The following is a 69,553-nucleotide window of genomic DNA, read 5'->3' as shown; positions in this document are numbered from 1 at the left end:
CAATAATGTTTCAGTCCACAACCTCAAACATAACAACACGAGTTCCAAATTACCAAACTACTACACATCCTGTATATTAAAAGGTAGGATGTTATATTTATTCGTGCAAAGGTCGTCGGCATTCAAGTAATGGCTGGAGGGACACGTATGTGGCCAAGAATGAAAGCAATATGGTGTCGTACATTTGTTGAGCAACTCAAAGGCCCTTACACTATAAATATGGTGGCTTTCTTGAACATCTCAATGGCCCCTACACTATAAATATGGTGGCTTTCTTACCCTTTAAAACCATCCCTTGGATCATAACCTCTCCCCCTGGTCCTATGATATGAGTTCTTAACTTTTAACACATACACCTGGATATTATTCTAATCCATTAATTAGAGCTATAGTATTTTTATTTTATTTTTTGAAAGGGGACTATAGTATTCATTATTTATGTATTCTTTATTTATTACTCTGTAATTCCATATATATATATATATATATATATATATATATATATATATATATATATATATATTCTTTGGGCCGTAATTTTGTGCCAGTATCTCAGGCTTTGTACGTACTCTTTTGGACATAGCGCTCTGAGCTAATAATACTACTATTTTCTTACCCTCATTTTGTACTTTCATTCTCAATTTATAGTGAACCCGATTCCAACAAAACCGCCCATTAGATTGCATCACTATTACTTGATTTAAACAACTATAAAGTCTAATTGATTTTTTTGTATTAAAATCCACTATTATAACTCCCAATTGTTGTTTTAAATATAATATAATATAAATATAAAATCACAAATTTATCATATTATTTTATATAATTACAAAAAATATTATTTCAAGTAGTCTATTGCTCCACCTGTTTTGGCAAATTATATTGTGAACCATGATTCACATTATAATGTAGATCATAAATAAATGTACATTTTTAATATATTGAATGTACATTATTTGTGTACATTAATATACTTTTAGTATTCAAATAATATACCTTCAAAAGATAAATCATTAATGTATTAAAAATGTAGCTTTAATATAATAATAATAATAATAATAATAATAATAATAATAATAATAATAATAATAATAATAATAATAATAATAATAATAATAATATTGTTGAATTGCAAGTTTGTCTGCAGGCCTTTAGCTCGTGAAGAACAGTAATAAAGAGTAATAATAACAAGAAGAAGACGAAGAAAGAATAAAGAGTAATAATAACAAGAAGAAGACGAAGAAAGAACAGAGAAAAGTAATTCTTATTATCATCATCCATCTCTGTACAACATTACAATGATATATATAATCTCTATCATAATAGCCTTTTAAGACTCTTACAACATTAGGAATCCTACAGTATTAAGAATTCTATCATCAATATAAAGCCAGAATAATTTTCACATAAAGTTTTACAACACTCCCCCTTGGACATTATTTTGTCATAATCATGCCTCGTTAAAAACTCGCTAGAAAAATCCTGTGGGAAAAACCTAGTCGATAAAACAGTACATGATATATGGATAACCATGTGTTACATTAGTTATATCATTAAAAACCTTACACTAAGAAAACCCAGTGGGAAAAAATTAGTTAAGGGAAAAAGAGTACAACCATAAGCCTTCAAGGCATAATCAGCATAATCTTCAGATTTTGGAGTTTGTCTACCTAAACAATTATTTTGCAACTTTTCCCATTTACATTATTATATTACACTCATGCCTCGTTAAAAACCTCACTAGAAAATCCAGTGGAAAAAAACTAGTTGAGGAAAAGAGTGCATGATGTATGTGTATTCTTGTTTTAGATTAGCTGCCTCATTAAAAACCTTAGATTTAAGAAAAAATTTCGTGGGTGTTCAAAACTCTGTATTTCATACTATTGAACAAGAGGATACATATATTTATACTAGGCTATGCACACTAACTATGGTAAGAATCAATAATATCCCTAAGATATTATACACAATATCCCTAAGATATTATACACACAAATCATATTAAATATACTTCTACCATATAATGTCTAACAGTGGGGAAAAACTTAATTAAGGAAAAGAGTATAGCTGTTAGTCTTCAAGAGTAGGGATGACAATGGGGCGGGGCGGGGTGGGGAGTATACTCCCCATCCCCGTCCCCGCTACCCCGTGCCCATCCTCGTCCCCGTCCCTGTCCTCGACGGGGAATTGAAAATATTCCCCATCCCTGTCCCCACGGAGAATTAGGCGGGGATGGAGATTCCCCATTTCCCGTCAATTTCTAGTCAAAATGTTAAATAATTTGAAATTTTAATAATAAAAAATTTAAAATATAAGTCCTAATTGCAAAAATTAAAATATTAAATATATATATATATATATATATATATATATATATATATATAGGGAAGGGATCCCAGGTGCATTTGTTGTTTCTCGTGCAATTGTGCGGTGGATTAATGTGCGTGAGGTTTATACTTAATGTGCGTGAGTGTTGTGCTTAATGTGCGTGAGCTTTGTGCTTAATGTGCGTGATGTTAATATGCGTGAGTTTTGTACTTAATGTGCCTGACTGTTGTGCTTAATATGCGTGAGATTTGTGCTTAATGTGCGTGAATAGTTCCAGGTTGCTGCTTCTCTGCGAAGCCAAATTCTTCTGTGGACTGATGTTTTCTATATTTTCCAGGTTATTGCTTCTCTGCGAAGCCAAATCTTTTTGTGGACTGATCACAGATGTAGTGCGAGCAGGAGAATGGTTGATCGGTGTCATCGGATGCGTCTTTTGGCTTAATTCTCCGCTGCCGGAGACGACGGTTGCATAGCTACCGTGATGCCGCTCTATACCATGATGAATTGTGGTACGGGAAGCTTGAAGAGGGAAATTAAGAAGGAGAGATGGCAGTGAGAAAGTAAGAGCAGTGTATCTTCATTATTGAGGAGTAACTGAACTTTTCTGCTGCATTTTACACATTCACGCACATTAAGTACAAATCTCAGGCACATTAGACACAACACTCACGCACATTGAGTACAAATCTCATGCACATTAATAATCGCACAACCGCACGGAAACCTTTCACTATATATATATATATATATATATATATATATATATATATATATATATATATATATATATATATATATATATATATATATATATATATATATATATATATATATTCTGGGACGGGGAGGGGTGTCCCCGTCCTCGTCCCTGTCCTCCGAAAATCTTCCCCATTTTCGTCTCTTTCGGGGCGAAGATTGGGGATCCCTACCGGGGACGGGGCACATTGCCATTCCTATTCAAGACCCAATCTTCAGGATTGATTCATGAAAATGATATTCTCCCTCAAGATAACAACCTTTAAGTTCCATACATTAAATTTTCAAAATGTATAGGGGAATTTTGAAAATAAACATGTACAACTGTCAATGGAATAAATATACTCTATAATAATCTCATGACAACTGGAGCTCACGTGGGTATAATATTAACATCATAATATCTAGTCAAAAAGGATTTCATTATATCTCCTTCAATTATTTGTGCAACACAATCTTTATTGTCCCTTTGTTGGACAATAGGACAAAAGGGGTAAATATAGCACAACCAGTTTTGGAACTTGGTATTATGGGGATACAAAAATAATAGTCAGTACCCAAGTAGCCCATTATATATTGGCTTGTCTAATTATCCAATCAAAATCATATATTGGCTAACTGGTGTATAATAAATTCTTCAAGGAAAAACTCAGTCTTCAAGTCGATATAATACTTAGGGGCCGTTTACTAACTGGAAATATCTGGAAAATAGAAAACAAAAAACATGTTTACTAACACAGTTTTCCATTTTGAAAACTGAAAACAATTTCTGAAAATTTCTGGAAAACTGGAACGCACTTAAAAATTGTTTTCGAAATGGAAAATAAAATCATCTATCATTTATTTAGTTATCTGTCACTATTGTAAAACCCCGTGTTACGGCCTTCAAATCCGGATTAATTATGGAATTAATTCCATTAATATATAATTAAAAAGAATTTAATTGGACTAGAATTCCTTTAATTAATTGATATGATTCACAATGGAACATGGACCCTTATCCCTAGCACAGCTTTAATCCCGTCGAGAATAGGAAAAGTGGGCCTTTACTATTCAGATTCTAGCTAGGATTCCTGGATATATATATATATATATATATATATATATATATATATATATATATATATATATATATATATATATATATATATATATATATACGGGATTAAAAAGCATTTAGAAACCCTTCCACGAATAGCTCTGCCACCCGAAATATTCTCTCAGGTAATCTAGCAAAGGAATTCCCTCTACCGAGCCTAGGGAGAATCAATTGGAAGGAGACCTTAGGGAAGAACCTTAGTAGCCAAGGGAATTTGATTAAGTGCTAAGAGGTAACCCATGTCTTACAAAACCTATTTTCCTCGCTATTGTTTATTGATTGGCTCCGATTGAATGATTGATTGTGTGGTTTCGTATGTATATCTTGTTAGAGCTTGTCTTTAGGTTTATACGATGAATTCTTGTTATTCTTGCTGTTCTTGATGGCCCTGTGTGGTTATTGATATGATCTTGTATTTAATTAAGTCTAGAGCTTGTCCCTAGGGTTTATATCGTGAATCTCGTGTTGTGATGTTCTTGGTATTCTTGGGTGGGTTTATGCATGCTCGAGTGTTGATTCTAGTCTAGGACTTGTCTTGGGGGTCTTGCATATAGATTTCTTGATGTTCTTGAGGTTCCGTATGCTCCTGAACCGTTATGTGGTTGATGTCGAGTCTTGGCATGCTTAGGAATCGTGTTAGAACGTAATTGTGATGTTTCTTGGTTTAATCCTTGTTATTCGAATCCGTTTTGTTGTTGATACGTGTTGGAATGTGTTTGGACATGGCTTTGGGTTCCACGAACGAACACCGAACCAAATAATTACCCTCGTACCAGTGGGGGTAGGTTGGGGGAATGAGTCCCCGCCATCTACCCGCGGATACGCTGCCCGATTCCAGCGGGCAGTCGACTGCCCGTCGGGCACCCGCTAGAATGTGGCCGCCCACTGGCGGGTGGTCCTCCACCTGCCGCCCACCCGCTGGAACGGGTGGCGCGGGGAGTTATTTTCCCCCGTTTGTTGTTTCCCGTGTCCCGTTGTGCCCCGTTGTACCCCGTTCGATGTTTATGAGTCTCGTATGATGTTTTGAGTACCGTTCTAGGAATTTATGTGTAGTGTGTATCGTTGCTATTATACTTTGATTGTTATTGTTGATTACATGTTGATTGATTGAATGATAATGGGTATTGTGATCATTACGCAATGATGGTTGAGATCGATGATAATGAGATTGGGATGTGTGGAAATGAATTGTTGGTGGATAGCACAACGAGTGTTCGGTTATCGTGCTAAAGGCACGGACCACCCCTTAGACTTGTTGGTTAAAGTCTTGGGTCAGGGTATAAGCGACGCGGTGCCATGTCAGAGCTATATGCGTTGACCCCTTGATTATAGTGATATAGGCACGGATCATGCGAATGGCACTTCGGTGCTACCATGTTGGTGGACTTGTTAGTGGTTTCGGTGTGGGGCATGCGTGCTCCGGAGGAATAAGGGAGGCGATATAAGGGTGACCTGGAGGTACAAGTTGGAATTGATATAAGGATGGAGAGGAGTAAAGGTTGGAAGATGGGTGTGTACCTTGATGTTTACTTACTAATTGATTGTTGTTGGATTCCATTGTTGCCTTTAATTGTTATTTATGAGCTTGCCTGTTTATTATGCCTTGCAAACGTAGGACGCATGTTAGTGGTATTCGTAATGTCGTTCTGTTGTGGTATTCTGAGTCTTGATCCTGATTTGAAAACTAGTGTTGCTTAAGACTATATATGTATTCCAGTTTCAAAATGATTTCCTATACTTATATTTATTGTACTTAACGCGTGGGAGTGAGTTACTCAGCATTGTTCGCTGACGGTTGCTACATCATGTTTTTTAGGTGATGATCAGTAGCTAAGGAGCGTGCTAGTTGGACCTGTAGCCTTAGCTTAGTTAGTACTGGTGATGATAATGGCCTGCGCGCCTTGACTCGTGTTTTGGACTTATGGATTTTATGTATTGGTTAGTTTAGCCCGTGCACCTATGTATTGGTTAGTTTAGCCTGTGCACCTATGTTATCAAACCTAGGTGTGGCATAGCACCCCGACTCTCACGAATAGTTTATGCACTGTTTGGATGTTTTAACGATAGATTGCGTTATTTATATAAGCTTTTAAATATTTTAAAAATTAGGGGTGTTACAACTATAACCACATTACTATGATTACATTCATTATCATCTTATTTATTTATCATTATCTTCCACCTTTTCTACTTACTTTACTTATTTAAACATAATTTATTTGCTTACACTTTAAAGTTAGACATTATTTACATTATCAAAATTGAGAATTAAACTCTATATAATGTTTTAGATTTTGATTGAACTCAATAGATTATTAGTTCGGATATTTTTAATTATGTTACATCATAATACAAGTTCGGTCCAGATATCGGATATTGAAATCTCACTGTTGGTCCCAAAAGAGGTAAGGTGAAAGTCTAGAGAGAGGGGGGGGGGTGAATAGACTTTCAAACTTTTTCGCACAGCACAACAATTGCTAAGGCACAGAGAAACCAAAACTCTTAACTAGATTGTTAGAGTATGGTACGCAGCGGAAATAAGTAAAGATAAGTGTGTGTGAGATCGTGTCAAGTATATCTCGTGAGAAGCAAGTAAAGAGCAGTAAGTTAGGAAAGCAGTAAAGAACACAAGACAATTATAGTGGTTCGGAGGTGGTGTAATCCTCCTACTCCACTTGCTCTTATCTCCAAGAGCAATTCACTATATCCACCACTTCTTGGTTTCAAAATACAATGAATTTCCGTGATCTAGTGCTTTGATCACCAAGCCCGCACTAATCACGCCCAGTGACACCACACTGCTGCTTCGGGCTTCACGTCGTCGCGCTACTATCCCAGGATTTCACGACTCCGCGTTACTTTTTCCCCGTCTTCTACGCTCCGGTAGAAACGCTCTTCCGTGATCTAGTGCTTTGATCACAAAGTCCGCACTAATCACGCCCAGTGTCTCCAACACTGCTGCTTCGGATCTCACAGCTCTGTCTGACAATCCAAGATTTCACAACTCCGTGCTACTTTCCTCCCTTCCTACACTACTGTAGGAATATCACTTGTTCAAAGACAAGTTTTCTTCTTGCTTCCAACTTTTGAGACTCTGTAGATGATCTTCAATATGCAGCAAGTCTCTTTGATGAAGATTTAACACTCTTGAGTGATTTCTCGTGAAAGCTCTGTATCTCTGAGTGTTTTTCTCTCTTTGAATGTATCAAGTAAAGCACTTGATATGTATGCTCTGTTTAGCTCTGCTTTTAGAACTCTCTGAATATTTCTCTTTAAGCTCTCCGAGTTCTTTTTCTTTTCTCACTTGAAGATTTTCAAATATAGCTCTTTTGCTCTTGAGTTCGTTGCTCTTGCTCTTTCTAACTCTATCTTCAAGTCTTCATATCTTCATCCTTATATAGCTGGTAATGAGAATCTGTCCGTTGAAAATAGACGATCTCATTTTTGAATTCTTGTATCTTTTGTCAGAGATCTAATCTTATCTTCTGGCAAAGTGTCACAAAGATAATCTAGCCATTTGTAGAGCTTAAACTTCATGTAAATGAGTTCCAACTTCATCTGATATTCCTCTGGTGTTCTCACGTTTCTTGGAAAATATATGGGTCTCAATTTTATGTAAAATGGCTTCTCTGATCAGCTCTGTAGTGGTTCTTGTTTTCTTTGGGATTTAACTACTTCAAAAATATTCTTCAATTTAATCTCATACTAGTTAGACTAATATTTTTCCTTCTTAGAATTTCTTCATTGTAAGTCTTCTTCATCTTCTTTGTTTGAGTGTTCTCAGACTTCAAATGACTCTGGATTGTAAACTTCAAGAAGTAAATTCTGAATTGTCAAATGATTCTGGATGATCCATGAGAATTAACTGCTCAGATCATCCATTCTATGCATTAATGGATTGCAATAATTTAATGATCGTAGGCTCGTAGTGATCCTCCATGGATTAACTTAGGCTCTATGAATCTTTTTCGATCAAATATTCATAACCAATGGTTTAGACCAAAATGTGTCAAATAAACATTAGTGCTCTTATTGTTTACCTTTTGGACAAAACTATATTAAAAATTAAGCACTATCATCTTGTTTGGATACTTAGATTTGAAACTTATTTCAATGTCCGAAACTCATGTAAAAGGATTTCTAAAATAAAAACTAGCACCATAAATAAGCTTGAACTTGGACAAATAATCAATTGACTTCTAAATAAATACCAAGTCAATTTTCATTAGGAGATTGTCCTAGTGCTGTTATATTCTAATTAGTGCTATGACTTGTCGCTTTCTGGGCAATGCTATGTCTAAAAATTGAAGCTATAATCTCTCTTAGAACGTAGGGTGTGAGTTATATATCACAACATTCAGGCCCATATCATGTAATTGTTATAATAAGAACAAGTTAAGGTTTAGCAACAACAGGTGCAACCTAACAAAACCATGTTTCTAGTGGCCTATAGCAAATAATTAATTGCCAAACAAGAGACACAACAAATTCTCTTATATGAGCCTAATCAAGAGATTATATGCTAAATTTTGTCAAATAAGGAGAAACATATTCAATATGTGATATAATTGTCCTTTATGTCTTGGACACCAAAAAGTCAATTGAGTCATGTACATCCATTTTAAACAAAGAGTATCATGTTTGGTACACACAAGGCATGACATGACAAGAGATATTCTATTAATTCATAAATTAGAAAAATAAAATGAGAGAAGTACCGTGTGTCGAAGGATAACGAGCACATGATTGCTGTCATGGCCATTCATTCCTATTTCGGGGAGTCAAAAATAGCACTTTTCCAAGCAAGCTCTCATTTTATCTCATAGTTTTATAAAAGCATCAAAACAACACAAAATAGCAGGATATAGAAGCTGAAATTGGCAAAAAAATTCCAGATTTTTGACCTGGATTGCAGGATTTTGTAAGGAAGAACTAGGGATGTGCAAACTTCGGATAATTTTCGGTTAATCGACCGAACCGACAAAGTTCGATTAACCGTTTTTGAACCGAACTTTTTCGGTTCGGTTAATGGTTAAAGGAATTTTAAAAGTTCGATTAACGGTTAATTCGGTTCGAAAGGTCGGTTAACCGAATTAACCGAACGGTTAACCGAAGTCTTTAATATATATATAAATAATAATATAAATATAAATACTAATTTGAAGTTATGGATGTTTGGAGTTTATAATTCATGTTTTTTATATTTTGTTATGAATTTATTATGATATGTATTTTATTTTAATTGAATTTATTAGTTTAGGTGTTATTTTTAGAATTTTAAATTTTAGCTTTAAAAAGTTTGGTTAATCGGTTAACCGACCGATTAACCGAAAAAAATTTCGGTTCGGTGAATTCGGTAGAACAAACTTCGGTTCGGTTAACGGTTAAAGAAAAAAAACTTCGGTTAATTCGGTTCGGTTAATCGAACGATTAACCGATTGAACACCCCTAGGAAGAACGGTAACTCATTTTGACAAAAAATTTACTAATAAAAAGTACATCGAGTCTAGATTGTGCATAAAATTTTTTAGGCCAATCCAAGGTCTAGAAGTATTTTTTTTAAAATTTTTCCCAACACTGCGCTAGACAGAAAAATAACTGACAGCACATTGCCAAAACATTACAAAATTTTTCTGGAACAACCAAAGTATATTTTTAACAAAATCGTTTTACAGACATCAAATACCACAAGTCTAGTTTCTCCAGAAAAATTTCACGCCAAAAGGAGTTCAACAATTATTTTTCATGAATTTTGCTTTCAAACTGCGCCAATCAGAATTTTTCAGGCAATGATTACTATGTGTGAAGATCATTCTTCTAGACACCTTAAAGTCACAATAAATAGACTTTTGAAATATGACCATATAAGTTGTTTTAGTGCGATTATCACATAATTAGTGTTAAAGATTTGCCTTCCGGGCAAAACTACATTTAAAAATCAGTCTATATATAGTCTCATATATAAGGCGTGAGATACCTCTCAATATTCATGACATTTATCAAAGAACTAACAGTTTGACACCATCAAGTGTAAGTTCAACAAATAGTGTATGTTCAAAAACAAAATAATAAAATGGATACCTGGCAATGTGCCTTCGATATGTTGTGTTTGTAGCTCGTAGCATTACTGTGCAAATTAGCCGTGCTACCACCATGTAAGGTATCAGGTAAAGCCTCAGGATTACCGACAACAAACGAATTATTAGCCAAGGCAACATTATTATAATTATTAGGAGGCATTGCCGTAGAATTATCAGGAACTAAGGAATCTTATGTACGCAGATTTATGACTCATGTTATCAGTAATCTATGTATCAATCATGCAATAAACATATCATGTACATTAATATCCCACTTTAGGTGCAAAACTTTGGTCATTCTTCCACCAGAAAGTAAATTATACGTATGCAAATTATATGTATGCAAATAAACAAGCAGATTATACTTCTTCTAATAATCGGGATTAGAAACAAAATTAATATTGAGTAATATTTTTGGTTTCAGCCATTGGAATATAGTAATTCATTGTTTCCAAATACGCTGTAAAAATTTTGTAAAAATTAATTGTTTACAAATAGGCAGTCAAGATATACATATGCATATAAATTTATTTTTGAAATTTTGGTTAGAGTTTCGAAATACCAAGATTCTATTCACGAATCAATATTTTTGGTCCATTGTTTTGAAATACAAGTTTTTTATATATAAAAAAAAAATTATGTGTATTTCAAAAAATTTATTTAGAAAACATATTCATATATGCATATCGGAGAAAAGAAAAACAGAAATATATGCTACTGTTGCAAATATGTATACTACCAGGAAGCATATAATCATATTATCAAAATTCACAAATTCAGAAAAACATCATAAACATATGCGATTTAGGCATAAAAAAAAAATTACCGTTCACCAGGGTGTATTGAGCGTGCTGATAACGTGTTGAATTGCAAGTTTGTTTCCAGGCCTTTAGCTCGTGAAGAACAGTAATAAGGAATAATAATAACAAGAAGACTTGTTAGGGGGGCCTTAGGGTTGGGGCTCAACCGTTTGGAAAGAAGACGAAGAAAGAACAGAGAAAAGTAATTCTTATTATCATCATCCATCTTTACAACATTACAATGGTATATATAATCTCTATCATAATAGCCTTTAGAACTCTTACAACATTAGGAATCTTACAATATTAAGAATCCTATCATCAATATGAAGCCATAATAATGTCCGATTTTACAACAAATATAATAAAAGTGGAATATGATTCGTGGTATAATGATTCAATCATTATTGTGTGGCTCATGGTCCACACAAGCTGTGTGCATCATATTTTATATACTATAAAATAATGTACATTTAGTTCAAAAATAAAAGTACTTTGTATTTAGAGAAATCACATTATTTGAATACTAAAAGTACATTATTTTATATAATGTATATTCAGTATACAAATAATGTACTTTTAATATATTAAAAATGTACTTTCTTTTATGGTCTATAAAACACTATGTGGACCGTGATCCACACAATAATTTGCCATAATGATTGAACTGTTTTTGGAAGACCATTTGAATGAGTTTCAACTAGAACCTAGAGATATAAAAGTTCAATGAGAATAGTGTGCTTGGAGGCTTAGAGCATTCCAACTATTTACCATCTATCTTTTTTTTTTTTGAAAGGTATTTACCATCTATCTAATTGCCCTAATGTCAATATTAAAAAGCCCGCCAAAATACGAGTCTAAAATAGGTCAATTTGGGCAAATTATGCTGTGCATCCGTATGCACCATGCATAGTGCATACGGATGCAAAAACGACGTCGTTTTAATAAAACGTGCGTCTCCCCTTAAAAAAAAAATCAGGTTTGATTCCCAGCAACAACATATGAACTAAAATTCCATAATCGATGAACTATAATTCCATAATCGATGAACTATAATTCCATAATCTAATCTATGAACTAAAAATTCCAGAATGAATGAACTAAAATTCCATAATCTATAAACTAAAATTTCAGAATCGATGAACTACAATTCCATAATCGATGAACTATAATTCCATAATCTATGAACTAAAATTCCAGAACGAATGAACAATATAATGTTGTTGCTGGGAATCGAACCTGAATTTTTTTAATAAAACGACGTCGTTTTGGCATCCGTATGCACCATGCATGGTGCATACGGATGCACAGCATAACGATTGGTCAATCTGTCTCATCTTAGGCTTGCGGGTTTTGACGGGCTGGGGCCCGTCAAATTTAAAAAGTTTCAAATTTAAATAAAAATTAATATGAAAAAGTTAAAATAATTTGAATAGTTTAAACATATATTAATGCATTTGTACTTTGTTGAACACAATAATAACTAATATCTAGTATCTACCATAATGGTTAGAAAAAATGTCCATCAAATTACTAAATCAAAAGAATGGTTCAGATTGTTCAGATTTTTAATTGTTCATGATATTTCTTAATTTATCCTTAATTATATGATTATCCGTTAACTTTTTTATTAAATATTATATTCTCCGTTAATATTATTATAATTCCCGTTAATAGAACTCTAAACCACGAATCCTTATAGAATTATAACTACATCATTAGTCTAATTCTAATATTAAAGTCTTAATAGCACTCTAACCCACAAATCCTTATAGAATTATTCTTTTCAATCCTTATCCTTATAGAATTATAACTATATCATTAGTCTATATATTAAGTCATTGCTCACTGGTTAGAAGTACAAAACTAAATTATTCTGCAACACAACATCAACGAGGAATTCTGCAACACAACATCAATGGGGAATTCTATGATGCACAACATCAACGAGGAATGCAGGCATGTATATATATTTAATATCTCATGCCTTAATCTTTATTTGCTCTACCTTATGTCCCGTATTTGATTTCAACCATACCCATACAATTATTTTATTGACAATTATAATCAATCTTGACTATATTATCTTGCATTCGTAAACTTAGAATTACCTATTTAAATACGCAAATTCAAATTCAATTATCTATGTATGAACAACTCCAATATAATATTGCATTGATATACTTTAAATTATTAATTTCATTATTTGTCTTGGATATACTTTAAAGTATTTATGTGACAATAAACATAGAGCATTATCTCAATCGCGCAATGCGTGTGAAAGACTAGTATAGTAATAAGTCATAATAAATAATCAAATACATAATGTGTGAATCTACAAGGCAATAGCAAATAATTTATACAATGTTTACTTACTAATACATTTTTTCAATATAAATAAATAAATGAACATATATTTATATATATAATTATATATATATATATATATATATATATATATATATATATATACACACACACTAATATTAATAATGTATACATATTAGGCGGGCTTGGTGGCCCCCGCCGGCCTGGCCCTCCAAAGCCCGTCATTTTGACGGGGGTGAGCTAAAAAGCCCGTCAAAATACGGGCATTAAAATTCAAAGCAAAGTCGGGTAGGACAGGCTAAGCCCGTTTTGACGACTCTACTCCACATAAACATTTGCACCAGCAATTCAGGGTTGTGAATAACAAGGTGATGCTGTTTGCAACCCCAAATTAAGTTAAATATAAGGACATTTTGATTTTTTTTAACAAATTGAGTTGACCTGCTATATTTTTTTTATTTGTTTTTTAAAATTAATAATTAGAAACCTAAATGCTATTTTATTTATCCAAACAATTTGGTTGATGGATGACAAAAAATAGTCATGTGATAATAATACTGACCGAAGAAAATATTCTTAAAAAAAAAACTAAAAATAGATTAACACTTATAAATTTAGGACCAAAAATAAAATTAAGTCCTAATTTGTATATATAATCTTATTATTTTATTTATAGTCGGATTTCCTGAGCATTCCATATTTCCATGTTAGTGAAAATGCCAGAAATAAAATTTAAAATTGCTGCGCAGCATAGTGGAGTCCAACCCTGTATTGGGCCCCATCGAACCCACTGGGCTCTCGCTGACGGTGTTAGTAAAATCATCCAACGGTTAAATGCCAACTAGGAGTCGGAATCTGACGGCGCTTAAAGCCTAATTTCAAATTTAGTCCCTTTTCCGTAAATATATCCTGATCCATGCCCATTTTCCTGAAAACCCTGCCCCGCTATCTACCTATTTAAAGCCCTCTTGTATCTTCTCCATTTCAATTCAAAACCTAAACGGCTAAACCTCTGAGTTCACTCCCTCAATATTAGGTTTCTGCAGATACAACGTCTCCTGTATCTGTTCTCGATTTTAGCGCATCTACATACATCTATAGTGTGTGTATTGCTCTCTGATTTTTTTTTGGATTCAGCAATTCGAAGATGTCGCTGAGGCCGAATGCTAGAGTCGAGGTTCGCCGGAACCGTTACAAGGTGGCCGTCGACGCGGATGAGGGCCGCCGCAGGAGAGAGGACAACATGGTGGAGATTCGTAAGAACAAGAGGGAGGAGAGCTTGCAGAAGAAGCGCCGTGAAGGACTTCAAGCCAATCAGCAATTTCCTCTTCCAGTCCAGAACGAAAAGAAGGTATAGATGAAATACAAATTAATGTTCGTATCACTGCTATTTTGATCTAGATCCTGATATGGTTGTTCAAGTATATGAGTTGGAATCTGTTATACTGCTAAATTCTACTATTTTGCAGTTGGTATTGAGTATCTCAATTTGTCTGTGTTTTCTCACGTTTTTGGAAGCGAAATATTTTTGTATTTTCTCGATCTGTCAATGTCCTTGATTTCTTATTTTTGCAGTATTGTTTTATTAGAGTGAATATCTGAATACACTTCTGTTTTATTTTGTTCTGCTGAATATTTGAATTACAATGCCAGACATACCTTATAAACTTATTTGGAAGGTTGTAAAATTCCTAAAATGCCTTGATTTTGCAGCTGGATGCTCTGCCTGCAATGGTAGCTGGTGTTTGGAGTGATGATGGCAATTTGCAGCTTGAGGCAACTACTCAGTTTAGAAAATTGCTTTCATTAGGTGATCAATGTTAATGTTTTTTTTTTTTTTTTTTGCTCCCCAATTTGTTGCTGAGATTATGGACATGACATGTTTTCATGATTCATCAGAAAGGAGTCCTCCAATTGACGAAGTAATTCAAGCAGGGGTTGTTCCTAGGTTTGTCCAATTTCTTGCAAGGGATGACTTTCCACAACTTCAGGTATGCCTATTATTCTTTTGTTTCTCGTTTTAGGTGGAGCATTTAATTTTTAATGGCTTTGTTCCTTATTGTTTTGTTTGATTTTGTAAAACCACTCCAGTTTGAGGCAGCATGGGCTCTCACTAATATTGCCTCTGGGACATCTGAGCACACTAGGGTGGTAATTGATTCTGGAGCAGTCCCAATCTTTGTGAAGCTTCTTAGTTCTCCTAGTGATGATGTCCGGGAACAGGTGTGCTGGAAGAAACTATTGTTTTTCCTCTTTTGTTCACTGTTTGCCTTGCTTCACTTGTGTGCTTATGGTTTGTTACTTGTACACCATTAAATATAGTCACTGTTTGCTTGTATATAGGCCGTATGGGCTTTGGGCAATGTAGCTGGTGATTCTCCCAAATGTAGGGATCTTGTCCTAAGCGCGGGAGCTTTATCCCCCTTGCTGGCTCAGTTAAATGCGAATGCAAAGCTGTCAATGCTGAGAAATGCCACATGGACACTCTCAAATTTCTGCAGAGGCAAGCCACAGCCTCCTTTTGAACAGGTTAATCCTTTTCCTAGCTCTTTCCATGTATCCTTTGACAAGTAAAAGTGAGTTCAGATGTGAACTGCTTAGAATTGCTTTGTATACTGATTATATTCTGTTTTTATGGTTCGTTTCTGTCTTGAACCAATGCCACCTTATTTCCTTTTATATAAGGTCAGAAGAAGGCCTTTTGATGGCTAGATACATAGCACATGTTTCTTCTGTTATAATAGCCTGTGATTTTCACATACAGAACTTACAAGTGTAAAGATTTCATAATAATGTTGAGACTGATATGGTATTCAATAATATCTTTTTTGGGGTTATAGGCTTTGTTGTTTTCAAATATCTTATTTGGAAATATATTTTCTTCCCTTGTGAAAACAAAAACAATCTTAGGATTGATGATGGTTTCTCATGTTTTATTATTTTATATACTGGGATTTGTGGAACATTTTTCAATTTCAAATGATGCTTTCAACTTCCAAAATCTTATGCTTATTTATATCTTGTGTTTCTGTACAGACTAGGCCAGCACTTCCAGCACTTCAGCAACTTATACATTCAACCGATGAAGAAGTTGTTACCGATGCATGTTGGGCTCTCTCGTATCTATCTGATGGTACAAATGATAAAATTCAAGCTGTTATTGATTCTGGCGTGTGTTCACGATTGGTGGAGTTGTTACAGTGAGTATCTTGATTCAAGTCCTCTATTGGTGAAACTGTCTTTTCCAAGGTGCAATTTCCAGCATTCATATTGTCATATGACACGCTTCTGATGATTGATGTTGTACTTTTCAGGCATCCTTCCTCATCAGTTATAGTTCCTGCTTTACGTGCAGTTGGTAATATTGTCACTGGAGATGACATGCAAACTCAGGTATGAGTAATAGGTTTGCACACACAATGGAAATTCTATTTACTTCTGAACAATGGGTGGCTATTTGATGTTGACCTCATTTAATGTAGCTTACCTACATGGTTTGGTTTGTAATTTGGGTTAGAGGTCTCAAATTTGTTAATGGTTAGAGGCTAAGAGCCATTGGTTGTTTGGAGTCTCTGTTCCTTAAAGATATTACTGATACATATGTCATTTAGGGAATTGGTAATTAGCAATCATTCCTACACTTGTCATGTCACTTAAATGTATTTTGCATTTAGAAATTAGCAATTGTGCTTTTACACTTACTGTGTTACTGAAAGCTTGTCTGGTATTTGCTATTTTAGAATAATAATAATAATCCTTCTTTGAATTTTTAATCTTCTTGGTTATGTGTTGTGAACATACTTGAAAGGTATTGTTTAAACTAACAAATTGTGATATGTTTTTTTTTTTTTTTTAATAGCATATTATTGATAATCAAGGGCTGCACCGACTTTCTACATTATTAACTGGCAATTACAAGAAAAGTATTAAGAAGGAAGCTTGCTGGACTATTTCAAACATCACTGCTGGCAACACTGTGCAAATCCAGGCAAGCAACTAAACCTTTAGTGTTCTGGTCTTTCCTGTAACTCTACTTCCCTTGCAATGATAAATCAAACGAAGTGTGAAAATAATAATCTGTGCTTGAATTAATTATTCTAACATTTATTATGCAGGCTGTGATTGAAGCCAATATATTTGGACCTCTTATTAATTTGCTTCAAAATGGCGAGTTTGATATAAAAAAAGAAGCTGCTTGGGCAATATCAAATGCCACATCTGGTGGCAGTCATGATCAGATCAAGTAGGCCAATATGTGCTAAATTTATGCTGAAATCTGTCACACATCAATTTGTTTGTTTATTTATATATATATATATATGAATATTTTTTTTTTCTTCCCCCCACATGAATAGGTACCTTGTATCTCAAGGATGTATCAAGCCATTGTGTGATCTCCTTGTTTGTCCTGATCCAAGAATTGTGACGGTCTGTCTAGAAGGACTTGAAAATATTTTAAAGGTTGGTGAAGCGGAGAAGAATATGGGCCGGACTGGGGATGTAAATCTGCATGCTCAGATGGTAGAAGATGCGGAAGGTTTGGAAAAAATTGAGAACCTTCAAAGTCATGACAATCATGAGATTTATGAGAAGGTTGTAAAGATATTAGAGGTATACTGGTTAGAGGAAGAGGATGAGTCAATGCCACCAGGTAACAATGCATCATCCGAACAGGGATTCCAGTTTGCGAATGGAAACGTAGATTTACCGAATGGTGGATTCAACTTTAACTAGGTGAGTCAAAGTGTGTTTATAAGTTGTAGCTATTACTTGATGGTGGGTAAATCCTATCTTGTGACCCAGGTAGTTTAGGGTTGCCTCTATAACTGATTGGTTCAAACCAAGAAGGCTAGGATTCAAGCTTATAAACTTGTGATTACAAGTTTGTATCTTAAGTCATTTTGATTCGGTTACCCTTGTTATCAAGTTTCATTATGCAATGAGGAGCTTATGTGAATTCATATTTTTTGTGTAGGTTGCAACTGTTCTTCTATTGTGTAGTGTTTGAAAAGAGATGAGATGTTGTTCCCACAGCGAGAGAACAAACCGGAGGAGGCTGCCACATCACTGAAATAACAAAATCAATTCTCATTGTTCTTTTTTCAGTAGTGGAATTCTGTTTTATTTTCATTTTCAGTATTGCTGGGAATTTTGGCATTCTCAACTCTTTGATTTCCCCCCTAGCTTGTACTAAACTTATGGTGGAAAGGGATTCACCTATTTTTATCTATTAATTTCTATTTTATACCGCAACTCATATGCTAATTCGGTAATTCCTCAATCTTGCAAACAATGTTGGTATGAAATTCCTCAATCTTGCAAATAATGTTAGTTTGAAATTTTGAGTTATAATTAGTAGAGTTATATTTTCGAATGTGAGTTTACCTCCCAAATTTTATACTATTATTTCTATCTCAATCAAGCCTCTATCCACGGTGGAAAACGATCTCAATCGTGTCCGGAGTATTCTGGCCGAGTTGCGTCAAAGTGTCGTGACTTTGTCTCCGTCAGAGATTCATAGCCTCCATGCCGGCGACGATGAATCCTAACCGGCCATTGAAGTCTCCAACACTCAGCAACAACATCGCCATCCTCAGATCATAGATCTGCGACCTCCTATGATCACTGCAACCGTATGTCAACCGTCATCCATGGCGGTTTTTTTGTCGACGACGGTTTTGCAAGTGCAATCAGAGGGGTTTGTAGGTCTCCGAAGCCAATCCGTCCATGGCTGGCGATGGCACTTAGAAAGACATAATGCAACCATTAATCACCTAACCGTTACATAATCAATACTAATAATGGCCACATTAAATATATTATTTATAACACTCCTCCTTGGACATTATTTGGCCATGACCTTGCCTCTTACTTTCTCTCTTGACTTGTCTCTTACTTCTTCTTTCTGCAATTCCTTTGATGGTTTGAGTTAATGGGTTACAACAAAATCAAACCATTAAAAAATTTCATTCTTCAAATCAAACGGGTTGTAAATGTTTTTTATATTTAGGAACATCTTAATTTAGATTAATTTCAGGAATGACCTATTGTCTATTGTCATTTACTAATTGAGTTAATTTTTAAAATGGTCCTTTGATTATAGCCTTTTCTCAAATTGCTTTGATTTTTAATTGCGCCTAAAGTGTTCCTCCGACTATTAAATTTTAAGTCAAAATGGCCCGCCGTTAAAAAGAAAGGCAATTCAAACAATTTATATAGTTTGTTGTTTAGACCTTTGACAAGCTCATTTTTTTTTTTTTTTTAAAAAAAAAAAAAATTTAACCAGTTGATTTCTTCCCAGCTTCTTTTTCAGGAATCTCATGATCATCTTCCTTGGGCGCAGGCGTAATTTCTAGTTTTATTGAAAAGACGATAAAGAATGAAGAGTTAGTTCACATAATGTTACCAACTCCCACAGACATTGTGGATCAGGACATTGCAAGAAATGGAAATCACAACTTAAATAGCACTTTCTTTTCTAAAACTATAGTGATGAACAGAAATGTGTAAACACACACATTGGTTTAAACAATCGCTTGCCAAACTTAACATTAACAACACGTTTGGTTCACGGAATGAATTTTGAGGTAATAGGAATACTATTCCATAAGGAATGGAATAGGCAAGGAATAGAATAGGAATTGTATTCTATTGTTTGGTTCGCGGAAGGAATAGACTTTAGGAATTATATTACAGTGTTTGGTTGATTTAAGGAATAGAAATGAAATATGTTTTAAAAGACATAAATACCCTTATAAAAATATGTGATGGTGGTGGTGGTGGTGGTGGTGATGCTGGGGTGGTAGTGGTGGTGGTGGCGGTGGCAGTGGTGGGGGCGACGGTAGGGGTGTTGAGGGTGACGGTTGTGGCAGTGGTGGTGGGGGCAGCGACAGTTGTGGCGGTGGTGGTGGTGGTGGCGGCGGTGCTGCTGCTGGGTGGTGGTGGTAGCGGCGGCGGCGATGGCGGTGGTGGCAGTGGCGGTGGTGGTAGTGGTGGTGGCGGCGGTGGCAGTGGTGGTGGCGGCGTGGTGGGGGCGGCGATGGTGGTGGTGGTGGTAGTGGCGGCAGCAGCGGCGGTGATGGTGGTGGCGGCGACGGTGATGGTGGTGGTGGCGGGGGCGACGATAGTGGTGGTGGTTGTGGTGGCGGCGGCGGCGATGGTGGTGGTGGCGACGACGGTGGTGAAATAGTATAAATTTATATATATGATAAAAAAATTAGGTTAAAGAAAGGGGTAAAAAAGGAATCGGAATATGGGTATCAAATACTTGGTAATGGTAATGAGTTTTGGTTAAAATATTTAACATGTTTGGTAGTCGGGTGGAATGAGAATGGTTACTAATAGTAGTGCTTGAGAATGAATAAGGGAATGAAACCCTTAGGGGTCGTTTGGTTCACGGAATGTCAGATTACCTTAGGAAATGTTAGATTGCTTGGAATGTTAGATTACTGGAATGTTAGATTCCTGTGTTTGGTTAAAATTGGAATATGTAATATAATCATGTTTGGTTTAGGGTTATCTTTTATTCACATACTATAATATCCTTAACATATTTTCATATATTTTAATAAATTTAAAAATTAAAATAAATAAATAAGATAACGGTATCATATATAATTACATGATTTTAAAATATTAACTGAAATATTGAACTTGAGAAACAAAATTATTTTATATGCTAACCTAACATAATAAAAATAAAAAATATAATTACAAAAATAATTTTATATATGTGTGTGTGTGTGTGTAATAAACTAACATAATCAAGGTTATCTTACATAACCTTAGAAATTGAAGGGAATCACATTCCCTTCAAAATCCTATGTGGAGGGAATGTGACATTCCTGGGGAATGTTAGATTCCCTGAGATAATATTAACCAAACATAGGAATGTGAGCTTTGGAATGTCACATTCCCTTGGTTATGTTATATAACCTGAACCAAACGCCCCCTTATTGTATTTGGGTATGAGTTTTTCAATTGATGGGGTATTCGAAACCCATAATAGTGTTCTAAAAACCTATCAACCAAACAACAACAATCACTTTCATACTCATTTCTATGGGCGAAACCCACCAACCAAACACACCCTAAATATAATCATATCAGTAGCCAACACCTAAAGCCTATCTTAGTATCTTCTACAAGTTCTTAAATAAATGCTTAAAAAGCAGGAATGCAAACCGAAAGTCAAATGACATACCATCACCGGTCAAGTTATTATTATTATTATTATTATTATTATTATTATTATTAAGGGCAGGTCAAATGCCTAAACAACAAACAATATAAATTGTCTGTTTTGTACTTCTTTTTAACCGCAGGTTAACGCCAAAGCTAACGGATGATAATTTTGATTTTTTAAAAATTCAATAGTTGAATGACCACTTTGGATGCAATTTAAAGTCAAGGAACCAATTTTAAAAAATAATATAATCGGAGGACCATTTTAGAAATTAACTCTTTACTAATTTTTATGCTTCGACTTTCAATTGGACCATAAATGGTCCCTTAACTATTGATCTTTACTAATTTTTGTTCTTTAGTTCTTTAAAATGATGACCTCAATCTATTAAATTTATGAACTCAATTTGTCTATCCCAACAACAAGCTAATTTTTACATTATCATTCTTAAATTTAATATTTATTAAATAGATATTTAACTGAAGAACCAAATTTAGAACAAAATCAATAGTCAAGAGACCATTTATGGTCATATTGAAATTCAAGGACGAAAATTGATAAAGGCCCTGTTTGGTAAATAACTGTTAGCTGATAGTTGATTGTGTTAATTAGAGGGTATAACTAATTGATTACATTAGCTGTTAGTTGTTTGGTATAATTTCTTTTTTCAAAAAACTAATTGAAAAAGTTGTTTGGAGTAACTTTTTGAATTTTAACATTTTAGAGTTGCAAAAAATTAATTAACCAAACACTTATATTAATATTTTAACTAAATCAAATAATTAATAGTGATCAAATAAGTTAAAATTTACTAATAAGTCAAATTTTTTACCAAATAGCCAATAGTATTCCCCTCCCCATGAAAAATGGCAATTCTAGATCTTCATTACCCTTGGCTCTTCGTGTTCGGAATCCTAGGTAAATTCTGTTTTTTTTTTTTTTTTTTTTAATACTTTCTCTCTCTTCTCTTTTTGTTCCAAAATGATGTCTGATCCGCAGGTATACCATATATATATATATATATATATATATATATATATCATTAACATGCTTCTTGTGGATGGGGGATGGAATTCGACAGGAGTTTCTCAATCAAGTCCACGTACGAGATGATTGCGAATGAAACGGCGTTTGTAGCGGATAATGAGTGGGGCAAAACTTGGAAGCTCCGTGTTCCGGCTAAATTGAGCATGTTCTTTTGACTGGTGAAACATGAGAAGATCCTCACCAACTACGAATGAGTGAGACAAGATTTCGTTGTGCAGGTTAGGTGGAAGATTTGGATCACCTCTTTCGGCACTGCTCTGTCGCGAGGAAAATTTGGGACTCAATCCTGCACCGGCGAACATCGGAGAGAGGCTGCGTCTGCTGGACTGGAAGGACTGGCTATCGGCGAACCTTAAAGGCGACGTGTTGGCCAGCTTTGACGAAGGATGGCTGGAGAGATTCAGTATCAGGCTTTGGTGGCTGTGGCGCTGGAGGAACGACGAGGTGTTCAACTCCAGTTCTATGGCGCACGACCAAAAGATGGAGTGGCTGAAGCGCCATGACTCGGAGGTTCGGGCTGCGTTCGCTACTCGGAGAAATCCGATGGCAAAGAACATGCCGGTTGTGGGAACCATATAGGGTGGCAACAGCCGACAAGCGGCTAGCTTAAGCTTAATGTGGATGGCTGCTGCAAACATAATGGTGTAGCAGGTTATGGTGGTGTGTTAAGAGATTTGCAGGGAAGATGGTGCACGGGCTTTACGTATAACATAGGCAGATGCTCGGCCGATGAAGTGGAAGCCTGGGGGATTCTATAGGGAATTAAGTCGGCGAAAATTTTTGGTGCAACTAAGCTTTTGGTGGAATACGACTCCAAGCACATTTTGGAGAGTTTGCGAGGGGAATATAAAGGATGCGGCTACGGCAACAACGTAATCTGGCACTGCATCCGAGAAGCCGATAGTGTGCAAGAGGTGCGTTTCAAGCATGTGTACATGGAGCAAAACAGAGCGTCTGATAAGCTGGCCTTGATGGCTTTGGAGCATCGCATAGGTCTCAGAACCCTTGTGGAGGTACCATAGGAAATCCAAGACATAATCCAACAAGATAAACTTGGAGTAACCTTCTCACGGGGCGTCACGCAAGTTCGAACTATGGCTAATGGCCATAGATTGTTTTGTTTGGGTACCCCCTCGCTCAGATATAAAAAATTAACATGCTTCTTGTTGTGTCAAATTCTAACTAGAAACGAGAGCGAAAAGGCTTGATTCAAGCCTGAGCTCTGGAAATTGGCTGGCTAAGTTATGCCAAACTTTGGTATCAATTTCCAACACGCCACTAGAATGTTTCGGCCTTCCTTGAGGGGCCGAAACTGTGAGCTAACATGTTCGGTATTATTTTTCAGAAAGTTCTGACCGTTGGGGAGATTGAATTCATGTGTTACGGAATTAATTTGCTATTAATTCCAATTTTGAATTCTGAATTCAATTCTCAGGTAGTGTTTGGAAAACCAGCTTTAATTTCAGTTTTAATTGCCATATTAAAAGCTATTTAACTCCTTCATCCCTATATAAGAGGGGGTAGTAAGAAGCAGATTTTTTAACACACACATACAAAAGAACAAGCACTCTACACGAAAGTATCATTTTCAAGCCTCAAAATTCTGCTTCTACTCCTTTTCTTAGCCATACTGTGTTCATAACCTTGCTTTGTTCGCCGGATTCCTTGTTTGGGTGCTCAAACATTGAATCATAAGCAAGTTTTATCCTGGGAAGCTTAGGCCACACCGCTCCTAGCACTTTTGGGAGGTGGCAAATAAGGTTTTAAGGAAAGAGTGATCGCTTGACTCTTGCAAAAACCCAACACCAAACAGTAGTCAAATTCTCCATCTTTCCTTCCCTTATTTTTCCAGAAAATAATAATCTTATTTTTTATTTGATTATTATTTGTTTTTTACCAACGGATCCATCATGTGCTTCATTAGGTTGAGAAAGTATGTTTGAACAGATACTACAATGTAATAGAGAGTCAGTAGCATTCAAAAAATATTTATTGTTGAATGTCAATTATTTATTTGTAATGTTTTATCAGGTCAATATTTATTCGAATCTATAGAGTCAAATCAACAATGGGATATTATTCAGTTCCATATTTTGTAGCAATATTTTCTTCCATGCTTTGAATGTACTATGCTTTAATCAAGAAGTTAGTTTAGTATTCTTGGACTTGATTAAACCTTGAATAAGGGACAATGTTTTTCTCCTAAGAATTTTTTATTTTAATTTGATTTATTTTGTTTCATTAAGTTGGACTAGCCTTGCATTTAGCCTATGGTAGATTAGATGTGGCAAATTATTGCATAGATCATGGTCCAAAACGCCACCGTTTACTATCTAAAATAAAATTCGTTGCTTTAGATTTTAACGCCGTTAGTAATTTGTTTCCTCTCCTTTGCTGGTCATTCTTGCCTTCTCTGCGATTTCAATCCTTCATTCTCTATTTTGCTCTCCTCTGCGGTTTCTGTGTGATTTTCCTCTTCATCGCCATTTGCTTCTTTCTCTGCGATTTTCCTCTTCCCTCTGATTGCTTCTTCTCCGTCATTGAATTCACATCGTGCATCATGGATAACATCAGTGATTTAAACAACAGAATTGAAGCAATCGAGTTAGATGATTATATTACAGGTTTGTATATTGTTTATATGCGATTTAGGTTTTCTTTTTAATTTGAATTTTGATTTATATTGCATATTTTTTATATTGTAGGAGATGTCAATGCTTTGCATGTTCTGTTGTGAATATTGTGTTTATGCTAGAGGTACATTATTTCTTGTCATTTGGTACATTATTTTAATCCCCATGGTACATTATTTTTATGCATGATTTATCTGTACTTTCTATTATGCATGCATTTTATTCTTTTAGTGAATATCTTATTTCTTTGTAGAGTATGATTGAATTTATTTGGCACCCTCCCCCCCCCCCCCCCCCCCCCTTCTCTCTCTCCTTCCCCTCTACTTAGAAATTTGATATTCACTAAACATAATATCAATGTGTTGTGCTAATAACTTGTTAGTTGTATTGTTTTTTAAATTTACTGTTAATCAAGAGTTGTTGGGGATTACAGTTACCTCAATTGAAGAAGCATATAATTTATATGACTATGCTTTTAGATTGAGATTTAGTGTTAGGATGGGTAAGCAGTATTATGTTCCCGATAGTCAAACTGTTAAAATGAAGAAATTTCACTGTGCAAAGGCTAGTTTCAAGTCCAACACAGATAAGTCTTCAATGTTATATTTAAGGGTAAACACACGAACATGGTGTACTGCATTTTGTCAGTTTGATATGGCATTTAATGGGCAGTTGATTGTGACAAAACATGTAAAGGATCATAACCATGAGTTGTGTCCACCTTCTAAAAGCTATCTTCTTCGGTCACACAGAAGTGTTGGTGATACCCAATTGTCTTATTTAAAAGACTTGAAAAGGTGTGGGGTTGCATTGTCGGATGATATTCGGTTTTTGAAACACCAGTCTGGAGGTTCACCTCTTGTTGGATTTACACCAAGGGATGCTTATAATAGCCTGCTTACAAATTCAATAAAGAGCTTAGGTGTCACTGATTCGAATTCACTAATTGAGATTTTTAGGCAGAGGCAATCGAATGAACATGACTTTTTCTTTGATTTTGAATTGGATGGTGATGCAAGACTGTGTAGTTTTTTTTTTTTTTTTTTTTTTTTTTTTTTTTTTTTAAAGAGGGATTTAAGAATGCAGGTGGATTTTGTGTTGTTTGGTGATTTGGTAGTACATGACACAACGTATCGTAGTAATAAGTACGATATGATTTGTGGTCCCTTTGTTGGCATGAATCACCATTGTATGAACATAATGTTTGGGTGTGGGTTTTTATTGAACGAGAGGATCGAATCATTTGTTTGGTTGTTTAAAACATTCTTGCAAGCTATGGGTGGTAAGTGTCTACAAACAATCATGATCGATCAATGTGCTGCTATGTCTGCTGCAATTTCTCAGGTTTTCCCAAGTGCAAGGCACATTCTTTGTATTTAGCATATTGGAGAGAATTTAAAGAAACATATCAAAGGTTTAAGGAGTCAAAGGGGCTTTATGGAGCTATTTAATTTTCTATTAAGTACACGGACACAGAAGCTGAGTTTGAATTTTATTGGAATAGGTACATATACTATTAAATTTATCATTTTCTATGTGTTTTGTCATTCTTACATTGTGACATTTATTAGTTTGTGTTTATAAAATCAATCACGTAATGTTTTACTTTTGATGTTAAGTTGGAAATTGTAGTGTTTAGAAAATGTATTTTATTTGTGTTAATAATATACCTTATGTATACTGAAAATGTATCTTTGCAATAACAATTTGATAATGTTTTTTCTTTTTTAGTATCCTTGGATTTGATTAAACCTTGAATAACGGACAATATTTTTTTCTCCTGAGAAATTTTGGTTTTAATTTGATTAATTTTGTTTGATTAAGTTGGACTAGCCTTGCATTTAGCTTATAGTAGGTTAGATGTGGCGGTAGCACCCAATAAAGTTTTGAGGTTTGAATTATGATTTTTGTTTTCTCTGATACCAATTGTGCTTTGATACCAACAATGCTCTGATACCAATTTGTTGAGCAGAATATCTTTCATACCATTATTATTGTTTCTTGTTCTTGTTGATCTCAACAAATTGGTATCAGAGCATTGTTGGTAATTCAAATAATCTGACCTCGAAATCTTAAAGTTTCTTATTATTATTCAAAGAAGTTTTATGATTTTAATGATGATGCATTTTTTTTTCATTGAAGTCATAACAGATAGTCATTCAGATATTCAGATATATATTGAACTCACAACTCATAGTCATTCAGATATTCAGATATATATTGAAGTCATAACCCATAGTCATTCAATCAGTATAGTACTTTATAAAAGATAACCCAAAGTAAAAAGATTAAGTAATTCATCTCTTGGCAATTCAAATAATTCTGCAACTCCGCTTATGTTTTACTAGATCATCATATGATGCCACCACCTTCATGCAGTAGTTGCATCGCCAAATGACCATTTTCAAATAGGAAATAACAAAGACAGAACTTGGCAGTTAGCAGAAGGAACCCATATTATTGTTTCTTGTTCTTGTTGATCTCAACAAATTGGTATCAGAACATTGTTGGTAATTCAAATAATCTGAACCTCAAAATCAAAGTTTTGTTATAAATATATATTTAGTGGACATTATTGTGTGTAACAGATGTAACAGCTTTATCATTATTGTATCATTATTACCTTTATAAATATATATACATGGGTTGTTGACATGAAGGGGTGACTTTTGGTTGGTTAATGAAAGACTCTCTTCTTTCTTCTCTATCTCTGTTTTTCTCTATTCTCTACACTATCAATTTCATGTCCATTCTATTGTTTGCAAGTTCACGGGTTAGGAGCTAATGGCCAACAGGTACAAACAACATGACTAACAACACGTTATCAGCAAGCTACCATTACAATCGGTGAACGGTATGCAATATATTTCAATTTGTTTACAAATCTGTGCATATTTGTTGCTACTTCTATATAAACTCAGCATGAATGAATTCTATATACTCTATAAGTGTAGCGGTGCCGATGAGAATGTCACATAGACCACATTGTGTGCATGTCCGTGTGAACAGATGTGCACATATTGTGCAGTACAATTCGTGGTGGTGCCCTTGTGTGCAATGTGAGCGGGGGATCCACTTGTGCATGTGGGTGTGAGGATTTGTGCAGTTTGCAATTGTATTATCGTGCACCTGGTGATTCACGCTGGTAAAATCTTAATGCGTGGTTTTTTTTTTTTTTTTTTTTTTTTTTTTTTTTTTTTTTTTTTTTTCTTGTTTAGATTCGTTCTTTACTTGAATGTGCGTCTGGATTCTTGTTGGATGAGTTTGTATCCATGGTTGGAGATCCTCGTGTGCATGTGGCACTTAGCAAGCGAGCACACACTATGCAATATAATTCTTTTGCACATACTGGTGCCCTTGTGAGCAATATGAACGCGGGTGATATCATTGTGTGTATTTGGGTGTGAGCAGGTGTGCAATTGATTTTTTTTTTTTGTGCGCGGATAATATCATTGTGTGTTTAATTTTCATGCACATGTTGATCTTAAGATGTTTGTTGCACATTGTATGGCCTTCATGTGCACTCTGGTGACGAATGTGACGGAAAACACCCAGATAAAAAATGAAGAATCTATGTAAATCTTAAAAACCATCCCTAAAATCATGCATAATATCCTAAAATAAAATTAAACATATTTAAAATGCACAAACAAATTACTAAACAACCCCCACAAAAAAATAGAAAAGGAAAAAAAGCCCAACAAATCCTAGCCATATTGAATACAAGATCAATGGATAAGATGAACCAGGTCATGGTCAAACTTGGTCAAACCCATAAACATGGTTTAAAATATCTATTCAATATTCTTAACCTGAAGTCCAACTTCATTATACTCGGACCAGAGATTCTTGTTGTAAGATTATTGAATAAACTAGAACAACCTTGTTACCTCAATGTGGTGGATCGTCTATTGAATGTGCATACATGTCTCCGTATAAAATGAATTAGGCCACCAAGTACACTTATAGCCTTATAAAGAAACAAATGACGCATACTGGAAAACGCTAGTCCACCATATGTACGAGAAAATCATCTCGTCTCAAGTCAAAGGACTATTGCATACTTGTAAGTCGTAACATAGAACATACCAATGACATGTAGGTAACCACCATGCAGTACGTTGTAGTCAATCATTGTTCAATGACTTGTTCTCCAACAATCATTCACATGTCCACTCTTCGTATCTCATACGTATGGTATGAGACTCACCATAAGAAGGACAATGTGCTAGTCTAGGAACATTTTTATAATATACTTCATTAATAAAGTATTCGTCACTCATATTCTTAACTCTTAAGAATGAAGAATTAAAAAGATTGTACAGAATAATATCAAATCTTAATTAAGTCAAAATAAAATACAGAAATATATTTATTTATTATATTTATTTAATTAGAATACAATGCCCAAATAATAAATATTGGTTCCTAGACATACATGTCTAACATTATGAACTTCTATGTGAGTCTTTCCATGATTTTGTTTAACCAATACTAGTATCAATCATGAATTCCTTACCTCGTGGGTCTCAATCTCGTTTCCCTTAAGGTATCAATCATTAGTTGTATGCTAAGTCCTTTTGTTAGAGGATTTACAATACTCCTTTCTAACCTAACATACTCCATTGTGATCACACCATTCACAATTAGTTTCATTACAAAGTCATGTCTTACTCGTACGTGTCTTCTTCTTTTTTTCCATTATAGACACTATTCTTTGCAACACAAATGATAGCTTGTGAGTCACAATACACAGATATAGGTGGAGCCTAATGCCCCTAGAAATTTATAATGATTTGTCAACTAATAGGCTTAATAGCCATTCTACCTCTTGTCTTGCTAGATTGAATGCTATGAACTCTGACTCTATAGTGGATCGAGCTATGCAAGATTATTTAATTGATTTCCATGATATAACTACTCCACACATTGTGAATACATACCTAATTGTGAAACTCGCTTCATTATTGTGGGCTACCCAATTTGCATCACAATAACCTTCTAGCATGGAAAGAAACCCTACATAGTCTAAGCTCCAATTTATAGCACCTTTAAGATCTCACAGTAAATGTTTAAGAGCATTCTAATGCTCTAGACTAAGGCTATGGGTGTACCAACATAGTCTATTCAAACATAGGCTATATCAAGTTTAGACTTTAGTGTAGTCCGTCAAGAACATTAGACTGCCAAAAATTTTAACATACTTTTCTTGAGACACATAATCTCATATTTTTCTTCAATTGTAGACCTGAACCATATGGGATTCTAGACGATGCCACGTCATAGCTATTATTTTTTTTTAATTTTTTTTCAATAGTTTCTCAACATAATGGTTTTGTGACAAGATTATCCTTTGTCATGTTTCATGACTTTAACTCCTAGATAACATTGGCTTCACCCATACCTTCCATGTCAAACATAGTTGACATGAGCCTTTTTGTCTTGTTTATGGCATTAATGTTTGCGTTGAAAATCAACATATCATCAACATATAGGCATAATATTACAAAATTTGAGCCTATGACTTTAGAATATAGTCATATACACAAGCATATGATCGATTAAGAGAATAATAAAGAACTACCATTGCTTTAGAGCCTACTTTATGCCATACAAAGACTTTTTCAATTTGCAGACCAAACCTTGTGTTCTTGACTTGAAGGCCGAAGCAGCACACCATTGGGATTGTTCCATATATATTTCTTCTTCTAAGTCGCCATTTAAAAACAATATTTTTACATCCATTTGATGTACTAGTAACTTATGAGAAGAAACTAAAGCAGGCAAGGTAGTATTGAAGAAATCTTAGTTACTGGAGAATAAGTATATAAAAAGTCCTCTTCAAATTTGTGTGTAACTTTTAGCTACTAGCTTCACTTTGGACCTCACAATAGAGCCCTTTTTTTTTTTTAAATTTACTTTTAAAGATCCATTTCCAACCAATTGGTTTAAAACCTTTAGGTAGATGTACCAGTTCCCATGTATGATTAGACTTAATAGAGTATAATTCACTATCAATGGCCTCGTTCCAGAAGTTGGAATAAACAGAATTCATTGCCTGATTGCATCTTTAAAGGTTTTTGGTTCTTCTTCTAACATGTGACAACAAGCAATATTTTCATTTATCTCATTTGCATCATCTAAGAGTTAGAACCCTTTTCTCTCTGGTTTTCCAGGTGTTTTTGCTTCCTCTTGTTCTTGGTGACAAGCTTTCTCTACCTTGTACTCTTACAAGTTTCTCCGGTTTTTTCCGGTTGTTACATGCATTGATTGTTCTTCATTTATGAGTTATTCCACCTACTTCTTTCATGACATTTAATGAAGTTAGCTGGCCTTCACTACACATATACCAGAACTCAATGTGTTGGCGAACAATAAGCCTAAGCTACAGTACGAAAAAGAGACCCTGCTTCTGTCTCTCTTTGGTTCTGCTCGCTCCAAACCGCTTCCTGTCCCTGTTTCACAACCTCATGGCGTCAAGCAGTCGTGGAAAAGAGCCATTGGAGACACAATATGAGGCATTGAGCATACAAGATGATGTTGAAGTTGATATGTCGTTCGGCGAGGACGTAGCCTGGAACGACCATGATGATGGAGTGTTCACACTCGTGGGTACACTATTGACAGACAAAGCTGTGAAATTTAACTTTCTGAAGGAAACTATGGCTACGGTATGGCGTCCTGTCATGGGAATGGTGGCAAAGGAGCTAGCATCAAATCTGTTCATCTTCCAGTTCTTCCACGAGAAGGATATTCGCAGAGTTATGGAGGAGGGACCCTGGTTTTTTGATCAACATCTTCTCAACCTGCAACAACTCCAGGAAAACATATCTCCAAATGATGTTGATCTTTCTAAAGCTGAGTTTTGGGTCCAAGTTCATAAGGTACCAAAAAGGCTCATAAACCTCAAAATGATAGAGTTCATCGGATCCCAACTGGGGAGCTTTATCAAGGCTGACCTGTTATATTATGATGGTACATGGATCGAGTTTATAAGGATAAGGGTCCTTATGGATGTTACAAAACCTCTTCGCCAAAGGATCAAGATAAAAAACGCTTCCGGGGAGGTCATAACCTTATAGTGCAAATACGAAAGGCTTCCTACCTTTTGTTTTTTCTGCGGCATAATCGGACATAGTGAAAGGTCCTGCATCAAACACTTTGATTCCAATGATACGGATGTGGATAGAGCATATGGGCCAGATCTCAGAGCAGTGGGGAGGAGGCAAAACTCTGAAGCAAATAGATGGCTATTTGCACAACGTCCCGATCGGAACACCATGTCGGAGAGAAAGGAGTCCACCACGGCCGATTCAAACAAACACCCTTCGGGAAATCCGAGGTACGAGGTACCCGCTGGACAAATGGAATTTGTACAGAATCTTTATCCAAGTATCCAACGGCTAATGCTCAGTCTGAAGACATGTTTTCCCAGATGGCAGGGGCTAGTCATGAAAAGCAGCACACATTTAATACTCCCTCATACACAGCTGGAGCCAACCCTCGAAGTCAACATGTTGCCTCTGAGGCGAATCAGATGCCCTTTTACATCTCAGCTAATGTTGGACCTTTGAAGGCTCCCACTTCAGATGGTTCGGGTATTCTTGGCCCAATTTTTCAATCCATTACATCTAACACTCTGCCTTTCGGCCTCCAAAATGACTCCCTTATTGGGCCTGACACGAGAAAGAAGAGGAAGGGCCCGGAACCCTCATACCAGAATCAAGCTTTGGAGTTGTTCACAACTAATGACCCGAGTCTCTCAAAAAACTTGGTGGAGGCGGGACCAGTTTCTCAGGCCCGCATATTACAATGAGTCTTATTGCTTGGAACTGTCGTGGGCTTGGCAACCTAGCGACAGTTCAAGTTCTTGTGGACATAGTCCACTCCAAGCGGTCGTTACTTTTATTTTTAATGGAAACAAAACTTGTTACTCATAAGCTGGAAGATATTAAATCTAAATTGGGTTTTCATGGAATGTTCTCGGTGGATGCAGTGGGCCAAAAAGGGGGCCCGGTCCTATTTTGGAAGGGAGATATTGATCTTAATATCTCTTCTTTTTCTTCTAACCACATTGACTCCTCTCAGCAAGTTTGGCGTTTCTCAGGTTTCTACGGCTATCCGAATAGACAAAATCGCCATTTGTCATGGAATCTTCTCAGAACACTGGCTAACCAAGGTAATCAACCGTGGATTGTTATGAGGGACTTCAATGATATCCTCAATCCATGTGAGAAAGTAGGAGGAAGACCCCAACCTCAGTGGCTGATTAGGGGATTCGAAGAAGCAGTGGAACAAAGCGGTCTGAGGAATTTTGGTTTTAGTGGTTATCAGTTCACCTGGGAGAAGGGAAGAGGGACTACTCACTGGATCCGTGAGAAGCTAGACCGTATTTTGGTTAACAATTCCTGGGTTGATCAGTTTGGGGAAGCGAAGGCAACTTCTTTCGAAGCTTTGCAAAGTGACCACCTACCAATCGCTATCTGGCCTATCCCCTCGGTCTATAAGCGTAGAAGGAGGCATTTCCGATTCGAAAACTACTGGGTGAAAGAGTCAAAATGCAGGGAGATCATCAACTACAGCTGGGATCGTTCTATGGGTTTAGAGTTGTGTGCAAGATTTGAGAAGTGCGGAGAGGATATATGGAATTGGGGAAAGAATTATCATAAAAATTTTCAGTCTAGAATTGATGCATGCAAGTCGAGATTACATTTCCTCCGGGATAAAGAAGATGCCCATGCAATCTGAGAGTTCTCTGCTGTTCAGGAATCCTTACTTCATCTCTTTAACCAACAAAATCTTTATTGGCAACAACGTGCTAAAGTTTTTTGGTTAAAAGAGGGAGATTGCAATACCAAGTTCTTCCATAACTCTGTTAACAAGCGTTGGGGTATCAATTCAATTAAGAGGTTTCGCGATGATGCGAGGAATTGGGTGCAAGAGGAGGAGGCCGTTCAGAAGCTGATTAAGGACTATTTCATTAATATCTTCACTGCTTCTAGTGGAAATCAATTTCCAGTTCTCCAGGAAATCCGGAAGGGGGTCTCAGATTCTCAGAATGAGGTTTTGATGAGAGGCTTCACTAGAGAGGAAGTAAGAACTGCTACATTCGGGATGCATCCAGACAAGAGCCCAGGTATTGATGGATTAAACCCTGGCTTTTTTCAAAGTTACTGGGATATAGTTGGGGATAGCTTGACCTCTCTTTGCAATGAGTTCCTTAGGACGGGTCAATTCCCTAAGAGACTAAATCATACCCATATTGTGCTTATCCCCAAGAAAGCCACCCCTGAAAAAATGGCTGACCTCAGACCGATTGCCCTTTGCACGGTCGCGTACAAAATAGTCACTAAGGCCATGGCTAATAGGCTAAAACCCATCCTGGGGGGTCTGATTTCTGATAATCAAAGTGCGTTTGTTCCCGGGAGGTTGATTATGGATAATATCATGGTGGCATATGAGATGCAGCACTTCTTAAAAAGGAAAACCCAAGGCCGGGAAGGATTTGGTGCCCTCAAACTCGATATGAGCAAGGCTTATGACAGAGTTGAGTGGCCTTTGCTTAAATCTATATTGTTGAAAATGGGTTTTAACAGGCGGTGGGTGGATATGATCATGTATTGTGTCTCTTCTGCTATGTATTATATTCTGAAAGACAATAACGAGATTGGTCTCATTATCCCTAGTAGAGGTTTCAGACAAGGTGACCCTCTTTCACCGTATTTATTTCTTATTGTTGCGGAGGGGTTTGCATTGATTAAGAGCTATGAGAATGTCGGCAAAATCCATGGTATCTCGGTGGCTAGATCAGCTCCAGCAGTGTCTCACCTTTTTTTCGCCGATGATAGCTACATATTTTTCAAAGCAAATCCTACAGAATCCTCCAATTTGAAGCAACTTCTGGCCAGTTACTCCTCAGCTTCAGGTCAATCTATCAACTTTGACAAATCATCTCTCTGTTTTAGTAGGAATGTTGATGAGGCTATAAGGAATAGAGTGGGAGACATTCTGGGTGTTAGGTGTGAGGGTGGCAGTGGAAATTACCTTGGTTTACCTATGATGGTAGGAAGGAACAAAAATCAAATTTTTGGTTTCATTAAATCTAGGATGATCAGCCGTATACGGGGTTGGAACCAAAAATTCATCTTGAGATCTGGAAGGGAAATTCTTCTAAAAAGTATTGTTCAAGCTATCCCTTCTTATGCAATGGGAGTGTTCCTCCTTCCTAAAGACCTTATTAAAGAGGTGGAAGTTCTAATGAATGACTATTGGTGGAAAGGGGGCGGTACTGAGAGTAAGGGGATTCATTGGAAGAACTGGAAAAAGCTCTGTGTTCATAAGAATTGGGGGAGGGGGGGGGGGGTCTTGGATTCCGAAACCTTAGAGATTTTAAAATAGCCATGTTATGCAAACAAGCTTGGAGGTTAATCAAGTATCCTGACTCCTTGGTGGCAAAGATTTACAGAGCTAGATACTATCCTACTTCTACCTTTTTTGAAGCCAAAAAATGTTCTAACCCGTCATTCATATGGAGCAGCTTGTTAGAAACTCAGGAGGTCTTGAGGAAACACACTAGGTGGAGGGTAGGCAGAGGTGATCAAATCAAAATCTGGGGGGACAATTGGCTTCCAGATAAAGACAATTCAAAAATTGTCTCCTTCCCGTACCCTTTTCTAGAGAATGCTACAGTGGATGTTCTAAAAGATGCCGATGGTAGCCGTTGGGATATGGAAACTATAAGAGATATTTTTGTTGATAGAGATGCCGACTTGATACAGAAAATTCCGCTAAGCAGACAATATGTGGAAAACAAACTAATCTGGGCACCCGAAGAGGATGGAGGTTTTACTGTGAAAAGCTGTTATAAGGTGGTGAATGGTGATTTGAGGGAGGAAGACAGGCTGATGTGGACTCTCATTTGGAAACTCAAAATCCCTCCTAAGATTAAAGTCTTCATGTGGCAGTTGTGCACCAATTGTCTGCCAACTAGGGACCTTCTTAGATCTAAAAGAGTTAACTGTGGAGTGTGTTCTCCCTTGTGTGACCAGGATATCGAAACTGCATGGCATCTGTTTGTGGACTGTATTCACGCCAAACAGTGTTGGAGTATTCTTGGCTGTCAACCGACCAATGTCCAAGCTTCATCTTTCCAGGATTGGTTTACCCTTCTTGCTTCATCCTTGTCTAGGAACCAACTATGTATTGTGATCATGTCCTGCTGGGAAATATGGAGACAGAGAAACGACAAGGTCTGAAATAATAAGAGGATCCAAAGTGCCGAAACCATTGTCTTTAAAGCCAAGAAATACTTGCAAGACTGGAGAGAAGCAATTTCACCACCCAACACAGATCAAGTGGATACGGTTGCTAAGCAGATCAAGTGATCAAAACCTCAAGAAGGCTTCCTCAAAGTAAATGTCGATGCATCAATTGATTCGACCAACGGAAAGATGGGATTTGGCTGTGTAATCAGGGACGATAAAGGAACCTTTGTGGCAGCCGAAGGAACCCAATGGAATGGAGTGTTCTCACCTAGAGAAGCTAAAGCTACCGCGATTAGAGAAGCTCTGAGTTGGATTAAAAGTCTAAACTCTGACAAATTTATCGTCGAGACAGATTCTCTTCAAGTGGTCAATAGTCTCAAGTCATGCAATGGAGAATCTTCGTTCCATGTAATTCTTAGTGACATTAAAAAGGTGATGTGCGATTTTACGCATGTGTTTTTATCCTTTGTAAAGCGATCAGCGAACGGTGTAGCTCATGCTATAGCTAGATATGCCGTTTCTAGACCTGGTTGTTCTGAGTGGCTTTCTGCTCCGCCACCTTTCCTTTGTAACGTTTTATCTTCGGATTTGATTTAATAGTAAGTCTCTCTTTCTCAAAAAAAACTCTGTTAGAAAAGTTAATAAAATCATTACCAAAGCTAACTTCCATTCTTAGCCTCTTCTTCTAGGTTGCTCTGACACTAATTTAGATTGAGGCATTGATGATGATGAAACAAAAATCATTTAAAGGCAAATCATTACATTCATTAACATTTTCTAAGGAAATATATGCTCAAAAAACTCATCATCTTTAATTTAACATGATTATCTAATTAAGCATATAAATCTATAAGCAGCATTGTTTTCAGCATACCCAATAAACATAGTATTTATAATTTTAAGATCAATATTTGACCGCTTAAAAGATGAAAATCCTACTTTAGCCAAGCACCTCCACACTTTAAAATAATTCAAATTTGGGGCATAACCTTTCTATAATTCAAAAGGATTTTTACCAAGAACCTTTAGAGGCACTTTATTAAGAATATGATTAGCTATAAGAGCAGCTTCCCCCATAAGAAGTTAGGATAATCTGAACTAATAAGCATCACATTCATCATTTCTTTAATGTTTTTCTTTTTGGCTATGTCATTTTGTTGAGGAGTATTGGGGTAGAGTTTCCATGTAATCTATGTATTATGCCTTGTTTTTTCACATACACTTTGTAAAAAAACATGTTTCATATTCACCACAAGCCTTTTAATCTTACAATCCAACTAATTTTCTACTCCTAAAAAAATTTCGGCTTCATCTTTGGTATAGTTCGCAAAAGATAGAATTTGATATATTTGTGTACACAACTACAAAAGTGTAAATATAACAGTAGCCCTAATACCCTCTTGGCTTTTTTGTGGCCACAAGTCACAAGGCAATACATGTTTGTTGTTACCACATCAAACATTAAGCAACTACAACACTCTCTCTGCATATCAATAAATGCAATATACGTTGAATAAAGCACAAAATTAACATTTCATTCTCTGCGTCTCAATAATCTGTTAGCATGGACTTCATATATGCACACAAATCCTAACACCATTTATGCCATTCGGACAAATCATCCTCTACAATCTATATATTCCAATGATTCTGCAGATTATAAAATATTCATCTATCCAATATACGCGGAATAAAGCACAAATGTATATACCACCATCTTCATGACTTTTGGAACTTTAGTTGGATATAGATTTTATCAATTTCAAGACTCGAGTACAATCAAATTGATGTGGAGAGACTAAGTTAGAATGAATTCGCACTTTGACAACTGTAATTTCATTAACTCAGCAGATATCAGAAAACAAACTACAATACACGCAGAACAGTATATCAATCAGAATCAGAGGATATGTCAGAATAAGGTTTCAGTGTATTAACCAGTTTTGACAGTGTCTCTCCCAAGTCTTCTACCTCATCTCTGCCAAAGCCCCAACTTTCAAGAACCTGTGCCCCAATTGCTCCTCGCTGGATACCCAACTTCCGAAGGTTTTCCAGTCTGCTCTCCAAAAATGGTAAAATGGCAGTGCTAGAGCGTAATCTCGATGCCATGGGTATGGAATGGACTTCAAGGGGCCCCCTTGATGGGGTTTCAGTAATAGGTGTCTCTAATAGCTCACCGTGTTGGCCAATGGAATTCCCAAAGATGGCAGGAAAAGGCAATGGTATAGGAAGAGGACAGCAAGATACTGATAGGTGTGAGAATTTGGGCCTTGAAATTGCTTTCTCATAAGCATCCTGAACTGTGCGCTTCACTTCATAAACAGGTGCCCTCCGGCTTCCTGAAAATCAAAGTAGAAGGTTGCTGAAATATGATTTGTTGTTTTCAGTAACCTAAATCTAAGGCCAACCCTAGTGCAATGAATGTTGTATTGCTATTACATTAAGATAAGGCTAGGAAGAATCAAACAAAACAAATGGCACTATGTTGATAAAAATACATTAAAAAAAGGAGCACCAGTAATATATGAACAACCTCCAAAGATGGTACAAAACTAAAGGTCACTTGAGATTTCAAATTGGAAAATGGCATTAGAAGCATAAGATCTTATAAAATACCAGATCCTAGGACTCCGTGAATTGTCATACATTCCATGGCATGCATGTCTTCATTGTCTTGTTCTACCTCTGGGGTCAAGGACACAAAATTGTCAAGCAAAGACCCCTGAACCTGGTTCCCTATCAAAAGAATTTCAAATTGAGAGTCAGTCAGGAATTGCATAATTGAATGCTTATATAAGTTTAGAAAATTAACAATGGGAGAGCAATACCAGTTAATGAAGGAGCTGGCATAGACACATCCAATGTAGAAACCATATTCTGCCTAGCTTGATCTGCTAACACGTGTATGACTTCATACATATTTAAAGCACCAGAAGCATATATTGATTCTGCTGTGGGACCCGGATGTTCCATTCGAAATGGAAGACTCAAAGAATGTAGTGCAGAGGCATAAACTGCACTGGTGTAGTAGGGCTGTTCATCTTTAATGCAGAGACGCCTGGATGCTTTACCTAGATTTATTAGCGAAAAACTATTGTAAAGAGAAGCATCTTTCACTGTCAAAGATAAAATGAGAATTTAAAGCATACCCAGAAAGGCTAGATAAAGAGAATTATGAATTATGAACAGTGAGGAAAATTAGTACACTTTACTAGTATAGAAGAAATCAAGGTGAGAAAAATAAAGGAACTATTCTTTTGTGATTGACATTCTGCAATTCTTACTTGCGCTCAAGGAAGACAAACCAATGGGGACAATCAGTTTAGAAAAGGATGCTAGCCTTGAAAATGAAACTGCATTATGAAGACTTTGTGATATATTTAGCTTCTGGCTTTTAGTATTAGCGAATGATCCAGGGCTCCGTACAGTATACAGCAACACAGGTACATTACTATAGTCATCTGCAATATTCTGCAAGAACTCTGCAGCCAATCCAGAAAAGCCTCCAGAGTCATCAACTATGAATTGTACCCCCTAGTAAAAGACACATGTCCAAAAGCAGAATAAAAACATGCATCAGTGGAGCACTAGTGTACATACAAGTTGTTCTGTAATTTGGCCTATTATTGATGAATCATGAATGAAAAGGGAAGGCAATACTACAAATGTTCTAGCAACTCTAGTTTTACCACAATAAAGAATCAACCAAGTTGTTTTGAAGTTTCAAATTGTTATTTTAATTGATGAAACTCCATACAATGCTTGTTGATTTGGTTTAAAGTAAAATTATGTGCACCCTGTATTACAGATTGTAGAATGACTGAATGATCCCAACAAACACTTCTTTGGCAATTTGGTGGACCCCCTAATCCTAGCAGAGTTTGGATCATTGGTCCAATTAAACATTCACTAGTTTTACAACAAAGACTGTACTGTTAAACATGAAAGAAAGATGCTTAAATACCAGTTTAATTGACATTCAGAATTCATGTCATCATCCTTTGAAGACATGAAATAAGGAGACTGGAAGATAAGATGCAGGATAATAGATGAATATCTATCAATAATCAATGTATAGGTGACTGCTAATGGCCGGAGGTTTAAGAGTAATTCTGCTTCTATTAAGAATAAATAGATTCAAATATTTGACTAGCAAAGCATATGACACCTACAAAAGTTAGACATTTATAGTACATATTAAGAAAGAGTCTATGAGACAACAAAGAAAATGCAAGATGCATCACCTGTTGGAACTAGGAAATACCTGAATATGATCACACTCTTCAATGAAGAAACGAAGCCTTTCATTTAATTCTTCTCCCCGTTGATGGTTGTGGAATGTATCCCTTCCAATGCCATAGTTAAATTCTTGAGCATCCATCCATAACCCGCTTAATTGATACAAACTTTGGGGATGAAATTGAACTTTTGAGAAGTCAGTCCAGTACTGGACACCATTTTCTAAACATTCAACAATGTCCTTGTCCTGAATTTCATTGTGGGAGTCACTCTCCCTGCCATCAGGACCATCAACCATATTCATATTCTTTTCTTCCATGTATAAACTTTGCAAGAAGAGATTCCTTTTTAAAGGCTCAGAGGCCTGAGTTGTAACTTTACCAGCCCTGCACATTGGTATGCAGATGCTCAATTTGACTAAAGAGGCAAACAGGTGTTACGGCAAATTTAAACTATGAATTACAAACTACATGTCCAAGCATATATCATACTCCCTCCATCCCACTTTATGTTTCTGGTTTGGTTAACGAGGCTTGACTAAAGTTATTTACAATTCAACTTTTCATTTTAGTATTAATATATAAAATTTATATATTTAGAAACTATATTGAAAGTACTATTTAACAAACAAAATCAAAATTTTTAAAATAATACTCCGTAAAATAGTAAAGAAAATAAGCAAAGAAGAATGAGTTGATTTGACCAATGAATAATAAACATATAAGGTAAAATGGGACAAAGGGAGTAATATCCTTTTTATGATCCCACTCTCAAAACATACACTAATTTCAAATCCATTTAGACTTTCAGAGAATCATTAAATCCTATAGATAAGTGCACGAGTAATTAGTATCCAAGCAAGAATAACAATAATCTAAATAATAATTTTAAAAAACAGAAGAGTGCAAAGGTCAAGACTTTTAAGAACTCATAGTACCCATGGGCCATGGACACCTTGTTCCACTTATGTTGAATGATTGTTTAAGTAGAAGCTTTTATAAGCAATGAAGCCAAGGAATTAAACTATAAAGAAAGGCTAAAGATCTCACCATGTTAGAACATCCGAACTTTGGGATGGCTTTTCACTGTACAAATTTCCACATGAACTCATAGATCCAAGAGACCCTGACACGTCACAAATTCATACAGGCAGCATCATTAGATCTAAATGTCAAAATGTGATTTCAGCAGCAAAATGTAAAAGTCAATAACATATATCATGCCTTTAAACTACATAAAATGTAGCCATAGTATTAGCAGCAACCAAAGGAAAAATATGAAGATAAAAATCACTTATAAATTCATGGATTGAGAACTGAGAAGATTCACAAAAAAATTCAAAGCAAAGCAATTCATAAATTAGGTTATAACTCAGAATGTAGAGATTTCAAGTTAAAGCACAATACATGTCAAGGAATTTAGCTATTGAAAAGTATGGATGAAAATCTTTTAGTGAATCAAAATTTTTCTTTGTACAAGTTCATTAACTTAAAAGTTGAGTATATAGATCTCCAAGTAAAATCAATAATGAGAGAAATAAACACTTTGTTGCATGAGTAATCATCTAACTGCCTTTCATCATTTCACAGATGATGAAACGTCCATAATGTTTACCTTGAAAACCAACTGAAACCAATCGAGGGGTATAGGTAAGGAGTCCCTGCAACAGAATTTTCAAGAAAAATGACTTTGAAATGAAACACATAAAGTCATAACAGCTAAACTTGAGATCATATTAAAACGCATCATAGAGTTAGACATGATATGGTCACCTGTTGTGTTTCACCACTCCTATAGAGCACATCAGTATTAAGAGAATGATTCTTGAACACTTCATCACTCTCGGCCAGTCCATGCAACTCATCCTTCATGATTATGCAAAAATTCATCAATCCACAATATGCACACCAGAAACTGCTCTAACAACTAGCAAATGGCACAAACTCAAAATAAGATAGATCTCACAATTTCAATAAAACCCACAGCCAGAAAGAATGAGAATATCTCCATCACGAAAAAATAAATCCAATACCAACAACAAAGGTGGCTAAAAATTCTCAAGATTCAGACTTTTGCTATCTATAAAGTGAAAGTTTCTTTTACTAAGAAATATGAGAACAAAAATATGTTTGAAGGAAATGGATGCAAAAAATTGTGTTCAATTAGCATATGGAACAAATTAAGCTATATATATATATATATATATATATATATTGATGAGAAAAAAAAAAAAAACCTGGAAATTCCAGAAGTGAGAACCAATGAAGTTTGAATAGCTTCCAACTTGGATTGTCACAATTTCTCTCATGTCCTTCAAAGGGTAAGAAATACAAAGATTCAAAGACAGCTCAAAAGCTAAAACCCAATAAGCAAGAGGTCTGAATTGAAGAAGAGAAGAAACTACAGGCGAGAAAAAGATTTTGCCTAGCCAGAAGTAACTTTGAGTCTCTCATGCAATAAAACTGCATGGGTGAGAAAACGATTTTTCAAAAATCTGCCACATTGCAGATAATAACATAATTTGAACAAGTGACAGTCATTAGATTTAGAACATTTAATAAACTCACTGCCACAGGCCCACTCCCCACAAGAATTTTCTTACACACAGTGCAGCTGAAATACTTATTTCTAGGCTGCAGTGATTATCACATCAATAAACATTAGTTATTTTCCAACTCTCTAAACCCTACCACTTCAACATACATATAGAGATACATTGCCTGCCAGCACTCTCTGGATATAACACAAGGAAAAATCATATTAAAGCACAAGCTTCAGTAGTATTGTTATCCAAAATCAGTAAACATATCTTGAGTGGATTGGCTGTGGTAGTGCGGCGGTGTGAGGATAGAAACTGAGGAGCAGCACTTGGGTTCCACTTACACAATACAAACTTACAAAAAATTACTATATATATAATATCAAGTACAAACTGCAGACTTACCTCAGTTACCCCATCATGAATGATGCAGTGGATGTAGTTTAGTGTTCTAATTTCTCTTGATCAATTTATGATTTTATCACTAAAACTCTTTAAATTCCGAGTTTCAACTGTCATCAGACACATAACAGTCTAACAATAAACAACTTCATTCAATCATTCAACAAAAATGAAATACACAAAATTCACAAGTACTGAAGTACACAGCACACTGTCACAGAACATCACACTCAGAAATCGGAATGCTTTGTTTAATGTAGGCTTCCAAATGTCAAACTGAACTATTCATTAATCAACTCCAAATTAGGAAAAGAATATATACAAAGCAAGTTAAGCAACGTCGGATTACCGTATTGGAGAGTGTCGCCTTGTCGGATTACCGTATGTGGAGCACCGGGGCTACGTCGCCTGGTCGCCGACTCGCCGTTGTGGAGCACTATAGGTCTTCTGCTCAGGGCAGGACCTCTCTATTACAGAGAGGCAAGAAGCAGAATTTCAAAAGATTTTAGGGAGTGTTTGGTTAAGTTATACAACCTAACCAACAAAATGTGACATTTCAAAGTTTACATTTTCATATTTAGTTCATGCTATCTTACTTTCTTAAACAATCTAAGCATACCATAAATATCTACAAATTTGGTCATTTTAATTCGAATATATATATATATATATATATAATTAAGTTCTCGTACGGTTGTGCGGTGAGTAATGTGTGTGAGTTTTGTACTTAAGGTGTGTGAGTTTTGTGTTTAAGGTGTCGTGAGTTTTGTACTTAAGGTGCATGAGTTTTGTGCTTAAGGTGCGTGAGTTGTGTAATTAAGGTGCGTGAGTTTTGTGCTTAATGTGAGTAGTTGTTGAAATTTAAGGTGCGTGAGTTTTGTGCTTAAGGTGCATGAGGTTTGTGCTTAAGGTGCGTGAGTTTTGTACTTAAGGTGCGTAGGTTTGTGTTCTTAAGGTGTTTTATTTGTGTGCTTAATGTCTTGTGTGTTGTGTACTTAAAGTGTGTCAGTTTAATGCTTAATGTGTGTCCAACCGCACATCAGTGTACTCTGAAAGACACATCAGTGTGTTCTGGAAGTTACAACATTGTATTCTGAAGGGTACAACATTATACTCTGCAAGAAGGAAAAAAATGCACTGAAAGACAAAAAATAAAAAAATAAAAAAAAATAAACTTACTTACACAAAATTACCATAATGCCACCGCGTTGTGTTTTTTTAAAGATATCTTCATTCTGAACCCTTGATCTATACTGAATCAATGGATGAGATTAGACACTATTTTTCACCTAAGAAAACATCCGCACCTGATCTATCACCTATTGTTTTCCCTAATCGTGCCCCATACCACGCTGCCAAACACGCTACTAGTCCTCTTTCCATTAAAAAAAAAAAAAAAAAAAAAAAAACCTCCACTTTCCTAATTGGTTTAATTATTCTTTGGGTCGTACTCTTGGGGCCACCATCAGTCCCCCACTTTCTTTGGTTACCTTTGATAGGCAAAGAAAGTATAGACGCCCACAAACTCTTTCCCACATTGACCCCCTAGACTCCTGAACCGAAAGGTTCTCCTCTCTTTTGGAAAGCTTGGTCCCTGCTGCTTTCCCTATATGCGGTTCGTTAGAACGATTTAGCTCCCGCACGTTCCTTGCAAGACAAAGAAAGAGATTTTTTTTAATGTCGCATTCCCTCCGTGCGGGCCCAACTAGGATTTTTCATTGCCTCCCCTACATGCAAGCCCGTTGGGTTGCTTTTCCCTCCATGCAAGCCCAACTAGGATTTTTCACTGTCTTCCTCACACGCGGACCTGTTGGGCTGCCTTCCCTCCATGCAAGCCCAACTAGGATTTTTCATTGTCTTTCCTACATGCGGACCTGTTGGGTTGTCTTTCCTCCATCCAGGCCCAACTAGGATTTTTCACTGCTTTCCCTACATGCGAACCAGTTGGCCTGCCTTTCCTCCATGCAGACCTAACTAGGATTTTTCACCACCTTCCCTACATGCGAACTTGTTGGGCTGCCTTCCCTCCATGCAGGCCCATCTAGGATTTTTCACCGCCTTCCCTATATGTGGACCTATTGGGTTGTCCGCCCAATTAGGATTTTTCACCGCCTTCCCTATAAGTGGACATGTTGGGATGCCTTCCCTCCATTCAGGCTTAACAAACTAGGATTTTTTACCGCCTTCCCTACATGCATTCATATTCGACCTTTTTTTTTTTGCTCCTCTATGCTTATGTACTAGTCAATTATTGGTTGCCTCCCTTTCTTCGCCACCCTCCAAGTCGAGTCTCTTCCTTCTCTCCTAGGAAACATCAATGGCGGGTCATCGTCCACTTTGTTCCATGCATTCCTTCTCGCCAATTTTTCCCAGTCGATGAAACTTTTTAACTCCCCTGATTGTATTAAGAATTTGATTTCCTGCTTTAAAGTGTGACACTCATCAATGTCGTGGCCATGTCGCATGTGGAATTCACAATACATTGACTTATCGAGTCCGAAAAACTCTGTGACGAATGGTGGTGATGGTCGCACCATGTTACACTCTTTCGCATAGGCCAATGCCTCGCTAGGTCGTCCAGTTAGGGGGATTAATGTTATCGGTGCGGGAGCTACATGAGGGTACATCCTTAGGGACACACATGGGATCGGTGGCCCAGCCTCGAAGGCTCGCCTGCCTCAATCTCGGGGTCGCTCTACGAGATGATCAATCACTCTCTTCCCAGACGTATTGGATTCCTTTACCTTTGGTTTCTTGATCGAACCCTCATCAGCTTTCTTCTTGGCCCGATTGGCTTCTTCTGCATTGGCGTAACGGTCTGCCTTCGCCATCATGGCTACATAATTACCAGGCGCATTCCTCCTCAAGGTTTTATATAGGTCATCGGCCCTCAAAGCTTCCATAAATAATACCATGGCGGACTTGTCGTCCACGTCCATGTCTTCGACCTTGGCTACTTCCACTCACCACCGTAATAAGAAGTTGGTGAGGGCCTCGTCGGATTTCTGCTTTACTAAGGCTAGGTGGGAGAAATGCTTATTAGTCTTTCTCCCCCAGACGAAGTGGGTTACGAATTTGACTACGAGGTCGTATAATGAATCGATTGTCGCGGTTGGTAGCCTGGTGAATCAATGTTGGGCCACCACCCAGCAGGTGGAGAAAAATGTTCAACACATCATTGCCTCTGATACTCACATGAGTATTATGGCTGCCTTATAGGCTAGAATGTGTTCCTACGGTTTCCCATCCCCATCGAACCGTTTCACGTTCGGGGTTTTAAAGTTTAGTGAGTGCGACTCCTCTATGATCCAACTTGTGAATGAGGGTGAGGTCGTTATCTTCGGGACCATGGGCGATTTCCCCCTCCATTGGGCTAGCTCTTCGAGCCTCTTTTCTACTTGTAAGACTAGTCCCCTGGCATACGTGCCCGAGTTTCCGGCATTGTCCTTCTTGCCTCCAAGAGCCCATGACGTGGGGCTCGGTCAGTGCTTTCATCCATGGCTTCTTCTAGACCCGCCGTGAGGTTCTCGCGAATGGGTGTCTTTCGCTTCACACCCCTTTTTGGTTGTGATCTCGGGCCTTGAGGCCCTAGCCTCTCCCATATCGAAGGTGGCTCAACCTAGGGGGGTGCTTAGTCACCAAGGAGGCGGGGGTGCCTTAGGAGCAGGTTTCGTCGCCCGCACTTGCTTGGGTGGGTCCCTAGCTTATTGGGTCATTCATATACATATAATCTGGGCTACCTCTTGGGCTAACGGTTGGATGTTGGGCCTACTTGGCCCCGCCTCCTTAGGGTCCAAGTTGTTACCCATTGGAAACACGCCTCCCTCCAATATAAAGGTGTTGGTTGGCCCTCCGACCTCGCGGGGCAGCGAGCTAGACCTCTGGGATCGAGACGCCCCTTGTGCTGGCCAGCTAAGCTGCTCTGAAGGTCCCTTGAGTGCTGACTCCTTGAGCTGGCCATGTCCGTATTGTTGGGTCGGATAGAATTTCACGGTCAAGTATAGATAACGAGTTTTGAAATGGGGTAAAGTTAAGGACACATGATTTTCGTCACGGTTTCCATAAACGGCACAAATAATGATTTTTAATGGACTAGGCCTACCATAAAACTGGGTTGGTATCGGGTAATGGGTGCGAAATATGTATTGAATTACTAGGGCACAAGGCCCTTGAAATAATACAAACGGGCTGCAAATGTATTAAATAAACAAAGGGAATGAATTTGGTCTAAACGGCCCAACCACACTGCTAACTAGCGGACAGTAGAGACAAATGACGTACTGCGTTGTTGAATGAAGGAGAAGTCAAGAGAGAAGGAGAGATGATGATGATGCCCTTGGAACGGAGACCCTCCCCACCTTAATACTACGTCGATGATAGGTTTGGGGACCACAATACTCTGCCCTCCTTCACTGTACGCGTGTACCAATAAGTGTCGTGCTCTCCCGCCAAATACCTCCTCACGTGCCATGTCACAGGCCCGTTCTGGTAATCGCCAACTGCTAGAGCAATCCGCCCGCTCGAGCAGTCCGCCCCTCTGCTGAACGGCCCACCACTCACATGGGTGCTCCATCATAACTGGGCAAACCAAGCTGAGGCTCCCCAATAGTCGACGAACGGCCAAGGCGCTCCTGCAAGGGACCAAAAGACGCCGAAGCCGCGGACCTAAGACCGGTCCGCTGGCCACAATTACGAGTTATAAAGTAAAACACAAAGGAAAGAAAACAAGGGAATTCTAAGAATATCTCTTCATCGAGAATAAATTCTTGCCCACAGTTATGAGTTATTGTTCCAATAACAATGCCCTCTTTTCTAAGAGATAAGTCATTATTTATAATCTATTATCATATGTAAAATAAGATAAGAGCATTAATTAGTGATTACATAATTAGTCAATCCCTAATTACATGCTCCATATAATAAGCAAGGATTTACATAATTAGTCAATCTCTAATTATATGCTTCATTGAATTATGTCATCAATTAGTGCCCGAGGTTTATTGTCTCGGGTTGTTAACATGTTGATACATTAATGACACTTTATTCATCCATTTGATTAAAATAATTTTTAAAATAAAAATTAAATAAATTAATCGGTCACAGGTGACTTGACCAGAAATTTGGCCAAAAAATTTAACATCAGGACTAAATGTGATACAAATTCAATAGTCATGCACCTAATTTGAAAATGTTAATAATCAAGGACCAAATGTGATACAAAGTGAATATTCATGCACTTAATTTGAAAATTTTAATAGTAAAAGACTAAAATTGATACATGTATTATACTTGAGAGACTTAAAATGATTTTTTTTCTTAACTTAATTGAATAAAAATGAAAAGTTAAAGTGTCTAATTGAAACTTTTACAAATTTAAAGGTTAATTACACTTTGACCTATAGTTGAAGAGCATATTTGACCCTTGTCCCAATTTACTTTTTAGAAAATCTAAGAACCTAAATGAAACTAAGACCTATTCAAGTCAAAAAAGACCAAAGGCCTGCAATCACAAGGAATACAACTGCAAATCCACAAAAGAAGCAAAGAGACCTTATCGTGTGTCGCTACACCCTACACTGCCCATGCCACCAGTAAAGTAAGTTCGAATTGAAGGATAAGAATGTCATGAACAAGTGAATATAAAGCATGCACACACAGCTACAAAATTCTCCAAGATAAAAGAATCGATATTATGCCTTCCTCCAAAAAAACAAATCATCAACAAATTACAGTTAAATGCTCTATACAAAGGTCCCTTGAGCTGGCTGTATTAATTTGCTCAATTACACAAAACCTTCCCCAGAAACGAAAAAAAGAGAGAGAAGAGCTAGACAGCATAAGGAATAAATTCTAAAGCAGCAGTTCAGAATTCCAAGTTCTTCCATTGGCCTCGATCGGTAAGTTGGTAGTCCTCTGGCGCATACAGGATGCAAGGGAAGGTAAGAATGTATAGGACCAATTTCACGGATTAGAAAAGTATTGTCTTCAGAATTAAAAGGACTAGCATTACAAAGCACATGATGATAAGCACTGTGGCACACATGACCATCCCGCCTTGCTTCTGGGTTCTTTCTGCCTGCACTCAAATTAAACCCCAACACAACATTTAACAAAGATGAGAATTTCAATAATATATTCTGCATGCACAAATTTGTATGCTTCAATGAGGAAGGGAAAGGAGAGGACCTTTTGCAATTGTTTGAGGCCATCCTCAACCGTTGCCGCAACATTTTGAATATTATGGTCTATCCTATCCACAATGGTACCCTGATCAAAGAATATGTTCATTTAATGTCACCTTAAAGGTTCAGAAGCTTTTACTGAATATGACAAATACAATACATCTGTAACTATTTTTATACTAACCTGGTCAATTACCAGAACTGACAAGTCCTTCATAATTTGGGCAAGTTCATTGACTGATTCTACAACCTACCATATCAAAGAAGTATATAAGTTTTTTTCAGGTATGTACATACAACAAAGAAATATAGAACTTAAAGTAAAAACAGTCTAGCAAGAGACACCAGAAACTTCATAGATTACCTGCTCTATTTCTCTCTCCCTCTCTGCTGTGAATGCCTCACTTTTCTTTAATTTCGACATTTGGTGCTCATTAAATCCCTAAGACATTATTTGCAAAAAGTAAATTAAGATGTTGGTAGGATGTAGTCACCATCATTAGTAAAAATTTGCCACAGTATATGGGCAAGTGAGCTTTAGATAAAAGGGTTACATAAATTAGAAAAGAGATTTGATTAAAAAGACATCATAAATAGATATACATACAAAGTCATCCAAATCATCATTCTCCCCAGTAGAGTGGCTTTCATTTAAATTCATTTCCAAGTCAACACCATCTGGAGCCTACACAAAATGGCAATGAGTTAGGTAAAGCTTGTGAGCATATATTTCTGGATCATATAAAAGACTAAGAAAAGAGAGATCGGAAATATAACTAGATAAGATATCATATGCAAGTCAAGCTAGCCTTGAGAGAGAATGTTGGTAATCTTGATGAAGCAATTCCAGCCTTTATATAGGGCATGTCAAATCACCCCAATCCAAACTCTAAATGAACTATTTACCATATCTAAAATGCTAAAAGACATTCACCTCTTTTTGTTGACGCAGTTGTTTCAAATAAGTAGACTGTTTTTTGCGAAGTTCCATTGAAAGGTTCTGAAGATCAGTCGCGAGAGAGCGCTGTCATAGAGTACACGGAATGTAAGGAAATATACAAATGGTAAATCATTGGTAATAAAATAAGCACACAAGCCTATTTGTGTGGGCTCTCTGTGTATGAGACAGGCGACACAACTTTTGAGAGCCGCACTTAAAGTGGGTGAAGTTTTAAAATGTTTAGAATAACAAGAAAGAACATGCAATGAGAAAGTACACACCAGAAGAACTTATGCTACCAACAGTTTCCATTAGTGAAATTGATCTTTTTGGTTTAATAAAATGTAGAGACCCCCTATAGCCTAAGAAAATTAGCTAGTAACTTCCAAAATAATATATTCTGTTCCAGCAGCGGCACCATAAGTCTCTAATAGCAGGGTGCTTCTTCTGCTTACCTTCTTTAAATGATGGCAGGTGCCGTCCATGGTTACAAGTAAAAGGTTTCAAAGCCATTCAGGATAAGTTATCTACAATTGAGCAATATCTGCCTCACCATGCCAACAACCATAGAGCATGCCTAATTACAAGGTGGTTTATAAACTACTTAACATTGTTCCTTAAGCTTCATATCTTACAAATTAATAGCCTAATTATTTAGATTAAAGAGGGCAAAGAAAATAACTGACTCTTTAATACTATACGGTTTTAAACCAAAACCTTACAAAATTGGGAAAAAAAAAAAAAGTGTGGCATGAAACTGTTATTTGACATCATAAGATGCATTTGATAGGAAGAGATAGAATAGTGAATATATGAGTTTTACCTTGAAAGAAGATTTGGCAAACTTTAACAAGACAAGATAAATTGCTAATTTACAAAATTGATAAAAAGAAATGCAGGACATTTAGAATTTCTGAATTTTTATTGCAACCAAATTCAGGGGGGAAAAAAAGATTTAAAAACAATCAAAACATACCTGCACATTTTTCCTAACATTGGAATCCTCAGAAGGTCCTGATGCTGACAGTCTTTGTAACTTCTTTTCTGATGTCTTCAACAGATCAGTTATTTCATGAGTAAGACTCTCAATCCGACGTTGATCTTCCTTACCATCTCCAAATGATGGCATTAAAGCCTTTGCATGAGCCTTGGCCAACTCAGCCATTTTTGTTCTCACCCGTTGCACATTAGCGGCTATTTCTTCAGATACATCCACCCACGCAGGTGGTAGACCTACTGTAACTGGACCACTACTGCAAAGAAGAAACATTAGATACTAAGCAATTTCCCCATCCACTATATTAATTTAGTCTTAGCCTTAGCAGGAATTTAGGTGGTTACTGGTTAGTGAATCTCTTGGTTTGAAATACTGCAGTGGTAAATGAGTCTCCTTTCAGTTTGTATTACAGTAGCACACTGAAGTTCATGCTGGGCTCTCCACAAACTCTTAAACAGGTTGGAATTTAGATTGGTTCATATGCAGAATCTCAATAGGTTATATTACCATTCACCTTTTGAAGTAGTTCACAGAGGAAAATAAATGAAATTATAAAGTGGCTTGAACTTTGAAAGCTCTGCCATTTAATGCAATAAGTTTTTTTAGTAGATTAAGTAACTAATGTTGTTAAAACTACACAACCAATATTTCAACCTTGCCAGTGATAGTTTGTCAATGGCACACATTAAAATTTAGAGAATCATAGATCAAAAGACCACTTTTCACCATTTTGTATATACATCAACTAAGGAAAGAAACTACTAAAGATAAGAAGGTATGAACAGTTATATACAGCAGAACACTATATGTCCTAATGAAATGGGGCAGATTCTTTTTATTTCCTGAAACAGGAAAACATGAAAAATAAAACGTTCACATGTACCTTGTTTTGAATTTTGGATATTATCTAAATGTCTTAGGAAATATAAGATCTTTTGTACCAATTGCCAGTGGTGTCAATAGTACCGGGTACAACCAAGTATAATATATATAGTTGTACCGGGTACTATTGTCATAATGCTAATAGTAATAATTGAAAATCCCATAAAATATAACACAAAGCTTTTCTTGGTTAAAGGTTGCGGAAGGTTTTCCTCTGTAGGTTAAAAATAGTTAAATGAAATAGAAGGAAGGATAGATTGAAAGCATGTTTCATTTTAAGAGTAAATCAACTTATTAAGGCCTGATAGATTCAAGATTCCTACACAATAGTTCAACATTGATGATCTGAGAAATTTGCAGCTAAACTATTCATGCAATCTTCTATGCTGCTAAACAGATTTCAGTTAATTTTCCAGTTTTTCATCCAAGCTCCTCAAGAAGAAACTCAAGAATCATATAGTCTTCTGAACAATGGAAATGCAAATTCACCTCTGACCTGCTTTCAAGAAATGGATTAACTACAGCCTCCAACTACCTATTTTTTCAAATTCAATTCCATCATTACTTGAGTTTTCATAATATATCGAGTAATTTCAATTTCTCTCCCTATATTACAATTAACTTTTTCTCTGCTATGTTATGTCAGAAATGCCATGATACAATAATTTCACGTTTTCCCTCACTGTGATTTAATCACAATCTGATTTATACATACCTCCCAAGCAATTTTACTGCCAATTTTTAAACAATTAAAAATGTCATATAGTAGTGAGAAGAGTTCTACTAAACAAAGACATGTTGGATCAAAAATAATTCTAAATCAAAATTAAAACTTTATTTAATTTAGAAACTGATTCATGATTGCAGCATTGCATAGATGAGTTGAATACACATATCTATACCTGGAAGTTCCAGGATCTTCAGTGCTGAGAGGAGCATAAGAGCGATTCGTATTAAGCAAGGAAGTCGTGGATAATTCTATAACTGGGCCGCCGCCGCCGCCTCCGCCTCCGCCGGAGCTCAATGAAGACGATCCAGTCGGAGCTCGTACGCTCTTCAACGCATCTCTATACTTCTTGTACAGAATCGTCCTATTCCTCGACGCCATTAACCTTCTCCAAGATAAATTCAATGAACTGTTAATAATAGTGAAATTTTGAATACAATTCAGATCTGATTATGAGATTGAGACTCGTAGCGCTGGCATCCTCTTGGTCCGAGTTCGGATCACAAGGTGTTTCGTATTTAGGGTTCTGAGCGGAGATCGGCGAGCTGGGGCCTTTCCGGCAATGTTGGAATCGGGTTCCTGACTCTGTTGGAGCTGAGCCAGAATCCGAGTTCGGTCTTCGGTGAAGAAGATGGAGGAAGGTGTGCTCGGAGTCGGAGGTGGGTCTATGTGTGTGAAAAATGGGTCCTTCCTTTGAGGAACCGGGCCGGGTTAATAAGATCCACTTTAATACTACGGAGTATTAACAATTAAGCTTGCAAAAAATAAATAAAAATCGAATATAAATACACAAGTGAAATTGAATTTTCAAACTAAAAAATAAAAAAATATAATTAAATCATCTAACTTGAAAGAAAAATGCATTTGACAGTTTAATTTTTACTAGATTATCAGGTAACCTATTAACTGATATAAAATGTGGCCTTTTTAAAAAAATAATAATAATTTGATGCTGAATTGGTTTGTTATATTTGATTTGGCATTCAGTATTATTAGTTTATTACTAGTCTTTTTTATGTGCAATTCATAAAAAATTAAAAATAAATATCAGTATTAAGTCATGTTATGTTATTGAAGTATTTACATCACGTTTAATTCACAGAATGAATTTTGAGGTAATATGAATGTTATTCCATAAGGAATGGAATAGGCAAGGAATAGAATATGAATTATATTCTATGTTTGGTTCGCGGAAGGAATAGACTTTAGGAATTATATTACAATGTTTGGTTCGTTTAAGGAATAGAATGAAATATGTTTCAAAAGATATAAATACCCTTATAAAAATATGTGATGGTGTTGGTGGTGGTGGTGGTGGCGGCGGTGGTGGTTGTGGTGGTGGTGGTTGTGGTGGCGGTGGTAGCAGTGACGGCGGTGGTTGTGGTGGCAGTGGAGGTGGTGATGGCGGCGGTGGTAGCAGTGTCGACAGTGGTGTGGTGGTGGTGGAGACGGTGGCAGTGGTGGCGGTGGTAGAGTATTTTCGGTATTATAGTACTAAAGTTATTCCCAAATACTTGGGAATAACTAATACCAGGGGGTCCCCTAGGAATGGCTATTCCCCCTGCAAAGGGAATAGCTCATTCCCGGGAACGCTATTACCTTGACGGGCCGTTTGGTTCACGAAATGAATTTGGGGGGAATAGGAATGCTATTCCATAGGGAATATAATAGGTAATGAATAGAATAAGAATTATATTCATTTGTTTGGTTCGCTAAAGGAATAGACATTGGGAACTGTATTCCAATGTTTGGTTGGTTAAGGAATAGGAATAGAATATATGTTTAAAAGACATAAATAACCTTGTACAAAACTATTATTATTATTATTATTATTATTATTATTATTATTATTATTATTATTATTATTATTATTATTAGTAGTAGTAGTAGTAGTAGTAGTAGGATGATCAGTGATTAATACTCAAAACAAAATAGTCATATAAATAACAAACTTTTGTAAAGAACATTTAACAATATTCAAAAGAAGCATAACATATGTTATTTTTAACAAAATACTCAAAACATTCCAATGCAAGTTACAATGTTCATAAAATGATTAATTGATAGCAAGAAATCTTCTGATCCATTGTAGTCTTCGATTAGGATCAAGACTAAGAAAGAAAGCTACTTTATTAGGATGATCAGTGAGCTTAAACGAAACAAGGTCCATTTCATCATTTGCCAAACCATCAACCTCTTTTAATGCACGTTCAAGCTTCTGAAACATATCCATATCACGATCATATTGAAGACCATCAGACAGATTCTTACCAACCTCTGACATTGTATTGCTTATTAGCTTCGCAGCATTAAGCATATTCTCAGCACATATCTCAATAGCTTCATCATGACTCCTCTTTCTCTTACTTGAATTGCTTCTTTTTCTACCATCATTTTGTGGCTCAGGTTGTGTACTCGTTAAATCAATATCATCCAAACCAACAAATGCACTATCTTCTATGTCAGCTCTTATATCATTCTGTTCTTCATCTTGTATTTCTTCAACTACGTCATCTGCTGTCTGTGCATCTTTTCTAGTTGCACAATCTTTAGAATATATTGCAGATAATTCATTATAAAACCTAAAGCTTCTTGTTCTAAAAGGGGCAGCTTCTTTGTGACTCTATAATAAATATAAATAAATTATTTGTATGTATACATTAATAAAAATAAATAAAAGTACAAAAAAAAAAAAAAGAAGTAAATACTTACAATTAAGTATGACTCCCAAATTGCATCTTCAGCATACACCATGTGCTTTTGATCATTCCATCTAATGAAAGTTCCATCTAAAGCGCTTAGGCAATTCTAGAAATAATATCAAATATTATTAAATATATATTCACATTATAATTAAACTTATAACTCAACTGTAGGGGATATGTTTAACTACCTTAAACCATTTCCATCTATGATCTGTAGAGGTAGCTGGAACTGGTTCAGAATCTTTGAATAAATGATTTCGGAGTTTCAAAACAGCATTCAATACTATATTAAAGTATCGACTAATAGTTTCCCCCGACCTTTGAAAATTATTTTGAATGATCCTATTTTTTACGTGATGAGCAATAATATGTAAAAATATTGCTACTTTCTCATCAACAAGCATATTTCTTGTTGGCCTTAACCCTCCTATAGTTTGTAACATTGCACACAACTTCACAAAAGCATGTCGATTCATCCTAAGTTGAGATATGCATTTTTCATCACACGAATACACAGTTCGTAACATATATTCTCGAGACCCTAAAGTATTTATAATATAAGATTTCACTCGTTTTTTATTAGAACACAAAATTGTCAAGGTTGACATCATCATGATAAACAATAAACTCACAGAAGCACACATATCCAACCATACACGCAATACAGCTACACATCTTTTTCTTCTTTCAATACGAGTTACTAAACGCAATCGAGCCATAACTGCAAATTTAATTTAAAACATAGAGTGAATTCCATTTTTGGTCCTACTGTTATAGGGGTGTTTTCAATTTTAGTCCAGCTTAATTTTTTTTGCCACTTTATAACCACTATTATTGAATGTGTTCCACTTTTAGTCCCACTGTTAGTATTTCCATCAAGAGGTCGTGTAATCTAGGGGTATTTTGACATTTCTTCTCATCCAAGACTATGTTTGACTAAAGAAATGAGAACATTAAATTAACCTAAAACCTAAGAAACCTCGACGACCCATGTTGGAACGAACGAAAAGATGTAGCTTTGGCTTCCCATTCTCGTTGTTCGAAGAGCCATCTTCAAATATCGGAGGAAGAGGACGAAGCGCCTCGATTAAAAGAGAAGAGACAAATATAAAAAGACCAAAATACCCCTGGATTATACGGCCTCTTGACAGAAATATTAACGGTGGACTAAAAGTGGAACACATTCAATAACAGTGGTTGTAAAGTGGCAAAAAAAATTAAGGTGGACTAAAATTGGAAACGCTCCGATAACAGTAGGACCAAAAATGGAATTGACTCTAAAACTTACAATAACTTATACAGATTATAATAACACTATGGTAAAAAAAATAAACAATAACATTGCTGTGACAAAAAACAAAACAAAATAAACAATAACACTTTTACAGCAAAAAGAAAATAAAAAAAAAAAAAAAAACAAAAAACAAAAAACAAAACTAAAAACAAAAAAAATAAAAATCTAAGTCAAGGACCCATCCATTTTCAATTCCTAAGTAAGTATTACAATTCCTAACTAAGTATTACAATACAATTCAAGATAAAAAAAAATTCAATCTTTTCTTTCATTTTCACAAATTCCCATGTTAAAGATTATCTGTTTGTCAACCTTAATCTTAACTAAATAAACTTTGATTGATATTAGATGGGTAAATTATTAGATGAACATATCATTATCTGGTACTCCCACCAAGTCTATCATTGTACAATCAAACTAATTAAGCTGTGAATTTTGTGATAATTACATTAATGATATAATAAACTAAACTAACTAAAAAATAAATAAAAAATAAAAAAAAAATAAACAAAACTGCTACGGCTGCGGAACCCTCCGCGCCGCAGCAGTATATATATTATATATATACTACTGCGGCGCGGAGAGTTCCGCAGCCACAGCAGTGTGTGTGTGTGTGTATATATATATATATATATATATATATATATATATATATATATATATAATTAAATATTTAAATATTTAATTTGTAAACAATAAAATTCTGAAAATTTACCTTTGTTTGATACTTTAATTTGGATGTGGCAGAAAGAATTGCTTGACTTTGATGTTGATGATGAAGAAATCGATGATGAAGGAATCAGGGAAGGGTAGAATGATACGTAGGGAGAGAACGGCGAGAAAGATAAGGTTAACATTGAAAAAAAAAATATTCTATTCCTGAGGACTCAGGAATAAGTTAATACCAGGGGGGGTTGGTAATAGCTATTACCTCATATGAGGTAATAGGCTATTACTAGGAACATTATTCTTGGTAATAGACAATGTTACCAAACAAAAGAATAGGTCTGTTATTGGGAATGCTATGCCATTCCCAGCCTATTCCGTGAACCAAACGGGCCGTGAATAAAATTACAAAACAAACAATGGAATAGGTCTATTCCAGGGAACAGTATTCCATTCCCGACCTATTCCATGAACCAAACACGCCATTAGTCTAGTATGCATCCCCTACACACAAAAAAAGACTCTAAATTATACAACTTAAACTCCTTCTAAAAGTGGAGAGACTTCTATATATACTAGTGCAAACCCACATTCCTTTCCAATATGGGACAAAGGTTACTTCCAAGCCTTCCAATCTCAATTTTCAACTCTAATGGGTCTACTTTGAAATCAATTTCTCATTCACCTATTATCAGTTTTAAGCGTACAACATATCAATTTCTTCACCTTACTACGAAGAACATAAATCCACTTTGACATGACCCAAATTAGAAATAGACCTCACGTATATTTGTACCACAAAATAGCCACTTGAAATTCCTATTTTAGCTAAAAATTTCGACACTTTCCACAATACTTGCAATGTGATTTCCAAAACATTTTAACAAAATTTCTTTTGAAATATCAATGTTTTCACATCCATATGTTTTTTCTTCAATTTTCCATCTCCTATATTCGTAATCCATTATGTAAGTTTGGTACGAACTGCGGGAATTTAGGAAGTTTGGCCCTTAAGATTGAGTATAGAAACTCTAGGTTGAAGTCCTAGGATGGACAAGTTAAGAAAAGAACTCTAAGTTATCTAGCCAAAAGTGCTCTTAGTTATATTAGGGAGGAGAGAATTGAGTGGTTCGATTTTATCTCGCGTTTTCTTTGTGCTTCTCTTTGTAACAATTAAAACTCTTTCTTAATACAAAAAAAAAAAAAAAAAGTTATGAGAACTAAGATGAGAAAGGACTCAAAGTTCAGTGGTTAAGTGTAAGAATCAAAGTTAAGAAGTACTCTAAGCATCAGTTAGGAACGCGGTGAGATTGTGAGTTTCCTTACGCTTACCTAACTGTTTATGTGCTTTATCAATGTGTTTAAAGTGCAGCTTGCTTATCTTTTGAAAGTAAAAGTAGAGAAGTTAAAAGTTGAAAGTGAAAGTGAAAGTTAAGAGTTAAAAATTTAAATTGAAAAGCTAAAAGTTGAAAGTCGAAAGAAAAAGCTAGAAGTTGAAACTTTGAAAGCTAAAGTTTGAAAGAGAAACTCTGTGAAAGTTGTTAAAGTAAGAAGTATAATAGCTTATACTTATGTTTGTTGGTGTGCTTTACTTGTTGCGAGCCTTACCTTTAAGAAAAGAAAAGTTAAAAGTTGAAAGCTAGAAGTTAGAAGTTAGAAGTTGAAAGTTGAAAGTAGAAAGTTATGCGATAAGTATAAGAGTTATACTGGCACCCTGTTTGTGTGCCTTTGTTGCGCATAAAGGGATAGCATAAGTTTACAGTAGACAAACGTTAGTGATTAAGCGTAGTTCCTTTAGTATCGTAATGGCGCCAAGAAGGAACGTTTGGATTCGAAGTATCCATGGAATGGATGTTCCTGCCCTCGAGGCACATCAGATTCAAGAAAGCACGCAAAGCCAAAGCAAGAGAAAAGCTAAAGAAGACGTGAAACAAGTAGAGAAGAAGTCAAGACTTAGCCATCACGATCAAGTCAAGGATTTTCAAGGAAACCATGGCACGGTGGACGGGAAAGATCGCCCAAGTTAAGGCCCAAGTGTAGCAAGGAAGGATGAAAATGGAGGAAGACACCACCATTGTAAGAAGTGCGGGAAGGATCACCTAAGAACCAATTGTAGTGGGAACCCACAAGGTGCTTCAAGTGTGGAGAGGTTGGGCATCGAGCCTTTGAATGCTACGCAAACTAAAAAGGGAACGCCTTAGGTCAAGGACCTAACAAGAGTGGACCTGAAGAAAAGATCTTATAGTAACCAGTCTAGAAACAAGAGTGAAAAGAGTGGAAGAAGGGACAACTTCGACGGTAACAAGAACAAGAGAAGTAGGAAGGAAAACCAAGAATCAAGTAGCGGCAGTAATAAACAGCTGATGTGTGGAGCTCAAGTGATTGTTGATGGCGTGGAGACAGGCACACTCCTAATGAACGCCATACCTGTTTAAGTAACATAGTTGATTTTGGAATTTCAACTCTCTATGACTTTTATGCTTTTGGATTGATAGTGAAGAGATCTTCAAAGGTTAAACTCAAAGAATAAAAGTTGAACTTGAAACATAGAGGATTGAAACTTAAGCTTGGATTACACCAAAGTAAGACAATTCCTTCTATCTTTAAGGAGATAAGGAAGAGATGAGCTAAGAGTTGTGAACTCTGAAGGAGTGAAGTTTAAGATGATGACTAATAACATTAGACCCTGAGATATGAGAGGATAGGAAGAATGTTGTAAGCAAGTCGTATGATCCTATGAGATGCGAAGAAACTAAGGGATAAATGAAGTAAGAAGGAACAAGTAAAAGAATGTAGATTGAGGGATGATGAGATACGTGATGACTTAAAGAAGGAGTATAATAATGAGAATGAAACAAGAAGTAGTTGAACTTATGATAGAATGATGGGATAATTAAAAGACTGAGTTTAGTAGAAGTAAATCTAAAGGATTGGTTCAATCATCGGATTCTCTTGAAAGAGAATGAGACTTTGTATCAAAGAACTTTTGAAAGGTTGTATCGTGGCTAAGGCAGGAAACAAAAGTAATGCGAAGAGTTTCGTTTGCAAAGAAGTGGTAAAGACTAGTAAGAAGGGAGAAATCAAAGCCGGAATTTATTGAACTATAAGAAGTTTTGGAAAAGATTTAAAGAAAGATATTTATAAGTTAGCACTGCTGACTAACCTGGACAAAGATTTAAAGCGTATTGAAGAAGTATGATCGTGACACGTCGCGTGTGAATTCTCTTAAAGTAGAGAAAGTGAACAAAGCTATTAAGAGGTAAGCAACAAATTGGTAAAAGAAGCAAGGATAGTTAAGTTCTCCTGTTAGTGGAGGCACGACATAGTATCATGAATCACTTGATAGGGAAGTAAATGATAGTTTGTATTATCAAGAATTTTTAGATGAAGAACTTGTTAATTGGATAGGTTATGATCACGAAGATAATAAGGAAATCATAAAAGGAATGCATCGGTTCTGATTGAAAGAAAGTTACTATGGTTAACCTATAGTAAAAGAGAACTAAGATTGAGTTAGACCACACTAAGCGAACCAATGGAGTGACCTACCTCTAAGATGCGTTATCATGCATGGTAGGAAAGACGAGATGATGAGATAATAACGATTGGGGTTATTAATGAGAATATGATCACTTTAATGATAGTGCCATGAGAATTGGATCTTGATACATATATCATACCAGTGACGAGTGAGAAAGGTAAATTGTCAGTAAGGAAGTGCTTGACACTTCAAGCAAGAGATGTTATGATCTGTATTAGATTGAATTGTGGGTATCGTACCCTAGAGAAGAATAGCAAGATACTATTCAGTAAGAAGAAAGGTGCTTATGAAACACTCTAAAAATTTCATGCAAGAAGCGTAGAAGTTCAAAGTGTTGAGACTGAAGAAGTGGTAAGAACGATGAGAATAAGAGAAGTAACAAGGAAACTTTGAGTTAGTGAGTTCTAGTAGTTAGATTAAGCTTAGCGCCTTAGTTGTTTGGATGTTTGTTTGGAACTCAGAGATTCCATTTCTTCTAATTATTCCAAGAAAACTCCTAAGCCAATTCTTGAAATTCTTACCTTCTTTTAGAAAGCTTCTGTTTCAAGAAAATCTGTTCGTCTAACCCAAGTTTCGAGGACGAAATTCCAAAATAGCCATTTTCACCCTTCCAAAATTTTTATGAGAAAAATAGTAATTGAATAAACTATTTTGAGTTATATTTTAAATAAATTCAACACCGAGATTGTTCTATTTTAAAAATCCTAAATTCTCGGGTACATTGTGTACCAAAATTTGATCCAAAAGTCAATCTAAGTGAAACCGGAAGAAATCTGAGAAACCTGAACCAAGTGTTCATATAGAAATCATTTTTGAAAAAATGTATTTTGACCCCCAAACTATTTTAAAATATCTTTCTAGACTTTGGTCCATGATGCAAGGTGGACCATAAGCCTTCTACTACCTTGTCTGATATTTTCAAGAAGCAAGCTAAAAGACTACTTTACCCTCCACCAATCATTGGTAATCTTTCTAGGGTTTTGCACCCTATGAAAGCCTCACTATCTCATTGTTTCTCCTGATCTCTTCTTTGCCTCTCCAACCTTGTGTTCTCTGCAAACAAGAAGAACAAAGCAGTAAGGTTTCCAAGTCTCTTTCTCAGCCATCCATTTCCTTTATTCCTTAAGGTTTCATCTCCTTTGCTCCCAATCTCTGAGTTTTCTTTCTCAAGATTAGTTGTGTGGTTTGCTTGGGAGTTTAGGTGGTGAAGGAGGAGCTAACCAAGTAGAGAGGAAGAAGAGATCCACACAGAGAAGAAGAAGAGGAAAAAGCAACAAAGGTATAACCCATGGACTCCCACCTCTTTACTTAGACTCTGTGAAGTCAAGTTTGTTGTTGAAAATGTGTAGAAATACTAGATTATTGATGTGTTTGAGCTATTAAGTGATTTATTATTGATCTAATATGTGTTGTTGAGGATTTGGGAGTGTTGGATTGTCCAAAAACTTGTTGCAAGTGAAGAAGAACTCCTCTGGTGTACATTGTCTGTGCACCAGACTAGCTCACGGAGCTAACCAACGGCCCTAGGCAGGTACCGTTGGCAAGCCCCGTAGAGGAGCAGCCCTAGGGCATGGCTCACAGCTAGAGTCATGGCCCTAGGCCGCCGCTTGACGTCCAAGCGGTGGGGCTCCTCAAGCCCCGCCAGGCCAATCCAGTGCAGTGGTCGGGCCCTTTGTGGCTCAACTATGTGTCGTTCGAACCGGGACTCGCGGGCCCTTGAGGTTCGGACACTCGGGGTCGTTACGACGCACTAGTAGAATTTGACTTCGTTGAATTTGGAGTTGAAATGAGTAAATTTCAATAGATTTTGTGTTTGAGAAATGCCATTGATGTGCACTGTGTAGTATTTACAGAGAAGGAAAATGTGAAATATTTAGACTTAGCTATTTGAATGAGAATCATGACAATTATTTGATTGTTGGATTAAGAAGCATGATCATTATTTGCCAAGTTTGCTTGATTAGCATGTTTAAATAACTATTGTGAGTTATTGAGAATTTTGTCAAGAATATGAGATATTTGGTGGTACAGTGCATGAACTTATTTGTCCAGTAAAATGAAATATTAGAGCATGATGTTTATTTTGAGTTCAAAGAGCATGATCAATACTTGATAAGTATTTGCTAAGAAGTTTTGATATCTATGAAGTGATAAGCATGAAATAACACATTGTTGGCTTAATGCATAGTCAAAGAGAATTTGAGATATTCTTTACAGTAAAAGAGCATGTTTAGTATATCATGAACTAAGTGCAGTAGCGGCTCTAAGTGAGCCTAAGTATTCTTTCAAAAACCTATATCTATTTTGGAAAATCATTATCTAGTTGCATTGAGAAGTTGCATGACACTTGATTTCCAAATTGTGAGAAAAGAAAAGTTGTTGAGAAGCTATGTGCATAAGTTTGCATAAGTAAAGTTGTTACATGAGATTGAAATGCATGAGTTATATCTATATGTATCTAGTGTGAGTAATCCGAGGTTTTTGAGACCCATTAGGACTATGTCCTTTCGAAAGAAAAGAGAAAGTAAAGAAAGAAACTGACATTGCGATCCGATGTGAAGTAACGAGGTCGATATTCCCGAGTTACTAGGTAGGATACTACCCGTCGGGCTCGGAATCCCGGTTAGGGGGTGTGCACACTAACAAGTACGATGCATGATTCCACAGTGTTTGAGAAAAGAACCAAGAGAGTTGTTTTGTGGGCGAGATGAGTATTAGGCCGGCTAGATGCCGAGCCCAGATAGGTCCGTTCACATTATGATGAAGTTCCTACCTCGCTCACGAGTAAAAGTAAAGAAAGAAAGACAGCGAGTCATTGTGACTCTAGAGAAAGAATAGAAAAGCGAGTCTGTGTGACTCAAGTGAAAGAAGAGAAAAACGAGTCATTGTGACTCTAAGAAACCTCTGTCGAACAAGTGTTCCTTGTTACCAAAGAAAGAGTTATATGTATATCTATCTATACTTATACTAAAGCATCATGTTCATTTTATTGCATTATTAAATGATTTGCACGTATTGCATGAAAGAATGAGAAGAAGCATCACTTTACATTGCCATTTATCCATTATTTGATAGCATGAGATTGCTTATTAAGATATATGATAGCATGAGACTGCTTATTGAGATATATGATATCATGGAATTGCTTATTGAGATATACGATAGCATGAGATTGTTTATTAAGTTATTTGATAGCATGAGATTGCTTATTGAGATATATGATAACATGAGATTGTTTATTGAGTTATTTGATAGCATGGGATTACTTATTGAGATATATAATAGCATGAGATTGCTTATTGAGATATATGATAGCATGAGATTGTTTATTGAGATATATGTTAGCATGATATTGCTTATTGAGATATATGATAGCATGAGATTGTTTATTGAGATATATGTTAGCATGATATTGCTTATTGAGATATATGATTGCATGAGATTGCTTATTGAGATATATGATAGCATGCGATTGCTTATTGAGATATATGATAGCATGAGATTGCTTATTGAGATATATGATAACATGAGATTGCTTATTGAGATATATGATAGCATGAGATTGTTTATTGAGTTATTTGATAGCATGAGATTGCTTATTGAGATATATGATGATATGAGATTGTTTATTGAGATATATGATAGCATGAGATTGCTTATTGAGATATATGATTATACGAGATTGTTTATTGAGATATATGATAGTATGAGATTGCTTGTTGAGTATCTAGTATCTCTTTACCCATCAGTTTGAGCATGATTAGTGTATTTCGCCATGATAAGTTATATATGAGAAAGCATGAGATTGTTGATGAGTTGGATGATTGAGAAAGTGTGCCTATTTGATAATTAGGTTGCAAGCATTAGGGGTGTAAACGAGCCGAGCCGAGCCCGAGCCTGGGTAGGCTCATGCTCGTGCTCGTTAATGATAGCACTGCTCGAGCTCGAGCTCGTGAACTGATGCTCGAGCTCGAGCTCAAATTCGAGCCTGAACTTGAGCTCGAGTTCAGGCTCGAATTCAAGCTCGAGTTTAGGCTCAAATTTGAGCTCAATTTTGATCTCGAATTTGACCTGTTTGATTTAAAATTTAAACTACTTTGTTTTATGACTTTTATCTATACATAATTATTAAAGTATCTTAATTTTCCTCCCCTAATTATTATTTTTATATACTAAATATAATATAATTATATTATATATTATATATCATATAATATATTATAATGCTCGCGAGCGGCTCGTCGAGCCGCGAGCCTACAATACCTAAGCTCGGCTCGTGCTCGTTTAATCCACGAGCTGCTCGAGCTCGAGCCGAGCTCGATTTTGACCGAGTTCGAGCCGAGCGTTGACCGAACCGCTCACGAGTGACTCGCGAACGGCTCGGCTCATTTACACCCCTAGCAAGCATATAGGTTTTCTGTTGAGTATGTTTAAGTGTTGTTAAAGTGATTGAGAATACATGATCTAAGTGTGTGAAATAAATGTTTTCCAAAAGTATATGCTATAGTAGTTTACAGAGTTGAGTGGCGTTATACTTAGCTTCGTGCTAACAAGTTGTTTTTCTATTTGCTTGTTTGTTAACCCCTTTCAGGTGGGCCCAGTTCTTGAGAGCGATCGAGTTAGACTAGCTTAGCTTAGAGTGCTAGTTGTAGTCTAAACTCTTATCAATTTTTTTTTTAGACTTGGTTGTAGACTTATCTAGATGTTTTGATGGTGTTGGACACCGGGGTGTTATCCCGCTAGTTTGTTTAAAGTTAGTTAAGCTTGACTTGTTTAGATGTTTCCTTGCCTGTGCAATCACCGTATGTGGTGATTGTGGCGGTGACACCTCTTAAAGTTGATTAGTAAGTTTATGATGCTTGTTTAGTATTCTTTTCTAAGTTAAGTATTGTTAATAAGGTTTAAAAAAAGTGGGGTTACAATGATTCCCTTCTCAGTCTCTATGAGACTCTCTTTATATATACCTGTAATCTGCACATTTGTAATGATCTTATTTAATACAATTATTACAGTTCTCATCCTCACCATTTATCAGGGTCAAATTGTCCGTTGTATAAGTAATAATAATAATAATAATAATAATAATAATAATAATAATAATAATAATAATTATTATTATTATTATTATTATTATTATTATTATTATTATTATTATTATTATTATTATTATTATTATTATTATTATTATTATTATTATTATTATTATTATTATTATCCGAATCAACAAGAAAAATATGAAGTGTCATTTAGGTCTAATTGCATCTATTCTCAAGGTTCAAAATTTATTTGATGTTTTCTTTTCTAAATTTGAAAGCTTAATTATATTTTTTGGACAAGTTAGATGTATATTTGACCCTTATCCCTTTTAATTTCTATACATAGTGAGAATATAAAAGCTGTGTGGAAGACAACACTCGTCCTCCTCTAGGTGGGATTTTCATTTCACGGGCCTCTGCTCTCTCCTTTCTTATATCATCATCGTCTCCTCTGGTTCACTGATTCCTTTGGCTTCTTCAATTTTCTTGATAATTAATTGAGATTTATCAGTAACCATGGATGCTGATTCTTGGGCCGCTCGTCTATCTTCTACTTCCAGGCGCTATCAATCCGCTTCCCAGTCTCGATCTGGTAAGTTTCTTTTTCATTTCTTTCCTTATTTTTTCGGTGAAATTTTTATCTCCTGGAGTTTTCCCTTTTTCGTTTTGAATACCTTTGAACGTATGTTTTCTCCCTTTTCCCCTTTGGGTTTTTGGATGAAATGAAATGTTATCTGGGAATTTTTAATTTTAATTTTAATTTTAAATTTATGCCTCTTAAGTTTCTCCAAATGCTAAAGATGAGGTTTTTGATGCGATTCGTGTGTGCCGGTATTGTGGTAGGGATGAGATGGGAGGGTATCGATGCGGAAATGTTGATAGGTTTCGAAGAAATCGACATGGTAGATGATGATGTGAGAGAGGAGTTTCCATGCCCGTTTTGTTCCGAATATTACGATATCGTTGGATTATGCTGCCATATTGATGATGAGCACCCTGTTGAGGCCAAGAACGGGGTATTTCTTTCTCTTGTTCAATTAGATCATTGGCTTTTTACTTAAAAAAAAAATGGGAAAAATTTCCCAATTTTCTTACTTTAGTTGATTATGCAAAGTTTATGATTGCTTTATGTGCTGATCTACTGGAAATGCCTGGTTATTCTGTAAATTTGAAGGGATAATTTGTTAACCGATTCATTCCTAGGCTTGAAATAGTACTATGTAAATAAGTATATAACCATCTTCCTCACGAGCCACTGTCATATGGTAATTGCTTACTTTAAATGTTGGCAGTTGTATGCAAAGCCTGCAACGTTTTGTTGTTTCTGGGTGCTAGAGAAAAGTTAAGATGAAATTCCCATTTGCACTATAAATTCAAAGCACTAACTGAACTTACCATGTTCTTAGTTTATTAATGGCTTTTGTGCACTAGATAGTTATAACCGTTGTGTGCTAGGTCTGATTTATTTTCTTTATTAATTAAAGAGGAAAGGGGTGTGAGTTTTTTCCCGAGCTTCTGTATCTACGTGTAGATTTAAGTTCAAGATTCTCCTTCTTTGTATTGTTGTTTCCAGTGTTCGAGAGGTGTTAAAGATTTCTTGAAGTATTAATGCTCAGTTGCTCTCAACGAATTCTCCTCTTTACAGGTGTGTCCAGTTTGCGAAATGAGGGTGGGGGTTGATATGGTTGCACACATAACATTGCAGCATGGGAATATCTTCAAGATATCCTTTTTCTAATCTGCTATTTTTTTTTTTTTTTTTCTTTTTGCTATAGCTATTTTGTGTTGCCTTTTGATGCCTATTCCCCTTATTCATTCATTCCACACGCAAGTGCCGTGTTGAGATGATAGTTTATAAAGCCAGAGTGTGGCATGGCTGAAGAGTAGCGTCACCTCCATTTATTTAGGAACCTCTATCTCTTGGAATTTGCTCTTTGATCCTGTTAAGAGTCCCAGATTGAAAAATAAGAGAGAACATATGGGTTTATAAAACCATGGGTTAGACTAAGTAACATATGATTTAGTCTTTTAGTGTGGTTTGGCCCATGTGCATTCTAGGAATCTTGATATACTTGTTAAGGATTCAAGATCAATGTGCACACATTTATGATGCATATTGGCCACTAGATTGGAATTTCTCACGCTATAAAATCTTATAATATAATATCCTATAAGTAAACAATACGACAATGACTCTGCTGTGAGCTCCTTGACTCGAGTTTACATGCAGCGCAAGAGGAAATCACGCAAAGGGGGTTCTCATTCGACACTTTCACTGCTAAGGAGGAAACTGCGAGAAGGAAATTTACAGTCTCTCTTAGGAGGGTCTTCCTTTATAGCTCCTTCGAGTAGTGCTGCACCTGACCCATTACTGTCATCGTTTATTTTGCCTATGGCTGATGATTTTGGGAGTGCTCAGCCACGCTCTTCTGCTGAAGCCATCTCAGCTATGAAGAGCACTCCAGAAAACGTATCTGAAAGGTATGTTCATACATTTCTCTTCCTTCACCAACTTCTTTCCAGTCTCTTCATCTGACAGGTTGTCTTTAGTTTGACTTGTTATCTGGTGACAGGAACCGAGTATTATGGGTTTTATATTAGCTTATGGTATGCTTGCAATGGATTTAATTGTTGTCGTAGTTTTTAGTCTTTTTGGATGATACAAAAAAATAAACCTCTAAACTACCCGAGGGTGTGCACTGGGTAAACTTCGCCTTGTGATCCTAGCCGACAAAGGACCACAAGGAGGTAAACCAACCTCGGTTGCCCATAACTGACCGGCTCAAACCAAGAGGGCTGGAATTCGAACTGGTGACCTTGTGATTACAAGTTTGTATCCTTAGCCATCTCGGCTGGGGTCACCACCATCAATGCTTTTCTTGA

The 69,553-nt window shown here is 36.2% G+C and overlaps 5 protein-coding genes across 9 annotated transcripts in view; 3 read left to right on the top strand and 2 right to left on the bottom strand.

Moving 5' to 3' along the window:
- The first annotated feature begins 14,393 nt into the window (after positions 1-14,393).
- On the top strand, positions 14,394-18,644 carry LOC109182008 (importin subunit alpha-2-like). Of its 3 annotated transcripts, XM_019332008.1 has the most exons (12): positions 14,394-14,595; positions 14,644-14,742; positions 15,105-15,201; positions 15,291-15,382; positions 15,483-15,614; positions 15,735-15,920; positions 16,428-16,591; positions 16,706-16,784; positions 17,251-17,379; positions 17,507-17,634; positions 17,747-18,125; positions 18,367-18,644. In XM_019332008.1, the coding sequence occupies exons 1-11, from the start codon at positions 14,539-14,541 to the stop codon at positions 18,123-18,125; spliced, it is 1,542 nt and encodes a 513-aa protein (XP_019187553.1). In that variant the 5' UTR covers positions 14,394-14,538; the 3' UTR covers positions 18,367-18,644. The 3 variants fall into 3 exon arrangements, with proteins under 3 accessions (XP_019187553.1, XP_019187552.1, XP_019187554.1); XM_019332007.1 differs by having other exon boundaries at positions 14,394-14,742; XM_019332009.1 differs by lacking the exons at positions 14,394-14,595; positions 14,644-14,742 and having other exon boundaries at positions 15,129-15,201; positions 15,257-15,382.
- A 14,424-nt stretch (positions 18,645-33,068) lies between these two features.
- On the top strand, positions 33,069-36,511 carry LOC109181280. The gene is made up of 3 exons (XM_019331032.1): positions 33,069-33,855; positions 34,096-35,586; positions 35,673-36,511. Exons 1-3 carry the CDS (start codon positions 33,069-33,071, stop codon positions 36,509-36,511), a joined length of 3,117 nt encoding a protein of 1,038 aa, XP_019186577.1.
- A 1,731-nt stretch (positions 36,512-38,242) lies between these two features.
- Positions 38,243-44,289, bottom strand: LOC109182007 (protein misato homolog 1). 2 transcript variants are annotated; one of them, XM_019332005.1, is made up of 10 exons: positions 44,050-44,289; positions 42,996-43,070; positions 42,532-42,624; positions 42,374-42,419; positions 41,809-41,884; positions 40,785-41,145; positions 39,805-40,054; positions 39,349-39,591; positions 39,137-39,256; positions 38,243-38,859 (listed from the first exon to the last, which is right to left on the bottom strand). In XM_019332005.1, exons 2-10 carry the CDS (start codon positions 43,065-43,067, stop codon positions 38,411-38,413), a joined length of 1,710 nt encoding a protein of 569 aa, XP_019187550.1. In that variant the 5' UTR covers positions 43,068-43,070; positions 44,050-44,289; the 3' UTR covers positions 38,243-38,410. The 2 variants fall into 2 exon arrangements, with proteins under 2 accessions (XP_019187550.1, XP_019187551.1); XM_019332006.1 differs by having other exon boundaries at positions 38,324-38,859; positions 44,081-44,289.
- A 5,032-nt stretch (positions 44,290-49,321) lies between these two features.
- LOC109182402 (syntaxin-41-like) lies at positions 49,322-54,129 on the bottom strand. Of its 2 annotated transcripts, none has more exons than XM_019332587.1 (8): positions 53,604-54,129; positions 51,799-52,072; positions 50,817-50,906; positions 50,490-50,567; positions 50,247-50,324; positions 50,067-50,132; positions 49,887-49,967; positions 49,322-49,776 (listed from the first exon to the last, which is right to left on the bottom strand). In XM_019332587.1, the coding sequence occupies exons 1-8, from the start codon at positions 53,807-53,809 to the stop codon at positions 49,669-49,671; spliced, it is 981 nt and encodes a 326-aa protein (XP_019188132.1). In that variant the 5' UTR covers positions 53,810-54,129; the 3' UTR covers positions 49,322-49,668. The 2 variants fall into 2 exon arrangements, with proteins under 2 accessions (XP_019188132.1, XP_019188131.1); XM_019332586.1 differs by having other exon boundaries at positions 51,799-52,075; positions 53,604-54,128.
- Positions 54,130-67,037: 12,908 nt separating this feature from the next.
- LOC109182036 (protein DEHYDRATION-INDUCED 19 homolog 3) overlaps positions 67,038-69,553 on the top strand; it is a 2,952-nt gene continuing 436 nt past the window's right edge. Inside the window, exons 1-4 of the mRNA XM_019332052.1 lie at positions 67,038-67,262; positions 67,514-67,686; positions 68,316-68,393; positions 68,895-69,151. Of these exons, the coding sequence (XP_019187597.1) occupies positions 67,187-67,262; positions 67,514-67,686; positions 68,316-68,393; positions 68,895-69,151 (584 nt within the window). The 5' untranslated portion in view covers positions 67,038-67,186. The remainder of the gene's footprint in view (positions 67,263-67,513; positions 67,687-68,315; positions 68,394-68,894; positions 69,152-69,553) is intronic.

The sequence above is a fragment of the Ipomoea nil genome, unplaced genomic scaffold (assembly GCF_001879475.1).
Source record: "Ipomoea nil cultivar Tokyo-kokei standard unplaced genomic scaffold, Asagao_1.1 scaffold1043, whole genome shotgun sequence".
Classification (NCBI taxonomy): domain Eukaryota; kingdom Viridiplantae; phylum Streptophyta; class Magnoliopsida; order Solanales; family Convolvulaceae; genus Ipomoea; species Ipomoea nil.
Note: the sequence above shows the minus strand (reverse complement) of the source record. Positions and strands in the feature narration are given on the sequence as shown.

Excerpts from the sequence above, each read along its gene's own strand:
- LOC109182008 (XM_019332007.1), top strand. The coding sequence starts at position 14,539 with ATGTCGCTGAGGCCGAATGCTAGAGTCGAGGTTCGCCGGAACCGTTAC. Across the intron at positions 15,202-15,290 it reads TAGAAAATTGCTTTCATTAG|AAAGGAGTCCTCCAATTGAC; the intron begins GTGATCAATGTT and ends ATGATTCATCAG. Across the intron at positions 15,615-15,734 it reads GTGATGATGTCCGGGAACAG|GCCGTATGGGCTTTGGGCAA; the intron begins GTGTGCTGGAAG and ends GCTTGTATATAG.
- LOC109181280 (XM_019331032.1), top strand. The coding sequence starts at position 33,069 with ATGAGTCTTATTGCTTGGAACTGTCGTGGGCTTGGCAACCTAGCGACA. Across the intron at positions 33,856-34,095 it reads CAGCTGGGATCGTTCTATGG|AGGGAGATTGCAATACCAAG; the intron begins GTTTAGAGTTGT and ends TTTGGTTAAAAG. Across the intron at positions 35,587-35,672 it reads GAAGAACTGGAAAAAGCTCT|CTTGGAGGTTAATCAAGTAT; the intron begins GTGTTCATAAGA and ends TATGCAAACAAG.
- LOC109182007 (XM_019332005.1), bottom strand. The coding sequence starts at position 43,067 with ATGAGAGAAATTGTGACAATCCAAGTTGGAAGCTATTCAAACTTCATT. Across the intron at positions 40,055-40,784 it reads AAGAGTGTGATCATATTCAG|GGGGTACAATTCATAGTTGA; the intron begins GTATTTCCTAGT and ends GTCTTTTACTAG. Across the intron at positions 39,592-39,804 it reads TTTGTCTTCCTTGAGCGCAA|GTAAAGCATCCAGGCGTCTC; the intron begins GTAAGAATTGCA and ends TAATAAATCTAG.
- LOC109182402 (XM_019332586.1), bottom strand. The coding sequence starts at position 53,809 with ATGGCGTCGAGGAATAGGACGATTCTGTACAAGAAGTATAGAGATGCG. Across the intron at positions 50,325-50,489 it reads ATGATGATTTGGATGACTTT|GGATTTAATGAGCACCAAAT; the intron begins GTATGTATATCT and ends ATAATGTCTTAG. Across the intron at positions 49,968-50,066 it reads CAGTTCTGGTAATTGACCAG|GGTACCATTGTGGATAGGAT; the intron begins GTTAGTATAAAA and ends TTCTTTGATCAG.